Genomic DNA, 70,422 nt, shown 5'->3' with positions numbered 1-70,422 from the left:
AAGAATAGCATAGGTTGTAAGAAGAAGGAAGTATGGTTAACAAAGTGAAATGCGTTAGCAGAGGACCTGGCCCTTGGTAAAAAGGCTCAGTAAATGATAGGTATTGTATGTCAGGGTGACAAGTCTTTTCTGCAAGTGAATCATATTCAGTGTTAAAGTAATTATTGAAAAAAAAATAATTATTGGGCCAGCTGGATGGCTCATTTGGTTAAATGTCTGACTCTTGATCTCAGCTCAGGTCTCAATCTCAGGATTGTGAGTTCAAGTCCCACACTGGGCTCCACCCTGGGTGTAGAGTCTACATTAAAAAAGAAAAAAAAGAGTAAAAAAAAAGTAATTCTAGTCACAGGTGTGCATTGAAATCTTAGTGTGTGCTGGGTGTTGTTCTAATTACAGTCTATCCTCATTATTCATGGATTCCATTTTTTGTTTGTGTATTGTAAATATGCCTACTTGCTAAACTGCCCAAATCAGTACTCAAGGCAGTTTCATGGTCATTTGTGGACTCAGAGTAACAAAAACTTTGAATCACCCAAAAAGCACTGTCTTAGCCTGTTTGGGCTGCTATAACAAAATATCATAGGTGAGGTGGCTTATAAACAACAGGAATTTATTTCTTACAATTCTGGAGGCTGCAAGTCCAAGATCAAGGTGTGAGTGAGCATGGTTAGGTGAGATCCCTGTTCAGGCTTGCAGACTTCTCTTTTCCTCACATAGCAGAAGAGATGACTAGCTCTTTGGGGTCCCTTTATCAGGGCGCTGATCCCACTTGTGAGGGCTCTGTCCTCATGTCTTAATCACCTCCCAAAGGCCCCTGCTTTCTAATATCATCACCTCGGGATTAAGATTTCAACATATGTTCTTGGGGAGGGGGGTTGGGCCCAGAGATTCACACCATAGCATGCATGTTACCAGCTGGAGTCAACGCAATAGGCTGCCTTCTTGCTTCACCTCTCGTACTATACTTAAGTGTCCTTTTGTGATCTATATGGGACCTAAGTTTCTTGCATTTTGTGCTTTGGGTGGGTCATTTCACAGTAGAAAATGGCCATGAGCATAGTGCTGAAGTGCTTCGAGTCATTCCTAAGTCCAAGAGGGCTGTGATGTGCCTTACAAAGAAAATAGGTGTGTTAGATAAGCTTCATTGAGATGTGTTATAGTTCTGGTGACAGAGTTCAATGTTAAGGAATCAACAATAGTATTTAAATAAGGTTTTTTTTTCTTTTTAATTATTTATTTATTCATGAGAGACACAGAGAGAGGCAGAGACATAGGCAGAGGGAGAAGCAGGCTCCTGGTGGAGAGCCCGATGTGGGACTCAGTCCCAGGACCCTAGGATCATGACCTGAGCTGAAGGCAGATCCTCAACCACTGAGCCACCCAGCTGCCCCTAGATAAGGTGTCCTTAAACAGAAACTAGGTTATTATTGATAACTTTCTTTCTCAATAAATATGAAACATAAAACAAGGTATTGATCAGTTGACAAAAATGTTGTGACAGATGACTCCAGGAACCTACCCCCTCCTTGTGTTTCCCCCTACATTCGTTCAGAATTCATTAATTCAGTGTTCCTGGAGACTTTATAGAATATAACTACCACACATAACTGGAATTGACTGTAGCTGGCATATATTAACTGTAATGACATCACTGCAATTATGATACAGATATTCTTACAGTAAAACCCTACCACCATGTAAGAAGTGAACCCCCAAAATTAATTTATTAAAAGCAGGGTACTGGGATGCCTGGGTGGCTCAGTGGTTGAGCATCAATAATAAACAGAAAAATAAAAAAAATCTTAAAAAAATAAATAAAAGCAGGATACTTTTTTAAGATTTTATTTATTTATTCATAAGAGACACAAAAAGAGGCAGGGACATAGGCAGAGGGAGAAGCAGGCTCCCTGCAGGGATCCTGATATGGGACTCAATCTTAGGACCCCAGGGTCACAACCTAAGCCAAAGGCAGATGCTCAACCTCTGAGCCACCCAGGTACCCCAAAGGCAGGATATCTTTGATGGAGATTAATAAAATGACTTTGGGAAGCTGTGCAGACAGTCAGGCTGGAATTCTGAGTATCTCAGGTCAGCTACTCCATTCTAGTGGGTTCGCTTGGCTAGTGCCATCTGGTGGTGGCTACTTGATCTGGCCATACTTGTCCTGTGGCCATGGTGTCTTCCAGAAGAGTACCATTGATATCAGTGATTCCAGTGGCCCTTATTTCCTTAGCCCTCTACAGGGAGATTGGACAGGAATCCATCTGCCCTTCATGGAATGTAATGAAGTTGCCTTCTGTTTTCTTGGGGGGCTCATTCTCTGCCCCTCTCCCCCAAAGATAATAACTTCAACCACCCCCATTTTGAGATTTGGGACCTCGCAGAAGATAGGAACTAGTTGCCAATTGCTTTTATCCAAAGACGTATTATCCTAGGCTTGTTGTCCCTGGTCTTACTATATTATTCCCATTATACAAATGAGAAAACTAAGGTCAGAGAGGTCTCAACAGTGATCATCCACAGCCAGTTCATTCCCCACTGAGCTGTCTAGACCATTTCCTTCTCTCTCCCTGTCATATCGTGTGTGACAGGAGAACACCAACAGTCTTTAATATTAAGACGTAAGGCATGAATCAGTCTCTGCTACACTGCCAGCTACAAACCCCTCTGGGGCTGGTTTTGATCCCCTCTGCTTGGGAGAGTTTTCTTTCTTTCTTTCCTTCTTTCTTTTTAAAAGATTTTTTAAAAGTAATCTCTGTACCCAATCCAAGGCTCACACCCACAACCCCAGATTTCTCCTTCCTTCCTTCTCCCTCCCACCACTTTCTTTCTTCTTTCCCCTCCATCCATCCATCCGTCCCTTCCTCCCTCCCTCTCCCTTCTCTCTCTCTCTCTCTCACACACAGACGCACACATACAAAAAAATAAACCTGTTCTGGGAAAAGTGGATCCAGCTGTTTTTCCAGTGGCCGTCAAATGGCACAAACTCCCTAGTGACCTCTCCCTTGTGTTGCAGCCTCATCATGTTTTACTTCATCGCCCTGGCCGGAGCACACAAGCGAGTGGTGGTCCAGCTTCGAGAGCAGCTGTCCCTGGTAAGGAAGAACAGGTGCAGAGGGTCATGGCTGAGGACATCTACCCAGGACACCTAACGGAAAGTCGTGCTTTCCCTAGAGAGAGGGAGGAATGCTGGGGCCCTGCTCACCCCTACTTCCCTGAACTGTGAAGGCCAGGCCTTCCCCAGCTTCATCCAGTCACAGGCTCATTCATGCCTTCAACATGTACATTGACCACTACCTGTTCCTCATACTGTGCTGGGATACTGTGGTGACAAAGGATGACGAGACTGCTCAATAGTTAAAAACCATGAATTCCAGTAGCAGTAGCTGCCATGAAGGTAATACGGACGAGGTAGTTAGATGATGAGCAGCCCTCTGCTGCTGTAGATGGTGGCCTCAGAGGGCCTTTTTGAGGAGGTGACATTGGAGCTGAAGCTTGAATGATGAGCCAATTGTGGGAGGTCTCAGGGATGAGAGTAAGAGGCAGAGGGGACAGCGAGAGCACTCCTGGGAGCTGAAGGACAGGTGGCCTGGCTGGAGAGACAAGATGGTGCTGGATTATCAGCTGGGGTCACAGCATAGCCTGAGGGCTCTGCTAACAAGTTTGGGTTTAATTCTGAGTGTGATGGGAAACCAATGAAGTGTGTTAGGTAGCAGCCTAATGTACATTTTTTAAAGATTATTATTTATTTAGCATGTGTGTGCATTTGCGTGTGTGCGAGCCAGTGGGGGTGAGGATGGGGGCAGAGGGAGAGAGAATGTCAAGCAGACTCCACCCATGCGGGGCTCAGTCTCAGGACCCCAAGATCACCACCCCAGTGGAAACCAAGAGTCAGATACTCAACCAACTGTGCCACCCAGGTGCCCCATCAGTCTGATGTGCATTTTTAAAAGATTGTTGGCCATGTTGTGAACAAGGCACTGTGGAGGGGCACAGGTGCTAGAGGCAGACCAGTTTGGAGGCCATTACAACTGTCCATGGTTAGGATCCTTAACCCTGAGTCTGACAGGTAATTGATTAGGTTGCAATGATGATACTTGTTTTCAAATATATTGAACGTGCTCTTGCACTGATTTCTATCTTTAGGAAAGTCGTGACAAGCGTTACCTGATCCAGAAACTCACAGAAGCCCAGAGGGATATGAAGAACCGACTGGATTATCAATGAGGATCCCGCCACGTGTGGCTCATGAGCTGACCTAGTGACCTGCCAAGACTACAGGTCTGGGTTCGGAGCAGAAGTTTTAAAATATATTTTTCTGGAGTTGATGTTTTCTGAAGGTGACTCCATATGTGCAGCTGCGGTGGTGGTATTTTTGGCACCCGGGCCCTATGTAGGGCTTCAGTGACTTAGAAAAAGCAGGTTCAAACCAAGTGTTTGCATATAGACCAGCAGCTTAGTGACTCTCCCTCAAAACTAACTTATTAAGCTGTTAGAACAAAGACTGAGGAAAGAGAGCCCTTTTATATTTCCAAAAGCTTATTTATGTTGTCTTTTACAGTTAACTGTAGAGGTCACCTGTTCATGAGGCTGGTTTCTTTGGAACCAGGTTCTGGGGGTTTAGGAGAGAAGTGTTCCTTAAGAGGTAGTTACCTCTTTGAATGATTCTGTAGATTTAAAAGGAGACCAGATTCTTCCTTTTTTTCATAAAGAGAAATCCTTGAATTGGGATGTTTGGAACAGATGGTGGAAACATGGGAGAGGATGGTTGTGTAATCCTAGCTACCTGGTTGTAATATGAGAGAGAAAAGGCATTCCTGTGGTGTGAATAAGCAGGAATACCTGGATTAAGCTTTAGGAGGAGGGGAACAGCCGCAGATTGAGGGCCTTGACGTCTTAGCTTCCTGGGCATTTTGCTGCAGCCTTCTTACTCAGGGGAAGCTGCCTCTATGGTGCTGAGTCCCTTCTGGGCCTACGTTCCAAAGACTTAGTAGAGGGCTCTGGGTCATCAAAATTAAGAGGCAAAATTTCAGGTCTTCCAAATGCCATTTCCCTTGCTGCCCTGAGGTCTCCATTTCTGACAGACACTTCACATTTTGGAGCCTGGCATAGAGGGGCAGTTCAGTATATCCAGGGAGCACAGAGCTCCACAGTTTATGTGCATGATGTGTGTTGGAAGAGGTGGGTTGCAGCATCAGACCAACCTGAGTGTCCTAGAACATACAATGCCAGTGTCTTCCAGGCACATATGCATATATATAGGGCTATTGTTTTCTTGTGCCTAAAATTTTTAGTTTTATTTTACAAAGTATGCACAGTATTGCTTAAGGTTTCCGTTATAGTAAGAAAAAAGAAAAAAAAAAAAAAACATGTGCAATAAATACCTCAGCATAAACTTACCTGAAATTGATAGCTCTGAACCTTTTAATAGAAGTCTAAATTATTTCACATCATCAGTTCTCATCCTAATATCTTCAGAATCTTTTCCAAAGTACTTAGTTTTAGAACAGACTGAGCCTTTCTTCTGTTGTTTTCCTTACTTTCACTGGCTCGAAACCTTTTCCTAGGGAGGATCCTGGAGTTTAAAGCTGAGTACATGTTCTAGAAAGCTGCTGCTATGAGTATTTCCCACCCGCACCCCTGCCCTCCATTACTCAAAAATGATTGCCTCCTTGCTCTGAGGAGCAGAGCAAGCTTGCTATAGCTTCACATTTCTGTATATTTGCCCCTTTGCCATCTCATTTTCTTGGTCTTCCCCCAACATTAGCATTAACATGGGATTATTTATGTACCTGTGAAACTGATGAGTTTTTCAAGCTAATAATAACTAGTATCATGGAATTTTGAGTAACCAAAAGTTCACTCTATCCTCACTTGAAAAAAATTCTTATTGTTGGCCTTTTTGCCTAGCACACTTATGTTTTTGCCTTCACCATGCCTCTGAGGACAGTCAAGTTGTGTTGTGTGTGCGTGTGTGTGCGTATGTATGTAAGTGTGTGAGATGGAAACTGTTTTCTTTCCCTATTATAAAGTTGATACTGGTATATGTTAATATGTTTATTTGGTTAATGAATGAATTTGGTTAATGTATGCTAATATAGTCATTTTGGTTACATGCTGCTGATTTACATACCTTTTACTTGAATGTTTTTATATATTTTGATAACTTTAATGACTTCAAGTGATGTCTGTATAATTGCTGAAGCACAGATCTCTAACAAATGTGCCTTAAAACTACTGATTAAACAGTATCTTGAAGGTTTAAAAACGTGTTTGTGTATATTTGAATTCATGGAGGTTTCTTGTCATCGCAATCAAGCGATCATGGAAAACTGTAACAGTTTGTAAAGTTGCTCTTTGCCTCTTCCTAAAATCACAGAACTATTTAATGCAATCACCAGATGAGTGCTTTTAAGACTCCTTGACTCCAAGGAGGAGTCTATGTGTGTTTTATACTAAAAAGACATAGGTTGGGGCGCCTGGGTGGCTCAGTGGTTGAACATCTGCCTTTGGCTCCTGTCATGATCCTGGGGTCCTGGGATCAAATCCCTCATCGGGCTCCCTGCAGGGAGCCTGCTTCTCCTTCTGCCTATGTCTCTGCCTTTCTGTCTCTCATGAATAAATAAATAAAATCTTTAAAAAAAAAGAGAGAAAAGATATAAATTATTTCAAGCACTCCCCTTCCCACCCCCTATCTCCTTAGAGGGAGCCACTGCTAATGTTTATTCTCCCAGAAAATTATAATACATATTCAAATAGATCCATGTATGTGGTTGAATATATGAAGTATATATTTTTGAGCTTCTCTTTTTTTTTTTTCTTATAGCATCTTAAAGATCTTTCCATATAAATAGTCACTTCATTCTTTTTAATAGCTACACAGCATTCCACCGTATCAGGGTATACTTCCATAAGGGTTAGCTCCTTTTTTTTTTTTAAGATTTTATTTATTCATGAGAGACACAGCGAGAGGCAGAGACACAGGCAGAGGGAGAATCAGGCTCCATGCAGGGAGCCCAATGCAGGACTCGATCCAAGGGCCCCAGGATCACGACCTGAGCTGAAGGCAGATGCTCAACCACTGAGCCACCCAGGTGCCCCAAGGGTTAGCTCCTTGCTAGGCTAGATACTTGGTTCAGCTCACCAACACTGATCCCCATCCATCATCCTGTTACAAACTCGAGGAGCTGGAATCTTAAAAGTCCCTGCAAGCATGTCTCTATTTCTCTGTTCTGCCTTTTTCTCCTAAAGAACAGGTTCTTGTTCTCTATCAAAGCAGGATTCCATATTCTTGAAATCACAAAATATTCTCATCCCAGTGAAAAGCAGAAGTCAATTAGGCAAGTTTTTAGTTTGCATTAACTCTTAAGTGGCAATATGTGATTGCAGCTACTCATGAGTAAATAATGATGGAAAAAGGTATGGGTTTTGCCAGAGTGGAGCTGCAAGGTCTAATCCCTGGGAAGATAGGACTTCTGAATGTGTCTTCTTTACATACGGTATGACTTTATTAGTAAATTCCATCTGGTGTATTTTCTCTCCAATACATAGGGTGGTTGGGACCTGGCATGGCTTTGCTACTTAATTGTATAATTTTGTACAGGTGTCTTCACCTTTCTCAGATAAAATTTCCTTATCTTTAAATGGAAAATAAAACATATATTTACTTTTATTTTTGAGAATGGAGTTAGGGACTAATATGCTTTTTCTTTGTGAAATTTTGTTTTCTCATTATAAAAATACTTGTTGGGTTTTTTTTTTTTAATTAGAGAGATAGAGAGACCACATGAATGGTGGGGGTGGGGGGAGAAGCAGACTACCCACTTAAGGGAGTTAGACTGGGGCTCAATCCCAGGACCCTGAGATCATGACCTGAGCCGAAGGCAGCTGCTTAACTGACTGAGCCACCCAGGCACCCTATTCCCAAATTCTTTTTAAGATATCACAGAGGGAGGGAGGATGGGATGAAAAGAAAGAAAAAAATGTTGGTATTCTCATTTCTTTTTCACTTACTGTGTTTTTCAAAAGTTCTTTATAAGCATTTCAATTGGCTACATAATATAATATCCAGATGGGTCATAATTTTTAACATTCCTTTGCTGCTTAACATTTTGTTTTCAAATTTTCCTGACAATAACTGTGACTTCTATAAATTTTTATTAACTTTTTTTTCTTCTTAGGAGCAGAGACCTAGAAGTGAGATTACAACAAAGGTTTAGAAAGAACATTTGAAAAAAAAAAAAACATTTGAAGGCCTTTGAGAGGTTTATACTCTCAGTATAAAGTGAGAATGTTATATCATCCTCACTTTCACTAAGAATTTAGGTTTAAGAAACTATAATTCACCATAATTTAAAATTATTGTAGTTTGTTAAAATAAATAAACAAATAAATAAATAAAATTATTGTAGTTTGTTAGAGTAGTTTGAAAGCAACTAGCACCTCAATTATTTTATAGTATATATTAAATGTTTTATAGTAACTTGGAAAAAATATATAATCCAAGGGTGTAAAGCAGAAAGTGAAAGCCCCCTTCTCACAATCCCAACCTTTTAAAGTTACCAATATTAAATGCTTTGTTATATATCCTCCCAGGTATGCATCTTTGATTTTTTTTCCCTTCTCATATATCCTACATTTGAAAAATTATTCCTATTAGATAGATCCCTTAAAGTAAGTAGGGCTGTTGTATCATGGGATTTGTGTTATTTTTTAAATATCCAATAAAAATATTTTCATAGGACTTTTTCGTTAGTTTTAGAATCACAGCAAAATTGAGAGGAAGGTAGAGATGCCGGTACGCTCTTGGCCCCCACACATGCATGGCCACCCCCATTCTCTATATCCTCCACCAGAATGGCACATGTGTTAGAGGTGATGAGCCTACACGCACGCACTGGGTATTCACGTTAGGATCCGCGTCGCTGGATCTCCTCTCCATTACCCTGCATACCGCCCCAAACCATCTGCACCGATACGGATGCATACCAAGAATAAAGCGAAAACAAACAAAAAATCAATGTTCTCTGTACGAATCCTAAAACTAGAGAAAACGACAAAATTTAAATCGGCTGTTAGCCCCACCACGGACACTACTGACCATGTGGTGAATTTAATTTCATTCCGCAATTTCTACTTTTTAAAATTTCTGCTATTTTAAAGTCGATGTAGGATACATAGAGGAAACTCTCCTTCCATGTTAGTAATGGAAAAAAAATACAGTGGCTGCGCCAATAAAGAATCCCTTCGTGATCCTTTTCCCCCAGAATTTACACCGGGGCAGGATCTTGGGAAGAGCCATGTAGCATCCTCATCTCCCTAGCAACCCAAGTCTCTTACACAATCGTCGTGGTCCTGAGTGATTGATGGTGGTCGCATCCAATACCGTCTTCTCACTTGCCCTTTCCAACCAATCAAATGGAAGTAGCGGCCTAGGGGGCGTTCCCACCGGTGCAACTGGGGGGCAGTGTCGCTCTGACGCCTGCTGTGCGTCATCAGTCTGCGCTCAACACACGTTTCGCCCGCTCCGCGCCGGGGAGCGGTTACCTTGTCGCAACAATGAGCTGCGCCGCGCGGGCGGCGGTCCGCTCCCTGTGGCGGCTGCGCGCGGGCACCCTGCGGCCTCTCACAGGTAAAAGAGGAGCGCGGACGCGGATGCGCGGGAAATCGGCGGGCCAGGGAATTCGTCGGTGTCCTGGGCCGAAGAGGTCACGGGGGCCGACGTTCGTCAACGTCATCCGGCTGCGACGGAGGCGTGAACCTGAGGGCGCTGATAGGCGGGGCGGGAGGGGCGTGGCGTTCCGCCGGGACGCTTGGGCGGCGCGTTGGGCGATGACGTCATTGTGCACCTGTGCTGGGCGGTCCCTGCAGTGGCGGTCGGCGTTCCGGGCGGAGGACAGGTGGCGACCTGGAAAGTGCAGAGTCCGCGTTGCGGTCGTGCGGCCGGCGGCGTGGGCTTGGTAGAAGCGTAGGTTCAAAGGTCGCACCCCTGACCTACGGGGTCCCCTTGTCTGCATTTTAACAAGACCCTCGAATGACTTGTTTGCTCTCTAAAGCTAGAGAAGCACCAGGGGGGTGGAGGAAGCTTAGAATTCGGATTAGGGAGATGGGTTAGGATCTCCAGTCCTTCTCCAACCTTTTTTTTTTTTTTTTCCATTAGAGCTGCCCCAGAAAATTGTTGTGAGGTCTTTTTCTCAAATTTAAATCATGTGTGTACCACCTAAAGATTTTTTTTTTAAGATTTTATTTATTTATTTTTTTGTAAATTTATTTTTTATTGGTGTTCAATTTGCCAACATACAGAATAACACCCAGTGCTCATCCCGTCAAGTGCCCCCCTCAGTGCCCGTCACCCAGTCACCCCCACCCCCCAAGGATTTTTTTTCTTTTTTTGCCTTTTAGCAATACCATTTGTACTTTTGATTACTAGATGTGCTTTTTCTACGACGGTGTTCCGTTTTCAAATTCAGTAATATCATGGAAACGGAATCCTTATGGTAAAGACGGAAAACCAGTATTGCCTGCCCCTAACAGAGTAATCAAAAAAAATAAATGCTCTGGAAACAAGTATTAAGAAGGTATTTGTAAACTGAGACATTCTGTTTGATGAAATCAAAAAGATTGCAAAGGAATTTAGAAGAAAGTAACTCTTACTACATGGGTGTATTTAATGCATGTTCGTAAATCACTTAATATCTTCCGATATACCGCTCAAAATCTAGGTACCATCATTGTTAGGTGTTTCACCCTTTGGGAAGGCACTAACATGATATAATGCATTTGAGAGCTTTTAGCACTGAGCCCCAACTTTATTTTTACTCAATTTTAAGATGTGTGACAATGCAGGCAAAACTCAGGATTGTTAAACGTGACTTTTAACGTTCTTTTGTTGAGCCAGTGAGCGTAACAGAATAAGAGTCCCTGTTTTTCATTTATAAAGTTACTTTGCTTCCTGTATCTCATTTTATCGTTATAACTCAGTAAGAAAGGTGTTACTATTGTATGTCTCCTTAGGAAGGAAATAACCTGATGATTATTGCCAATTTTATATATAAGAAATGGTGATTCTGATTTGCCCAAGGTTAGTGTTAAAGACAGAAAACATCTTTTCTTTTCTTTCTTTCCTTCCTACCCCTCTCTCCCTCTGTTCCTTCCCTTCTCCCTTCCTTGATTTTTCTTTTTCGGTAATCTCTACCCCCAACATGGGGTTTGAACCAACAACCCTGAGATCAAGAGTCACATGCTCTACCAACTGAACCAGCCAGGTGCACCAACCATCCCATAATTTTTAAAGATACCTTGTAGAGATTGTGAAAAGGTAGAAATGGCAAATATTTCAATACCCAATCTTCCACACACCCCACAAAACATCATCTATTAGGTGCCTGAATCTGGGAAAGTGGTGCAGTGCTAGGGAACTATTTAGTATGGTTTTTTTTTTTTTTTGAAGATTTTATTTATTTATGATAGACATAGAAAGAGAGAGAGGCAGAGACACAGGCAGAGGGAGAGGCAGGCTCCACGCCAGGAGCCCAACGTGGGACTCGATCTCGGGACTCCAGGATCGCGCCCTGGGCCAAAGGCAGGTGCTAAACCACTGAGCCACCCAGGGATCCCCCTGTTTAGTATGTTTTTAACAGAAATATAGTGCTGTCCATCAGAAGTCAGCTGTGTGTTTGAACTCATCCTGTGTACTCAGTCCCTTGCTATTTCTCATTAAATGTGTTTTTGGTTTTTTTTTTTTTTTAATGAGTATTGGCTTGTCTTAAAGTTCCTTCCCATTAATATGTTTTTAGATAGGAGTAACAAATGAAAGAAAAGGCGAACAAGATTATCTTGAGGAATAGGGCCAGCTCATCATTTTCAGTTTTAATTCCTAGCAGTCATGTTTCTGCAAGGAGGTCAAATTAATGGGAGCACCAGTTCTTGGACTTAGAGGCAACAACTTGGGACAGCTACCTTGATTTCATCAAATGTGTCAAATTGTTCTCCATATAAAAACATGGGCATTAACCACAGTGACCTGCTGTCTGATGGCATAGATCTGAGTGGTGCATTATACCTAGCAGCATTTGGACTCCATCCAGTTGTTGATGTCTACTTCCCAGGTTTCATCCAGTTTCGTGAGTCAGATGTGCTCAGTGAGATGGAGCAGGTTATATGGAAGAGGGGATCAAAGCTGGGTCACCATGCTTCAGACCCCCATGTCATGCTCCTTTGTTTAATGAGGCATTTAAAACCCCACCTGGTCAAAAAAGTTCAAATGAAGAATCACCCCAAATTTTATCTGGCCTACCCCATCACTTTTTGTCCAAAGTACTCAAGCCTTTTAATGAAAACCCTACAGATGTACTCAAAGTGAGGTTTTCTGCACATTTTCAGGGTGTTGATGTTAGCCTAAATGAAAAGAAGTATGTATTAACGATATGGTAGGCATACATAAGAGCCTTGGAACACATCTCAAGATGATACCAACACACATCACAGTTCACATTACAAACTTACTGGCCTCCCTGGGTCTCCACTTTCATAACTGCAAAATGAGCTGATAACACGTTATACACCTAAACTTGTAAAACTCTAAGGTAAAAAATTTGGGGGGTACCTTAATGTAAGGCTCAGAGAACACATTGAAGGTGTCACTACTAGGAGATTTTTTTTTTAAAGACTAAATTTAATCTGTCCTGAATAATTTACATTTCAAAGACAAGAATTTCATTGAACTGATAGTATACCATAACAAGATCAATCCTAAGCCCCAGGGCACATTTTCCAAATCCCATGCCCATGGGTGTTTTGAGAGGACTTAAATCTGTGGTTCTCAACCTTGATGCAGAAAAGATTTGTCCAGAGCTTTTATAAAAATCCACCCTGAGATTAATTGGGGAACAACACCCATGGTTTTGAAAGCTCCTCAGGAGGTTTTGTGCAGCCAGGGTCAGGAACAAAGTAGGCCGGGTAGGGAAGTGAATTGTTCATCTAGAGGCCACGTGCCTTGCTGCCACGTTAGCTGCCTGGTGAAAAGACAGGTTCAGTATTTCCAGATCTTTCTGTGATTAATGTGAAGCCAGAAATCCAGATGTTTAGGTAAAATCTATGCTTTAAGTGTTGGTAACTAATTCATTAAAAAAAAAAGATAGGGATCCCTGGGTGGCACAGCGGTTTGGCGCCTGCCTTTGGCCCAGGGCGCGATCCTGGAGACCCGGGATCAAATCCCATATCGGGCTCCCGGTGCATGGAGCCTGCTTCTCCCTCTGCCTGTGTCTCTCCCTCTCTCTCTCTCTCTCTCTCTGTGTGACTATCATAAATAAATAAAAATTAAAAAAAAAAAAAAAGATGGGCGGGAGCGTGCCTGGCTAGCTCAGTCATTAGAGCATGGGACTCTTGATCTTACGGTTGTGAATTCAAGCCCCGCATTGGGCTTGGAGCCTACTTAAAAAAAAAAAAAAGCAAAAAAGCAAAAGAACACTGCAGATTAAACAGAATACATTTATGAGCATACCCTACCCACGGGGAACTCATCTGTGACCTTTGTTCTAAGGCGCCTCTTTCTTCTGCCTATAAAAGGAAACATCTGTTTTACTCAGGAGTAATAAAGAATAAAAACATTTGTGTTGCAGCGTATGGAAGAAGAATTGGTGTCAGGTTTTACAGTTCAGGAATGACCTTAGACAATGTCAATCGGGCAGCTGTGGATCGAATAATCCGGGTGGATCATGCAGGTGAATATGGAGCAAACCGAATCTATGCAGGACAGATGGCTGTCCTGGGTCGGACAAGTGTCGGGCCAGTCATTCAGGTGGGTACTTCATTATCTCCACCCACCCACCCACTGGCCTAGTCTTACTGAACAGCAGGGGGGTCCAGAAGCCTTCAAGCCATGAATCACATGAGGTCATACATTTGCAAGGGAGAGCAAAAATTGGTTATTTTAGGGTGGGCAGTGGAGCCAGTGAAAAATATATTATTCTTTTTATGTGTATGGCACCTGGGTGGCTCAGATTGTGATCCCGGGGTCCTGGGATCGAGTCCCACATCAGGCTCCCCATAAGGAGCCTGTGTCCCTCTGCCTATGTCTCTGCCTCTCTCTGTGTGTCTCTTGTGAATAAATGAATAAATAAAATCTTTAAAAAAAAGTATCCTTTTTATGTGTAAAGCACAGACATACAGTACACAAACAGATATATAGTATACCTGAAGTATTAAAATTACATCATGGAATGGGCAGTAAAAAAGGGTTGAGAATAATTGCATTGGTGAAAGCACCAGTTGCTGAGAGGTGGTGATCCTGTCCCCAGTGGGGATATTTTATATATATATTTAAAGATTTTTAAAATTTATTTATTCATGAGAGACAGGCAGAGGGAGAAGCAGGCTCCTTGCAGGGAGCCCAATGCAGGACTCGATCCCGGGTCTCCAGGATCACACCCTGGGCTGAAGGCGGGTGATCCCCAATATTTTATATTTTATAATGAGAGGCAGAGAGAGGGGCCTGGGCTTTGTTGTCACAAAGACCCGGGTTCACGTTCCAGCTTTCTTCCACCTACCTGTGTGACCTTGAGGAGGTTCTATGACCTCTCTGGGTCTCCATTTCCATATCTGTGAAATGAGCTGATAACACCTACCTCATTGGGTTTGGGTGAGGAATAAATAAGGTGGCAGTCATAGGGCAACCAACACCATGTCTGGCATGTAATAGACAGCACGAGTTAAATTGCCTGCTCTGAGTTCTTGGGCAAGTTGCCTAATCTCTCTGTGCCTCACTTTATCTGTATAATGGGGATAATAATAATAGTTTGTGCAGATTAAGTGAATTGCCTTCGTAAAGCTATTTGATAGCGAGTGCCTGGCACTTAAAAAGTGCTGTAATTTGGGGGATCCCTGGATGGCTCAGAGGTTTAACCCCTGCCTTCAGCCCAGGGCGTGATCCTGGAGTCCCAGGATCGAGTCCCATGTCGGGCTCCCTGCATGGAGCCTGCTTCTCCCTCTGCGTGTGTCTCTGCCTCTCTCTCTCTCTCTCTCTCTCTGTGTGTCTCTCATGAATAAATAAATAAAATCTTAAAAAAAAAAAGAAGTGCCATATGTTAACTCTTTTATCATTCTCCCTTTTTCCTTTGTTTTTTTAATAATAAATTTATTTTTTATTGGTGTTCAATTTACCAACATACAGAATAACACCCAGTGCTCATCCCGTCAAGTGCCCCCCTCAGTGCCCGTCACCCATTCACCCCCACCCCCCGCCCTCCTCCCCTTCCATCACCCCTAGTTCGTTTCCCAGAGTTAGGAGTCTTTATGTTCTGTCTCCCTTTCTGATATTTCCTACCCATTTCTTCTCCCTTCCCCTCTATTCCCTTTCACTATTATCTATATTCCCCAAATGAATGAGAACATACAATGTTTGTCCTTCTCCGATTGACTTACTTCACTCAGCATAATACTTTCCAGTTCCATCCACGTTGAAGCAAATGGTGGGTATTTGTCGTTTCTAATGGCTGAGTAATATTCCATTGTATACATAAACCACATCTTCTTTATCCATTCATCTTTCGATGGACACCGAGGCTCCTTCCACAGTTTGGCTATTGTGGACATTGCTGCTATAAACATCGGGGTGCAGGTGTCCCGGCGTTTCATTGCATCTGAATCTTTGGGGTAAATTCCCTTTTTCCTTTGATATAAATGATACTTCTATTCTAGCAGTCTAGAGGGAAATGACACAATAGGTGATATGCTGCCCTCCTGATTTTGGAATGGGCTGAACACCTCATTTCTCATTAATTGTGGACTTTGTCCTTGAATAGGCTATGCGGGTCCAAGAACTGCTGGAGCCATGGTTCATGGCCCACTTATCTGGAATTGAGGGAACAGGCTCTTCTCTTGGTTTGTTGGCACCCTCTGTATCCACGATGCTTTTCAGTTGATGTTTTGCTTTTTCCCTCAAGAATTCAAGGGGAGAGGGGGAAATAGCAGTTCTCATTTTTCATTACATTTCCACATTGCTTCCTTTTCCTGACTTAGGGCATGTAGCTTCTCCTTGGTATGTAGCCGGTGACCTCTATGTGATGCTTGCATGTCTTTATTGTTATGTTTCTTACAGAAAATGTGGGATCAAGAAAAGGACCACTTGAAAAAGTTCAACGAGTTGATGGTTGCATTCAGGGTGCGGCCGACGATTCTGATGCCCTTTTGGAACGTGGTGGGGTTTGCACTGGGTATGTGTCTGTCCAGAAGAGCTTACATGAGTTTAGGGATCTGGCAGTGATTAAATCGGTAAAGTACCGATTTCGTAATTCTTTATGTGTCCTCTTAACCACCCTTTTATTTCCTTAACATTTTTAAAAGTCAAATGGACTTTTTTGGGGGACTTAAATTTACTTAATTTTACTTACTTTCTTTTTTTTTTATTTTACTTAAATTTACTTAAATATTTATGTATTTGAATCAGTACTTTTATAAATAGAAGGTGCGATAAAAGCAAATACAACAGAGAAGGAAAAAAACAAGAGCAATTCAGCTGTATCCAGGTGATGTTCTCTGACAAAGGTTCTAAGCTTGAGATCAGCTCACTCTTAAAAAGGGAGAAGACTGGGGATCCCTGGGTGGTTCAGTGGTTTAGTGCCTGCCTGCCTTTGGACGAGGGCATGATCCTGGAGTCCCGGGATCAAGTTCTTCATCAGGCTCCCTGCTCTCTCTCTCTTTCATGAATAGATAAATAAAATCTTAAAAAAAAAAAAAAAAAAAAAAAAAAAGGAGAAGACTAAATGTTAGAAAAGAATCAAAGACATACCCCAAATGAAGACTTTCTTCTTGCTATAATGAGAGGGTTCAAAAGAGCCTTGAAAAGAGAATAGCATTCTTACTATGTGATTCGGGATTTAACAGTGTGACCTAGTACCACCTAAAACCGGTTTTCACTGGGCAGGTTGCTCCTAAGCATAGATGGCAGTGTCTAGAGACATTTTTGGCTGTCACAATCAGGGCTGCTACTGGCATCCAGTGGGTAGAGGCCAGGGGTGCTGCTAATGTCCTCCAATGCCCAGGACAGCCCTAACAACAGGGAATTACCCAGCCCCAGAGCCTGGAGTACTGAGCTCGACTAACTCTGACCTGACATGATCTCTCCTCACCAGTGTGGTCTCAGTCCCATCCCTTTCTGCTCTGGATTTGACAATTCCAGGTGCAGGAACTGCCCTGCTTGGGAAAGAGGGAGCAATGGCCTGCACTGTGGCTGTGGAAGAGTCCATAGCACATCACTATAACAACCAGATCAGGACGCTGATGGAGAAGGATCCTGAAAAATACGAGGAGCTTCTTCAGGTATTTGAATATACTCTGGAAAGGGGCTGCCAAGGGAGAAAAGGGCAACTTGGTAAGGAGGAAAAAAAATAGAAAAGTAGGGAATGACAGGCCTTAGAAACCTAGGAGAGCACCTCATTCTAAAGGTAGCAAGCACAGAAAGCCAAAGCCGTGGGCCCTGGTCACATGCTCAGGGAGAGCTGGGACCAGAAGCTATGTCTCCGGAGCCCACATCTATATTCTCCACTTCTGGATCACTGAAAGATTCTGAACAAATGTGAGCACAAAACCCTCAGAATAAATAAATGAAATAATAGGTATCTTCAGATGATGTTCTATAGCAAATAAGGGAACTGTTTAATTTTTTTTAAGTCTAAATTAGGGATTGGTAAATCCTGGCCTGGGGCAGACCACCTATTTCTGTAAATTGTTTTATTGGAACATAGCCACACCTGCCCGTTTAGATGTCCGTGGCTGCTGTCCCTAGCAGAGTTAAGTAGGTGTGAAGGGGACCATACTGCCTGTGGAGCTTGAAGCGTTGATCTCCGGCCCTTCATAGAGAAAGGTTGCCTACCCCTGTCTTAGATGGTAGTATGAGGATTTAACCTCCAGGAGGAGATAGGACAGCAGGAAAGTTGGATCCTGACTTGCTTTGATTTCTTTGTATTTAACCAGGTGATAAGGAAATTTCGGGATGAAGAGCTAGAGCACCATGACATAGGCCTTGAACATGACGCACAACTGGTAGGAGACCTCCCTTTACTATTTGCTTGTGGGACTCTGGGCACCTTATTTGGAAGAGGGGTGAGAGGTTTTTGTGTCTTGAGAAGTAGATTTCATTGTAACCACCAAAGAAAGCAAACTAAAACAGTGCTTTGACAAAAAAGCAGGCCAATGTGTTGCTCCCAGCTGGGATCTTGTTTCTTGCTTCTTCCTTCATCATTTCCACTAGCAGCTTCCTTCCCCTTCCTGACCAGAAACCAAATGATTCAAATGCTCTGACAGTCATGAAACCACCCCAACCTGATGAATTAAAAGACATTGTTAGATCTTAAGTCTTATCCAGAGAGTTCCAGCCTTGCCATACCAGGCCATGTCTTCCTGCTACAAGTGAACGTAGAACATGTTTCTTTTGTTTGCTTATTATCATTTTTAACAGGCTCCAGCATACACCATTTTGAAGAACCTTATCCAGGCCGGATGCAGCATGGCGATATATTTATCAGAAAGATTTTAAAGTATGTCCATTTTCCCCTGTCTACAAAAGATGACAGTGATTTAACAAATGGCACTGGCAGAAAAGGAAATGTGCAATTATTGTTATATGAAACTTGTTAATAAACTGCAGGAGCTTTTTTTTTCATTAGTAAAACTGTCTAGTGTTTTTTTTTTTTTTTTCCCCTGTACTGCCTTCTGCTAGAAGGCTGACCGCTCACCGGGTTTATTCCAGTTAAAACAAATGAAGCTCTTCCTTGTTTGTTCCATAGTCCATTATTTTGTAAAACATTAAGAATGAATCATTAAGAAAATAATGGGAATTTTTTTTTAGATTTATTTATTTATTTTGGAGGGGATGGGAATGCACACGCATGAGTGCAGGAGAGAATCTCGAAGCAGACTCCCTGCTGAACACAGAGCATGGCGAGGGGCTTGATATCACGACCCTAAGATCATAACCTGAGCCAAAAGCAAGAGTTGGATGTTCAACTGACTGAGCCACCCAGGTGTCCCAGAAATAAGAGAAATCTTTAAGAAAGAAAATTTGATTTCACTCCTAACCAAAGGTAATTTCAAACATGAGGGTGTTGAAGATCAACAAAGCAAGACTGTCAAATCCATTAGTTAAATAGAAAACTGCCGTTATTTCCAGCGGCCTCCTTAGCTGCTCTTCCTCTCTTCTAGATTTCTCCTTACCAGAGGGTGCCAGGGTGTCTTGCATGGCCCAGTTTTGTCTGTCCTCTTTGTCTTGGTATCCCATCCTGCCTTGTGGCTCATTCCCTACCATTCCCTTTTCAGCCCAGCTTTCTTATTTCCAAATATCCAACTGTCTACCCAGCTCTTCCACTTGGAAGTCAGAGAGACCCTCAAGCTCCACGTGCCCCATCTGAACTCCTCCCCCACCTCCATCCCAATGACCCAGCTGCGTTCCTTATCACAGTTAATAGCAGCTCCATCCTTCTGGTCCTCAGGCTAAAATCTCTAGACTCACCTTTGACACCTACCTAAATCACACCTCCATCCAGTCTGCCCGGACATCCTACAGGCTCTGCCAAAGCCTTTTCACTGCCTCAGGAGCTGCCACCCTCATCTTACCTGGATTATTTTAGAAGCCTCCTTACTATTCTTCCTGCCTTACCCTGTCCTCCCACAATTCATTCTCCACCCACAGCCACAGTGATCCTTTGAACTGTATGCCAGGCCATGTTCCTGCTCAGCTCAGAAACCCCCAATGACTTTTCCCAGTTCCCTCAGCATCAGAGTCAAAGTCCCTAAAATGGTTTCTAAGAACCTGTGTGATTTGGCCCTCTGACCCCTTCCCCTTTTCCTCAATGTGCTCCAGCCATGCTGGCCTCCTTGCCATTTCTCAAAACACCAAGCAAGCTCCTGTCTCAGGGCATTTGCAATGGCTATTCCCTCTGCCTGCAAATAGCCACATGGACAAATCCCTCACCAACTCTCAAACTTTTGTCTCATGTCACCTCTTTAAAGGAGGCCTACCCTGACCACCTCTTTCAAAATTGCAAACCCTATCCCACTGCATGCTTCATCCCACTTGTTCAACTCTTCCATTTTTTTTTCTCCCCATAATGCTCATCAACTTCTGGCATATTATATACTGTACTTACTTGGTTTTTGTTTGTTTCTCCCTGCAAGACTGTAAGCTGTATAGGTCAGGAATCATTTTAATCACTGGCACATAAATAGTCATCAGTGGGATTGGATGAAGAAATAGCTCTCCCTTGTTAGAAGTCATTTTCACATAACTAGCAATTCAAGACTACTCCATGTGCTTCTCCACAAAATTCAGTAGAGATTTATTTATTGAAAAGATGCTACCAAGTCAGGCTGGGCCCCTGGGTTCTAGATCTATAGAGTATGGTTTGCTATAAAACTCAAAATCTTCCAGCCAAGAAGAAAAAACACACACACACACACACAAAAAAAAAAAAAAAAAAAAAAAAAACAAAAGCAAAACATGCTACCAAGAAACCAAAGAAAGGCCATTCTCTGTGCTTCTTGCTGATTTAAAAAGAAAACAACAAAAACCAGGCTGGGTATCCACATGCAAAAGAATGAGTTTGGACCCTTATTTCACAGCATATACAAAAATTAACTCAAACAGATTAAAAATACAAATGGTAATGCTAAAACTCTAAAACTCTTAGAAGACGTAGGGTGAGTCTGTGTGACCTTGGATTAGACCAGTTTCCTAGATTTGACACCAAACGTACAAGTAACAAAAGAAAAAAGCTTAGATAGATAGGACTTAATCAGAATAGGAACTTTTGTGCTCTTCAAGAAGGTGAAACATAGCCCACAGAATGGGAGAGAATGTTTGCAAATCATAGATCTGATAAGGGATTTGTACTTAGAGTATATAAAGAACTCTTACAACTCAACAATAAGACAAATAGCCCCATTAAAAATAGTCAAAGGATGTGAATAGACCTGTCTTCACAAAAGATGTACACATGGCCAATAAGCATTTGAAAAGATGCCCCAAATCATTAGTCCTTAGGGAAAACCACAGTGAGATAACAACCCACAATTACTACTCAAAACGTAGAAAATGACCTATTGGCAAGGGTATAGAGGAACTGGATCCTCATTAAATACAGTTACCATATGATACAGTAACTCTAGGTATAAATCCTGAAGAAATGAATACCTGAGTTCAAATACATCTACATGAATGCTCACAGCAATGTTATTCCTAATAGCCGAAAGGTGGAAACAATCAAAATGTCTATCACCTGATTTGTAGATAAGCAAAATGTAGCATATCTATACCTTGGAATATTATTTGGTTGTAAAAAGGAATGAAGTAGTGTATAAAAAAAAAAGGAATGAAGTACTACTGAACGTGCTACAATATTGATAAACCTTAAAAACATGATATTCGGGCACAAAGTTGCAGAATGCGAAAATGAAAATGCTGGAGAAAGATGGTGATGGTTGCCCAACGATGTGAATGTACTTTAGGCCACTGACCTCTACACATAAAAATGGTTACATGATAAATGTTATGTATAGTTTACTACAATTAAAAAGAAAAGCTAAGTGAAGGAAGCCAGACAAAAGGCCACATGTTGTATGATTCCATGTATATGAAATGTCCAGAAGAGGCAAATCCATAGAGATAGACTAGTGGGTGCCTAGGTTGTAAGGAATGGGGGGCAATGGGGAGTAGCTGCTAATAGATAGTTTCTAGAATTTGGGGTAATGAATGTTCTAGAATTAGCTGGTGGTGATGGTTACAGAACCTTGTGACAATAGTGAAAAAAAAAAAAAACATTGAATCAAACACTTGAAAATGGCGAATTTTATGGTATGTGAAGAAATGCAATAAAAAATACAGGATTTATAGTTTTTTGCTGTAAATGAGAGCAAATTTCAATCCCCTCTATTGAGTGGGGAAATGATTTCTTTTAACATGCCACCCTTCAAGTCAGCAAAGCATGCAGAAGCCTTGATCTTCTGAGATGCTGATGCTGCATCTTGGCCTCCCATGTCAAAGCTAATTTTTAAGTATTGCAGTCAGGAATCTTAGTCATATAAAGATATTTTGTACAATACCTATTAAAAGTCCAGATTTGTTGCTGTTTGTTTAGCACCCCGTTCAGAATTGATGGCTGATGTTTTGTGCTTCTGAGAGCTTCCAGAACAAGACCAGAGAGATCTTCCAAATCCCCCTGTGGTTGTTTTTAATTCTATTACAGCTTGTCCTCGAGTATTAACAAGGTAATCTTGTCTTTCCCTTACTTTACTGCTCTGACCTTTCAGGGAAAATGTGATTTTAAAATTGGACACCATCCAAAGATGATGCCAGGAGGACAAAGGATGTTATTCTGGCAAGCAGCATAGTTCCAAAGAGGCAACCTGAGATACGATTCCCTTGCTACTCAAAGTGTGGTCCATAGACCAACAGCAGTGGTATCTCCTGGCAGCATGTTAGAAATGCAGAATTTGGAGCTCCTCCCCAGACCTTCTGAATCAGAATCTGCATTTTAACAAGATGTGGTGGTTTTAGACTATGTCCACAAATTCCTGGATACTCTTCTGTTCAGTGGAGCCTAATGGCCCTTGCCTCAAGTGTAGGCTGTGCTTAGTGACTTGTTTCTCACAAATGGTGGAAACGATGGAGTGTGACTGCCAAGGCTGCCTGGTCATAAAAGAGGTTGCAGCTTTTACCTTTCTCTCCAAGATCACTCAGTCTAGGAAAAGCCAGCTGCCATGTGGTGAGAACACTCAAGCAGTTAATCTGTGGAGAGGGTCACAGGGCCAAGAGCTGAGGCCGCCTGCCAGTAGCCATGATGTGCACCATCGTGGAAGTGAATCTTTCAGCCCCAGTCCTACCTTCAGATGATGTAGTCCTGGGCGACATCCTGCCTGCAACCTCATGAGACACCCAGAGCCAGGATCACCCAGCTGTCCACTCCTTGGTTCCTGACTCTCAGCAACTACTTTCGATGATAAATGTTTGCTGTTTTCAGCTGCTGAGTTTTGGGGTGATTTGTTATGTGGCAATAATTAACCAATACCCAACACCTCCAGGTGATTTGGAAGCACATTAGTGCAAGAAGCTGAACTGGACCATGAACTTTTGGACGGCAGAGACCGTCTTGGTCATTTCCATACCTTCAGAGCTTAGCACAGTGTCTGACACTCCGTAAATTTTTGTTGGAACAAAATACAAAGTTAAATTGCCCTGTTTTTAAGAAGTGAAAACTTTTTTTTGGTAAAAAAAATAATGCACACATTCCCATGGCGAATTAGTGCTAAAGGGTATTTAGAGTGACAAGTAGGTCTCTCTGTAGACTGCTGTTGCTTTTCAGGAAACTGTGACCAGCAGCTGCCTTACTTTGTGATCAGCTATTAGCAATCTGTCACATAAGACATTACATGGATTTCTTTCTTTTCCCCCCTTCACTTCCCAAAGAAATAGTTGCCTCGAGATGAAACACTATAAAAATGACATATAGGTTAAAAAAAAAAAATGCACAGGGGCTCCTGGGTGGCTCTCAGTCAGTTAAGCATCTGCCTTTGGGCTTGGGTCAGGATCCCAGGATCCTGGGATCGAGCCCCACATCGGGCTCCCTACTCACTGTCAAGTCTGCTTCTCCCTCTCCCTTTGTGGTCTCCCACTCTCTCAAATAAATAAAATCTCCAAAAGAAAAGAAACAAAGCAAAACCCAAAAACCAAAACACAAGGCACTGCTTCCAAACGTATCCCTAAAAGTAACCACTGTTAATAATTCATCGTGTACCTCTCCAGACACTCGAATCTTTTATCCATACATGGACACTTTTGGGTTCGGATCGCTCCTCACTTGGAATAATACTGTGCATCTTTGATCTGCAATCTGTGTTTTTCTTTGGTGCCTTATTGGCCATCGTTCCAGGACAACATGGGTAGATGCACGGCGTGCCCCTGGTTGGCGGCAACACTCTTCCATTTCACAGCTGACCCACCGCCACCACCTGGACGCTGCCTGGCTCCCACCCAGCAGTACTGCTCTGCCTCACCCACTCCATTCCCCCACCGCCCCCCACCCCTGGGGGCACCAGCTCCCCTTGCCCCCTTTAGGGAAGAAGGAGGTGGAAACCCAGTCTGCAGGAGCCGGATGCCCTTGAACTTTACCACCAGGCCACTTGGACTCTAATGTCCTCTCTTCCTTTATCAGTGGACAATTCGGTCATTAGTAACACAAAATTTGGGGACATCTAATGCTTCCGGGGACCACATTTGAATACAGATTCTGGAATTTCAGGAGAGACCTCTCGGCCTTCTCCTTCTTACCCCTTTCGGAGGGGTTCAATACTCTTTCGAGAACATGATATGGACTGGATCCTCACTCCAGGGCCGCCTTAAAAGGAGGCCTCCTTCTTGATCTGATGATCTGAGCAGAAGAAAACATGACCTTTCCCCACCGAGGGAACAAAAGAAACCTTTCCTTAAAACTGGTCTTTTCTGGCTCTTGCCAGATCACAAAAAGGCCTTTCCGACCGAACACGTTTGCAAAGGTTGAAAAGGCGCCTCTGGCCTTCGGGGACGTGCTTCCTCCCACTCGGTCTCCCGGGATGTCAGCCATGCGGGGCGGTGACAGACAGGCGGCAGCTCTGACCCGGAGCGCGTCGGCAGCCAGGCCGCGGGCGCGCCAAGGGCAAAGGAAGGTCGCGGACTCGGCGGCGCCCGCCTTCCGCCACCAGGGGGCGCCCGCGCCCCGAGGTCCGAGTCTGGCCCGCAGAGCTGGCTGCTAAGTCACGTCCAGAGGGTCCCAGGGACAGCGCCTGGGGAGCAAGGCGAGGCCTCTGCTACGCGTTTTGACGATCCCCAATAATCCCCCCTCCCCATCCCCGCTCCCAGAGCAGAATGGATTGGCACGTTGGCGCCATGCAAGAGGCGGAGGGCAGCACATACATGTGCCAGTGGGTGTGGGCCCAGGGACCTGAGAGCATCCTTCTCAGGAAGGATGCATTTTCCTTCTTAGGAAAGGGAGACAGGAAAACACAGGGGAGGGAGATCAACCCCTGCCGAGGGGTACCACGCGGAGAAACCAGCCCCAAGCATCCCGCAGTGCCCAGGGGCCTGCACTGAGTATTGATTCATTATTTCACCCTGCTCCCTGGACACAACTTGCTCGCACACCTTCTTCTGGCTCACATGATGGGCACTTTTTCTGATGAAGGCCATTTACCCTCCTAAGCCATTTATCTCATAAGTGATGTCATCCCACACACTCACTTATCTTATCTCTCTTGGATTCTATCATTGAGGGTCGTTCCCTGCTTTCCTACCATCTCTCCATCGTGGCATGATGCTGTGTAAGGCAAGGCCTGTCCCCACACCTCACTGGCCCCGAGTTAATGTTTGATAAACTAATTTTAGCAAAAAAAAAAAAAAAAAAAAAAAAAGCAAAACACATATGAACTCATAAAATGAAACCAAATGAATTGACGCCAGTAATCACAAGTAATGACAGACAATCCTCCTGCTGTCAATGTGAATAGACCTAGAAACTGTAAGGGGAACCGTGCTGAGTGGAGGATGGAAGAGCAGGAGGGGAGAGATGGCACCTGAGGCAGAACACAGGAGACAGAGGTTCACTGTAAGGGAGCAGTGGCTGGACAGCAGAGGAGAGGCTGTCTGCAAGGAGGGGGGCCCGGGGGGCTGTAGTTAGCAGGGGTGGGGGGACGTGAGAACGGATGGAGACACACTGAGTTCTTCTTTGGTACTTGCACCTAGTCCTAAGTGGCCCATTGGTCAGGTGGGGCCTATAGGTATTTGGAGGTGGGTCGCCTGCTGAGCCTGTTTGCTTCAGCCCAGTGATCACTGTGGGTCCTTTTACCTTACACAGGTTTCCATTGCTCAAGCCTCTTGCCTAAAAGCAGCCTCTACAGAAATATCTGGATGAAAGTATGACGTTGGGAAAGAGGGACCTTCAACCCTCTCGTCCATCTGCTTCCTTAACCCCGCGTGAGCCTGGCAAACATGTAACCTGCAGCTGTGCCTCAACTCTTCTTCCTCAAAACGCTTTTCCTTTATTGCCACTGTGTTTGGTTTTTTGAGAATTTCCCTTTATGATACTCTCTTCATTTTTTAAAATGTCAATTATGTTTCTAGGGTTATGCAGAATTTTCTAATTCTTATTCCTGGAATGCTTACCTGGGCATGTGCATCAGAATCAACTCCTGAGATTAAAAGAAGAAAAAAAAATCTGCTCCTACTGAACAAGAAGCTACATGGCTGGCTTGAGGGATGAATATATTTTAAAAATTCACATGGGGTTCTGATGGGCAGACCTGGTTAAGAATCAGTGGTTTCATGCCATAAGGGCTTCATTTTAAAATCTGTCCCCAAATGGATGCTTTCCCCTGCTTTATATTTTATTTGGGGGGGGGTGGCTGATTCAGGATTTCCATTCTGTTCTACTCCCTTCCTGCACTGTTTTCTCCTAAAATGTGACTTGTTCCAGTTTTCTCCAGTCCATTCAGTACCATGACAGCTGGAAACATGTTCCAGACCAAGTTGTCTTCATGGGTTGGAAACAATGGGGAAGAGCAGTGCTCTCAGTTCTGCTGGGGGATGGGGAGGGATGGGGGGGGTGTGGAGAGCAGTCTTTGTGTAGTATTTTCCATGCTTAGCTTCCAACTGGCTTTATTGAATCTATAAAAGAATTGTGAGGAGATGCCACCTGTTGCACTTGCTTCCTGATGCTCTGTGTATGTATTTATGTTTAAGTAAGACAAGGTCACTAAAAGAATAATTATCTCAATTTTTTTGGTTTTAAGGGAGTATATTATCCTAGGTGCTGCAGAATAAAACAATTTTATTTTAATTTTTTAAAAAGATTTTATTAATTTATTCATGAGAGACACACAGAGAGATGCAGAGACATAGGCAGAGGGAGGAGCAGGCTCCCTGCAGGGAGCTCAATGCAAGACTCAATCCCAGGACCCCAGGATCATGACCTGAGCCAAAGGCATATGGTCAACCACTGAGCCACCCAGCCGTCCCTCACAATCCTTTTTTATAGCATTTAGAAGAGACATAAAACATCTCTACTTTGCTATGATAGAAAATATTAGTTCTGCTAAATGAAAAACCAGATGTTTTCTTCAGGTATGGTTTGATCCAGGAGCTCAAACCAAATACAGGTTCCCCACTCAGTCTTTCTGCTTTCCACAGTGTCGATATTAGGCTCACAATGACACCCCTCCTCCCCCCGTGGCTCTCCTCCTGTGTGGCAGCAGAGTTAGGGCAGCACTTCCATGCATCACCTCCTAACACTCCTCCACCTACAAGAAAGATAAGGATCTCTTCCTCTAGCTTCTGCAGAAGAGAGAAAAACTTTGCTTTCCCAGAATCCACAGCCCATACACCCCGACTCCCCATCTCTAGACTTATTTTTCTCCATTCAGGCCACATTTCTCCTTGTCAGCCACTCACCGTGGTCTCCAGGGGATGTCCTTACCTTTCTCCACCTGTGAAATGATTGCCCCAGGTTGTCAGGGATGAACCTGAAAAACATGTGCTAAGTGGAAGAAGCCAATCACAAAGAACCACAAATTATTATTCCATTTACAGGAAATGTCCAGAATAGGCAAATCTCTAGAGACAGAAATTGGATTAGTGATTATTGCCTAGGGTTGGGAAGCAGGTCTTGGGGAAGAAGGTGACAGCTAAGGGGTTCAGGGTTCTTTTGGGGATAATTAAAATGTTCTAAAACTGTGAGGATGGTCGCACAACTGTGTGAACAGAATAGAAGCCATTGAATTGTCACCTTCGATCGGTGAATTGTGTGATATGTGAGTTATATCTCAATAAAACTGTTGGGGTTTTTTTAGAGGTCATACGTGTCAAGTACTTTTTACAGTACCTGGCACATCCTTTCTGCCTGTTTCACTAGGCCCAGAGGTCACAGTGGCTTCCCACTGTAGCAGACCCTGAGGGGTTCATCAGACCTCAAGTTTAAGTTTCTTTCTTTTCTTTTTTTTTTTTTAAGATTTTTAAAAATTTATTTATTCATGAGAGACACAGAGAGAGAAGCAGAGACACAGGCAGAGGGAGAAGCAGGCTCCACACAGGGAGTCCAACCTGGGACTCGATCCTAGAACTCCAGGATCAGGCCCTGGGCTGAAGATGGCACTAAACCGCTGAGCCACCCAGGCTGCCCTTTAATTTTCTTTCATCCTGACCTTGTCTTTCCGAATAGCCCCATCATAAACCCCCTTTATTGTCTTTATTATCTCCTTTTGAGTGTGCCCCCCTTTCCTGCTAGGACTCTGACTACATTAAGACCTGCTCCAGAAGAAGAGCAGGACTTACTGGCTACTTAGAAAGGAATTTTGTGTGTTCAGTTGACTGGGCCACAGGGTGCTCAGGCATTTGGCCAGATGCTGGGTGTCTCTGTGAGGGTGTTTTTGGTTGAGGTTAACATCTGAATCGGTAGACTGAGTAGAGCAGATTGCTCTTCTAATTGGGGAGGGCGGGTGGTGGGGAGTGGACCTCCTCTAATCAGTTGAAGGCCTGGATAGAACATAAAGTGTGATTTTCTGGAAAGTAGGAGGCAATTCCTTCTGCCAGACTGCTGGACTGGCACCCTGGTCCTTTCCTGACTCAGTACTTCAGCTGAAACGTCAGCTCTTTGGTCTTTTGCAGACTGGAGCTATTACCATTGGCTCTCCTGCGTCTCCAGCCTGCTGACTGTATACATCTTGGGACTCTAACAGCCTCCCCACTCACGTGAGTCTCTTTTTCTATAAATGTAGATTGTCTTGATTCTGTTTCTCTGGAGAGCCTCGACAAGGACAGGACCCAAAGGAAAGATGAGTCAGTGGTGAGTTTCTGGCTGAATGACTAGGAAAACTATCAAAATATAGGAAGAAGTAAGGAAATCAAATCAAGGCAAGTGGTTGGTGTGGGGATGAGAGGGTTTTCTTTTTCATTTACAAACACTTATTTAACATCTGCCCTGTACCAGATAGAGTGCCAGCCCCTGGGGATTGAAAGATCCACGCCGTTGACTCCACTAGAGGCCAAATCCATCCTCGACTCTATCTTTAGCCTCACTCTCAGCATTGAATTAATCTTAAGATCTGTCATTTTAACCTTTCTGGATTGCTTTCAAATATGTATCTTTGGCGGATAGAGATGGCTTCCATCAGAATCACCATTCCTGCCCACCCCCCCCCCCCCATTCCTTTAAGACTCACAACATTTTGAAATGATTTCATTCTGAGTTCAGGAGGACTGTGGTCATATGTGAGGTAGATGAAGAACTTTTATATGTGGAATCGGAAAACAGAAAGTCACTGGTATTGATCAAAGTGCATGGACACAAAGTATATTTTGTAATTCCATATTACTTCAGGTGGCAGGACGGAGGTTGCTACCAATGTTTAGGTTTTTGTTTTTTTTTAAGATTATTTATTTATTCACGAGAGATACAGAAAGAGAGGCAGACACAGGCAGAGAGAGAAGCAGGCTCCATGCAGGGAGCCTGATGTGAGACTCGATCCTGTGACTCCAGGATCACGTCCTGAGCCAAAGCCAGATGCTCAACCATTGAGCCACCCAGGCGTCCCAATGTTTAGTGTTTGTAGGAGGGTGAGATAGTGCCAGAAGAAAAATTATTTGCAGTTATTCCATAAAATCCCATTAGTCAAAACAGGGCCCAGAGTAGAAGAAAGATGGGTGGGGGGCAGAGGACAGCTCCAGAAAGAAGGAAAAAAATACCCATCCTGAGCATCCCTCCTCCTGAGAGTCCCTTTATACTTTATCCCCCTCTGATGGAAGGAAACCTGACAGCCATGGCAAGGAGGGACAGTTTGGACCAGTCACCCCTGGCTCCTTGGAGGTCTGTGGGGCATCGTGTTTGTCTACCCATTTCTGTGGGAACCCAGGGGAGACACTCAGACTGTTAAATCATCTTGGGTGAGGTGGGGCGGGGAGTTGTCTGTTCTCCAAGGTGGGAACCCAACAGCAGGAAACCTTTTCTCCCCCTTCTCCCTTTCCTTCTTTTTATTCTAGATGAGCAGAGATGAGAGAAGGAGTAAATCACTTTACCACGGACTCTACTTTTGGTATTGATTTCTTTTTTTTTTTTTTTTAATGTCCCTTATCACTACTCTTTTTCTTTCTTTTTAAAAAGGTTTTATTTATTCATTCATGAGAGACACAGAGAGAGAGAGAGAGAGGGAAAGAGAGAGGCAGAAACACAGGCAGAGGGAGAAGCAGGCTCCATGCAGGGAGCTCGACACGGGACTCGATCCTGGGACTCCAGGATCACGCCCTGGGCTGAAGACGGCGCCAAACCACTGAGCCACCCGGGCTGCCCTGATATTGATTTCTAAGCAACCATGAACAAAGATGGAGAGATTTGGGAGTTGTATTCAGGTTTTAAAAAATTCAAACCCGTGTCATTTTACCCGCATGCCCATCACCTCTTCACAAGTATTGGCCACCGTCATCTCTTACCTGATGCCACAGTCTCCACCTTGGGCTCTATGCAGCCAGCATTGTCTCCCTCCACATGGCAATGGGATGTGCCCATGACTACATTTAGGCCAGTAAAATATAAGGAGAAGTTCTTAGGTGGGACTCCTAAGAAAGCGTCTTAGAAATTGGGGGAGACAGGGGTGCCGGAGTGACTCCGTAGTTGAGCGTCTGTCTTTGGCTCAGGTCGTGATCCCGGGGTCCTGGGATCAAGTCCCGCATTGGGCTTCCCACAGGGAGCCTGCTTCTCCCTCTGCCTGTGTCTCTGCGTCTCTGTGTGTGTGTCTCTCATGAGCAAACAAATAAAATCTAAAATAAAACAAAAACAGCTAGATTTAGCTCCCTGGCCATAATTCCCTGGCCCACCACCTCATCAGGCTAGTGAAGTGGTTTAGCTGAGATTTGAGCTATTCTTATATACTCTGTTCTGCATCTTAGTTTACTCCCATTATAGTAAGTCTTGGAGACCACTGAGCCACCCAGGAGCCCCCAAATCTAGCTGTTATGGTAAATCAGTTTTTACTGAAAAACAGTCCTGTCCTTCATTTACATGTCTCTGGCTGATTTCCACTGAGAAAGACAGACTTTAATACCTACAACAGAATCTGTATGGCCTATCGAACCTAAATTATTTACCTATTGGCCCTTTGCAAAAAACATTTGTAACCCCTGATCTAGGCCTTGCTCTCATTATCTCTAAAATGGGTTGATGGAAACATGCCTGGGTTCTCAGAGATTGTAAGGATTATGAAACACAATGAACATAAAAACGACGTAGCCTTTACAGTAAATCCTCAATAAACAAAGGTAATTATTATGACTTTCTCACTGATCTCATTCTCTTTTCATCCAGTAGAAACTTCATTTATATTTATATTCATATTTGATGAATATTTATTTTTTTTGGAGATCCAAGCAAATTGCTTTAGATATTAAAGAACAGTTAACAAATCTAGTAAACGTGTGTGTGTGTGTGTGTGTTGGAGGAGTTGGCACTGAGTTGAGGATAGGAAACCAATATTTGTTAAGCCCTTACTATGTGCCAGGTGTGGGATAGATGCTCTCTGTGTGTTATTTCACTGAAGTGTTATCATCCAGGAGAGGGAAGCTGGAACTCAGAAGGAAAAGATGTAGAGTCAGTGACACAGTTAAGTCCCTGAGCTGGGCCTCCAATCCATTGCTACTTCCCTCCAAAGCTCATGCTCTTTCCATTAGAGAAGCACCTAACAGTTGAGCTGTGTCCTTTGCCAGGCAAGGCCTTAGAGCCCCGTACGCCTCACCTGTGGTTTGCCTGGGACAGTCCTGGTCCATGCCTATCATACAACTCACTTAATCCATAGCACCTGTTTTCCCTCTCAAGCATGAGTTTGGACAATAAAGTCTATGGTCCGGACCATAATGTAGGAGGCTTCAAATATCAGCTCAGTGAGGGCTGAGCCCTTTGTTTTATTTACTGAGTGTTCTAAGCACCTAGAACAGAATATGACACATAGTAGGTGGTCAGTAAGTGTGTGTTGAATCAGTGGATGCTTGAGTCAATTGTCAGTGATCCACACAGGTAGCTGCCAAGTGAACAAGAGCCGCACAGCGGGAAGAGGACTATTCTGTTAAAATAACTCTGAACACATCTGGATACCTGGCTCTTGGTCCCTCAATGTGGTTACAGCAAACTGTGCCTAGTTGGGGGTTTGGGTTTTTAGTGATACAAAATGAACATTCACTTCATACCAGATGTGGTCCAGGTTGGGCATCCCAGATGAACAAGGTAAGTATTGTTTAAGGCTGCCTAAAGAACTGGGGTCCCTGGGGCTCGGGGCCCCTCATGCAGGGTCAGAAATTAAACACATGAAATTGAGCCCCAGGTGGCTTTGCCAAAGAAAAGGGAGGTAAATTAAGTGCTCAGCACAGCCCTGACATGAAGGCAGGGCTGATAATCCATCCCTTTTATTCACACAGTATGTCGTGGGCCACTTCCAGCTGCAGAAGAAAGCCTGACCTTTGGAGAGGGGCTATAAAAAGACAGCCAAATTCGCTCCTTCTTTCCCCACAATGCACTTTTCACAAAGGAACAGAAGCGAAGGATCTCTGTGTTCAGGTGAAAGGTACACAAAGGCATCTTGGCATTTTGTCAAGCTAATGGCCAGAGCGCAGGGCAGCAAACAGGATGCTGCTGAGGCTGGGACAGCCTCGTGTGGCCATTCGAGAGCTGGACAGGGCGGCTGCCGGCACAGAGGGGCATCCTTGCCCACCAGCCCTCCAGCACCCGGGGTTGGGGATGGTTTACGAAGCTGCTCCAGAGCTCCAGGGCCAGGAGGCAGAGATCACTAACAAAGCTAACTCTCAAGGACTTAGAAATCACATCTACGGAGCTCCTGGGTGGCTCAGTCGGTGAAGCCTCTGCCTTTGACGCAGTTCATGATCTCAGGGTCCTGGGATCGAGCCCAGTATCAGGCTCCTGCTCAACGGGGAGTCTGCTTCTCCCTCTCCCTCTGCCGCTCCCTCTGCTCCTTGTCTCTCTCCCTATCTCTCTCTCTGTCAGATATATAAATAAAATCTTAAAAAAATGACATCTACATTTGTGATGGCTCAAACCGGTGAGAGTATTCCAAACTCAATTGATGAAAACATCCCAAAATATGACGTTGTCAAAGGTCTCGGAGAAAGTGAGCGGCCTGTTCGTTCTTTCCATCCCTTGCAGCCTGGGGATGGGATGGGGAGGTTCCAGAGGCAGCGGGGATGGTGAAAAGGGACATATTATCAAAGATACCCTTGAAATAATTTCTTAAATTCCTGGTATATACAACATCGTACTATCTCTGTATACCTCGTTTGTTTTTCTTTTTCCAGGGCTGGAACAGATCCCTGCATTTCTCCAGATGAGCTCAGTAAGTTGTTTCTTGGGACCATAATGAAGGGAAATAGCAATCTTACTTTAAAAAAAAAAAAAAGATTTAATTTATTTATTTGAGAGAGAGAACAGGAGCGGGGAGAGACAGAAGCAGAATCCCCAAGGAGCAGGGAGCCTGATGCAGGGGTCAATCCCAGGACCCTGAGATCATGACCTGAACTGAAGGCAGACACTCAAATGACTGAGCCACCCAGGCACCCCGGGAAATAGCAATCTTTGAATATTAGTCACACCCAGGAGGTGTGAACTGAACAGAGTGAGGTGACCAGCAGATTGTCAGCTTCCATCTTGTGCTTAACCAAGAGCCATGTGCCCCAGAGAGCCAGCAGTAGATGGGTGATTTTCCTGCAATCAGTGTTTATATTGTGACTCTCATCTCCCCCCCACTTTATTCCCCGCTCCCCATCTTTCTGCCATGCCATAGCACAGGCACATCTGTCTAGCTATTCATGGGTCCAGAGAAGTTCTCACATCTTAATGCAGGCTTTTCTTCTCCCTAACTCTTTAGATTTCACAGGCCAGTAAAATAAATTCAACAAATATTTCTTTCTTGAGTGATTCTTGCGCCAGGCACTGAGAAGATAATGGGACGCCTGCCCACATCCCAGTGGCAGAGGTAAGTGAGTTGAGACTCTGACCTAGGATCGCCCACTGATAATTTTGCTCAGTTAGGACTTTAGGAGAGAAACAAGCCTCCCTTGATCATCATTGCTATCAATTTCTCCTTAGAAATTGAAAATGGTTATTTAAACATCCAACAGGGGCACCTGAGTGGCTCAGTGGTTGAGCATTTGCCTTCGGTTTAGGGCGTGTTCCCAGGGTCCTGGGATCGAGACCCACTTCAGGCTCCCCAAAGGAGCCTGCTTCTCCCTCTACCTGTGTCTCTGCCTCTCTCTCTCTCTCATGAATAAATAAATAAAATCTTTAAAAAAAATCCAACAGAGCAAAAGGGCATATTCTTATTATTTTTTAAAAAAGATTTTATGTATTTATTTGAGAGAGAGAGATTGTAGGTACACGTGCACACAAGTTGGGGGGAGATGCAGAGGGAGAGGAAGAGAGACAAGCAGACTTCTTGTGGAGCCCGACACAGGGCTTGATCTCACAAATCTTGAGATCATGACCTGAGCTGAAATCAAGAGTCAGACGCTCAACCCACTGAACCACCCAGGTGACCCTCTTTTTGTTTTTGTTTTTGTTTTTTAAGCTTAAATTTTTTAAGTGATCTCTACACCCAACATGGGGCTTGAACTTACAACTCCGGAGACGCATGTTCCACAGACTGAGCCATCCAGGCACCCAGGGCATACTCTTTAAAGGACAGATTTTTTTCAATGATTATATTAGAATCTTATCGTATGCAAATTTAAGTTGTTGGGATTCAGCTACATAAATAAAACTGCTTTGAGTGTAGGAGAGAAATCAAATGACTTGTGCAGAGGACGCCCATCTACCCACCACTTAGATTTTACCTTGAATGTTTAACTTGACTTGCTTTCTCATGTCTGCCCATTTATCCGCCCATCATTCCAGCTCACTTTTTGATACATTTCAAACACAATAGCTGAGGCCAGTACACATCACCCCAAAACACTTCAGCATGCACATCACTCACTAGAATCCAATTTGCATTTATGATTTTTTGAGGTAAAGCTGAGATACTGTGAAAGCCATAAGCCTGAAGTGGACTGACTATTCAATGAGTTTTGACAAATGTGTAATCCAAATCCCTCTGCTGATCTATCAAGGGTAATTTGAACTAAATACAATTTTCTGTTGCTATGCGCTGACTGAAATGTCCCTACCCTGCAAGAAGAGACTCCACCGTAAAATTGAGCTGTATGACAAATTCTCTTCATATCCCTTCTTTTGCTCTTTTGCCCCAGACCCTGGAAAACATTCGTCAGAGGTTCATTCTGGGAACAGTTGACTCAGGGCAGTTTGTGGGGTGGTTCAAGTAATCAGCATAAGAAGGGTGGGTTCGAATCCCAGCCCTGCCAGTTTCTGGCTCTATGAAATAGGGCCAAGTATGTACCCTGCCTGTATGCCTCAGTTTCCCCATCTACAAAATAAGGATAGAACCTGCCTCATCAGGTTGTTCTGTGTGGGGAGGGCTTAATTAGTTAAATTACCTAATTAGATCTTAATTAGAATATTGCCTGCCAAGTAGCAAACATTCAGGGCGTGCTGACCCTTATCACCACATTTGTAGCAGGAGACAGGGAAGAGGAGGTCTCATATCTGACTCATTAACCTGGTAGACAGTGGCTTTCTTTTTTCTTTTTCTTTTCTTTTTTTGATATATTTGGGTTTAAAACATTATTTTATTTTATTAATTTTTAATTTATTTTTTAATTTTTTTAAGATTTATTTATTCATGAGAGACACACAGAAAGGCAGAGACATAAGCAGAGGGAGAAGCAGGGCTCCCCCCAGGGTGCCCAATGTGGGACTCGATCCCAGATCCCAGGATCACACCCTGAGCCAAAGGCAGATGCTCAATTGCTAAGCCACCCAGGCGTCCCTTAATTTTTTAATTTAAATTCAAATTGCCAGTATACGGTGTAACACCCAGTGCTCATCCCATCAAGTGCCCTCCTTAGTGCCCATTACTCAATCATCCCATTCCCCCTATCCCCCTTCCCTTCTGCAACCCTGTTTGTTTCCCAGAGTTAGGAGTCTCTCATGGTTTGTCTTCCTCTCTAATTTTTCCCCACTCAGTTTCCCTCCTTTAGACAGTGGCTTTCTGAACTCAGTGATTTTATGTTCCTCTCCGTTCTGAGTCTCTCTGGCAGCATTGGCCTTCCAGCCAGAAATTTAATGACTGTCAAAATTCTCACCATGACATCACCAGACAATGTCAGTGGGAAGTCTGTGTCCATAAAATGACTCAAACTAGAATTGGAGCAGGTGGGGGATTGGGTTCTTACTCTCTAATTGTGTTGGGTTTTAGTGTAAATCTCATGGCCTTGAATTTAATATTGCACCATTTTATTGGCACCAAATTGCATTACAGACTCATTAGCTCTCTCTTGGCCCTTCATCTCTGCCAGACCAAAGCTTGCCTTTGACTGATGTTGGTTTCATTATTCAGGACTCTTAAATAAACAGTATCTTTGAAAATGGAGATCAGAGAAGGACATTTTCTAGTGGAAAGCTCTTTATCAATACAGGGATACTGTGCGGGATTTCTGAAATAAGATTCATTCTTTCATCCAGTCAGCCATTCAACAATTAGCAATTGAGTCTGTACAAGGCAGTTATGTTCCCAATTCGCAAGAACTCTTACAATATATTTAGAAATACAAACATTTATTTAGTAATCATACAAATAATGAATTACAATTAGGATAGAACTGATCCAACAGCAGCCCTGGGAGCAGATACTTAGTGTTGGTCGCTTGCTCCAGCAAAGGCTGATAATTGTCTCCTAAATTTACTTCCTCTCTTTTCCATAAAAATAAAACACATTTTTCCCCAAGATTTTATTTATTTATTCATGAGAGACAGAGAGAGGCAGAGCAAGACATAGGCAGAGGGAGTGGGGAGCCCGACACGGGACTCAAATCAGGATACGACCTGAGCCAAAGGCAGACCCTCAACCACTGAGCCACCCAGGTGCTCCTAAAAAACTTATTTTTAGCAAGATATGTGCTATCTAGGATAATGACTACATTTCCCAGCCTCCTTTCCTGTCCTATATGGCCACGTATGATTCTGGTACAAATTCCTGTGTAGAAGTGGGTTTTCCCACACCACCAAGCAATTCCCCAACACCAGCTGGATATCCTCCAATTCAGCTCAATTTTGACACTACGTATCAGGAAACAGACTCAGATTCCACAGGTTAGGGGCTTAGTCCCACAAGACGCCCCCTCACCACCTCACTTTAGGTGCCATTCACAAGGCTAGGTTGTCACCTAGCTTCTGACCAACTGGAGCTTCTATAGGTCAGAGGTTCCAACCCCCACAACCCTCCTGGCCTTGGGTTTGATTCATTTGCTAGGGTGGCTCACAGAACTGAGAGAAACATTTTGCTTAGTAGTTTACAGGTTTACTACAAAAGGATATAATTTCTAGGACCCCTGAGTGGCTCAGTGGTTGAGCATCTGGTTCAGCTCAGGGTGTGATCCCCGGGTCCTAGGATTGGGTCCCGCATCAGGCTCTCTCTCGGGGAGCCTGTTTCTCCCTCTGTCTATGTCTCTGCCCTTCTCTCTGTTTCTCTCATGAATAAATAAATAAAAATAAATAAAATCTTAAAAAAAAAAAAAGGATATAACTTCTGGAACAGCCAGATGGAAGGTATAGGGCAAGACACTGGGAAAGGGCATTGTGTGTGTGTGTGGGGGGGGGGGCGGGGTGTGTTCCAGGCACCGCTCTTCCCCATCAGCCCGTGTTCATCAACTGGAAGCTCTCCAAACCCCAAGCTTTTGGATTTTTATAGAAATCTCAGTACATAAGCATGATTGATTAACTCATTGGCCATTGCTGATTGATTCAACCCCAGCCTCCTTCCTACCCCTGGAGGTCAGGGGATGGGACTGAACATTTCTAACCTCCTAATCACGGGGTTGGTTCTCCCAGCAATCACTCCCCATCCTTAGGTGATGGTAAAAGCCACCTCATTAACATAACAAAGGACACCTTGATTGCTTTCATCACTTCAAAATTCCAAATTCCTGCTCTGTGCCAGGAGGGGGGGTGAAGACCATATAAATAGTTCTTATTCTAAAATCACAAAATCCCATCAGGTGACTAAGTTATGGCCAGTATATTGTTGCAATTCCCTGTCCTGCCCTTCCTTTGTCTTTTTACTTCCAGCTCATTTTGCATCCCCAGGATCACATTCATGTGCAATGTAGTCAAACTACATTCTGTTTTCTAGGAAATGGAGCTAAAATGCTTTTCACTTCTTGCCACCTCCACCACCCACTGCATCAGAGTTACCAGGAAGAGGCACACTTACATGATCTCAGACCCCAGTGGGGATTATTAGAAGGATTTTAGGAAAAAAAGGTCACGGCTGTTCACTCAAACAGAAATGAGGTCTGGAATGTCATCGAGGCACATGGCAGCTTTAGCGCCCGGACAGTGACTCAGATACCCAGTGACTCGGACACTTGAGTCAGCTGCTTGTTCCTACCCTCCCCTGACCTGCCATGGTATCAATTTCCTCGAGGTCTTGGCATATTCTGTGGCTTCTGCTTAATTCTGAATCTCACTTCTCTGTCCCATTCAGAATCCCCAAGGGGATAGGTTTGAGCCATTTGGTCACCATCTATTATTGGGTGGCTCTGTTGGCAAAGCTGTGTGGCAGCCCCCTGTGTTGCTGGCTGCCCTGGTGAAGTGACTTGAGAGTAAATATTTAGAAATATGCATATACATCAATTTGACATTGTTGTGACATCCATAAAAGTGTAACTGATGGGCTTGTCTCTCTGAATAGAGGATGGACCAGCATGGGTGTTCTGAATTGCATGTGATATCAGCTGTGTAATAGTCATGCATAGGAGAACCAACAGGAAATTTTTATTTTTATTTTTTTTAAGATTTTATTTTTTTATTTATTGAGAGAGAGAGAGAGAGAGAGGCAGAGTCACAGGCAGAGGAAGAAGCAGGCTCCATGCAGGGAGCCTTACGTGATCCCGGGTCTCCAGGATCACACCCCAGGCTGCAGGCGGTGCTAAACTGCTGCGCCACCAGGGCTGCCCACAACAGGAAGTTTTTAAAGGAATAGTAATAACTCATCTATTGTATACAGTTTAGAAAGGCACCGAGAAAGCTGCAGGAAAGACTCTGAACCCAGCTTCCAGAAAAGATTCCTAAGCCACACAGCAGAACTTGGCCATCATGGGAGCTGCTGCCTCTGTCCCCACCAGACAGCTGCCTATGGAATCAAGTCCCAGGCATGGGTAGCAGAACCACCCCACCCTTGCCACCAGCCATACTAGCAAAGTGGGTGTCTTGCCAGGGAATCCAGGACTGTGTTCCATTTTCCAGCTCCCGATGCAGAAGAAGTCTCGCTGGAGAAGGCTGGAGTGCATGGCCAGTGAAGGCCACAGTGTCTGTTCACACACTCCAGACTCTCACAACAACAGGACTGATGTCCTGCTCCCCACGACTGTCATGCTCCTGGACCTCCGTGCATTGCATCATCTGTTGCCATTGCCCTAAATGGCCTCCCTGCGTTTCTGTTGCTCAAAATCGTATTCATTCATTCAACAAACCTCTGAAGTTCCAAGCATGGCATTGGGTGCTGGCGATACCAAGTGGAATATGGCAAAGTCCTTGCTTCCAAGAACCTCATCATCTGGTTGGGGACATAGAAATATAAATAAGGGACATCTGGGTGGCTCAGCGGTTGAGCATCTGCCTGTGGCTCGGGTCATGATCCCGTGATCCCGGGATCAAGTCCCACGTTGGGCTCCCTACATGGAGCCTGCTTCTCCCTCTGCCTCTGCCTCTGTCTCTGTCTCTGCCTCTCTGTGTGTCTTTCATGAATAAATAAATCTTAAATATATATATATATATATTAACCTGCTCCCCAGAGTCCCCCTTTCTGTGCTGTAAAACCCTTTACAGTGTGAAAGGGAGGAAAGCGCCAGGTTTGGGCTCTCAGCTCTGGGGTCGGATTTGCCAGCTGTGTAACTTGGAATAAGTTACTTACCTTCCCTTAGCCTCACTTTTCCCATATGCAAGAGGGCATTAATAACAGCACCTGCCTCACTGGGCTTGTTCTGACTATTTCAGGAGATGCTGCTCAGGAAGGGCTGTGTCTGGGAGGCACATGATATTTATTAAACATCATGTCCTTTCCCATCCTTCAAAGCCTGATCATATGTCTCGTCCCCGTCCCCGGGGGCCTTCCCCAAACCTCCCCGTGAGAAATGAGTCACCTCCGCCTTCTCTTTTCCTCTCATCAGTGTTGGCATTCTTCCTCCACGGAACATACCCCTGGCATATCAGAAATGCTGGAAGGACTTTGGTATATATTTGCTGATCTATTAATAAAAAACAGGAGTGGCCTTTGTCAGCTAGTAAACATTAAAGGTTTTTTTAAGGAAATAATTATCGAAAGCCACTGAAAGGGTGACAGTTTTCAGAATCCACCCACACTGTGTGAATGGAGCATCTTGATTGTTTTCCTTTGCATTCCTGCCTGCTACAAGGTGAGAACCCACAGAGGTGTGTAATAAATTAATAATAAGTGATTTTGTGTCTGTCCTGACACATACAGTAGATTTTCCAAGGGCAAGGTTCTGAGGCTTACTTGTACCTTGAACTCTTTGGAGGAAATGAGCTATGGAAACCGATTATAGGCAGGAAAAAAGGTAACGGTGATACATCATTTATGCAGTGTAGTGGGGTGAATCGTGGCCCACTGTGAAATAACAGAAAATATATGTATTAGTCTCTGCTCCTGGTTCCTGGCACAGAGCTCCTAAAACCCTTGCAATTTCCTAGGTGATAACAGCACAGAGAACATCTTTAGTTCCAACGAGGTGACTCTGGGTGGGCTCCTGGATGGTTCCAGGATGGGGTCTGGTCACCAAGAAGACCAAGCATGATTAGCAGCTTGGTATTTTCAGCAACCCCACCGCTTCTCCAGGGATGGTAAAGGGGCTAAAATTGAGTTAATAATTGATCATGCCCATGTGAGAAAGCCTCCATAAAATCTCAATAATACACAGTGTGGGGAGCTTCCAGGTTGGTGAACACATGCATGCACGGGGAGGGTGACATGGCACCCTTTAAAGAGTGACACCCCCACCCCACAGGGACAGAAAGATCTTTATCCTATCCTTTAATAAATAGGTAAACATGCTTCCCTGAGTTCTGTGAGCTCTGCTAGCAAATTAATCAAACCTAAGGAAGGGGTTATGGGAGCCTCCAATTTGTAGCCAAGTGGGACAGAAGTAGTAGGTCAGCTGGGGACCTACTATTTATGACTGGCATCTGAAGTGTGGGGACAGGCTCAGGGGAATGAGCTCTTAACCTGTGGGATCTGATACCATCTCCAGGTAGAGAGTGTCAGAATGGGTTAGGTTGTAGGACACCCAGCTGGCGTGGCAAAGAATTGCTTGTCCTGCAGGAAAACCTGGGCCTGGTTTGATGGACTGAAGTGTCAGAAGTAGGGTCTACAGTGTGAGTAGTAAAGGAGACACCCAAGAAAGAAAACCGAGGTTCTTCCAATACACCTCCCCCCGCCCCCAAAGTTATGTCCACACCCTAACCCTAGGAACCTGTGATTGTGACCTTCTTTGGGAAGAGAATCTTTGCAGGTGTAATAAGTTAAAGATCTCCAGATGAGATCACTAGGCTTACATCCAGTGACAAGCGTCCTTACAAGAGATGGAAAAAGAAAAGATACAGATGCAGAGGAGAAGCCTATAGGAAGAGAGAGGCAGGGAATAGAGCAGAGTGATGGGGCTACAAGCCAAGGGAGGCCTGGGGCCACCAGCAACAGGATGAGTCCTCCCCTAAAGCTTTCAGAGGGAGCATCAGCCAGTTTTGCCTTTGAGAACTGTGAGATATTAAATTTCTGTTATTTCAAGGCCTCCCCCTCCCCTGTGACAGAGAATCACAAACTGATTCTCTGTCACAGCAGCCCTGGGACATGAATCCAGTTGCTTTTGGCCTATCACAGCAGACCCAAGTAGTCGGAGCAACGATAGGACCTAAAATAATTATTCTCTGGTCTTTTACAACAACAAAAAATGTTGGCTGAGAGTTGCCCTTTTTTGTTTTTGTTGTTTTCTGTATAGATTGTATTTATTTATTCAGGAGAAACATAGAGAGAGGGACACCTGGGTGGCTCAGCAGTTGAGTGTCTGCCTTTGGCCCAGGGTGTCCATGTGTCTTTCTTTCATGAATAGATAAATAAAATCTCCAAAAGAAAAAAAAAAAAAGAGAGAGAGAGAAACAGAAAGAGCGGCAGAGACATAGGCAGAGGGAGAGGCAGGCTCCCTGCGGGGAGCCTGATGTGGGACTCGATCCCAGGACCCCGGGATCATGATTGGAACTGAAGGCAGATGCCCAGCTGCTGAGCTACCCAGGTGCCCCGAGAGTTGCCCTTTCTGATATGGTTGAAGACACACGCCACCATTTCCGATTGGGAGAACATAGTACCCTGTTAATATTGCCCCCATTCCATAGATTAGAGGGGATATTGAAGCAAAGTGAGATTAAGAGATATATCCAAAATTGGTGGCCACCTGTTGTTTTTGCATGCCAGAGCATCTCCCTTCTTCCAGCACTGGCGCTGCGGCTTTTCTTGGGGGGATATCCCTCCCACAGTCCTCAGGGGTAGGACAGGGCTCACCCCACCCCCAACTGTGTTGTTCGGCTGGGACTCCGTATACCATAGACTGGATGACTAAACCAACAGAAATTTACTTTCCCCACAATTGAGGAGGCTGGAGAGTCCAAGGTACAGAGGGTCTGGTTTCTGGTGCAAGTTCTCCTCCTGGCCCACAGATGGTCACTTTCTTGCTGTGTCCTCACAAGGTTTTTCCCTAGTGTGTGTGTGTGTATGGAGAGAGACCTCTAGATTTTCCTCTTCTTTTTTTTTTTTTTTTTTAGTTTATTTATTTGAGAGAGAGAGCAAGAGAGTGCGCATGTGTACGAATGCAGCTTGCCGGGAAGGGACAGAGGGAGAGAATATCTGAGCAGACTCTCCACTGAGCTCAGAGCCCCACTTCGGTTGCAATCCCAGGACCCATGACAACATGATCTAAGCCGAAACCAGAAGTCAGGCTCTGTCCACTGAGCCACCCACGTGCCCCTTCCTCTTCTTCTAATGACACCAGTCCTGTTGCAATAGGACCCATCCTTATAACCTTAGTTAACCTTAATGACCACCGAAAAGCTGTTTCCAAATACAGTCACAGCAGGGGGTTAGGGTTTCTTTTTCTTTTTTTTTTTTAAGATTTTATTTCTTTATTCATGAGAGACACACAGAGAGAAGCAAAGACACAGGCAGAGGGAGAAGCAGGCTCCATGCAAGGAGCCCGATGGGGGACTCAATCTGGGACTCCGGGATCACGCCCTGGGCTGAAGGCAGATGCTTAACCGCTCAGCTGCCCAGGCATCCCTAGGGTTTCAATATATGAATTTTGAGGGGACACAACAGTCCATAGCACCAGCCCAGGTTTATCAGTGCATTGTCTAACTTGGCCACTTTCATGTATTTATTTTTAAAAAAAATTTTTTTTAAAGTAAATTCTATCCCCAACATGGGGCTCAAACTCGATTCCAAGATCAAGAATCACTTGCTCTACCAACCAAGCCAGCCAGGCTTGGTCACTTTTAGGATACGTCTCAAGCCTATCTCTAGGCGTGGCATTTGCTACAATTTTCAGGCAAGCACAGCTTTTCCTCTGAGGAAAAGCTCTCTTTTCCTCCTGCACTGAGGTTAATATGAGGATAACGTGAGGCTAGAGCAGCCAGGGGCATGTGGAGAAAGCCTAGTGCCCCCATCTCAGAAAAAAGCAGAGCTCAGAAGGGGATGGAGAGTACCTGGATCCAACTGTACCAGGATTCCCTGGACATCTCACTTAACACTGACACAGTAAATTATTTTTTTTAGCTGTATTCCTTTCTCTCGCAAGCCAAAGAACCCGGACAAGTAGGCAATGGGCCCATGGCTAATAGTAGTAGAGATGGGATCTGAAAGCAGGTCTCCGTAGCTCCGAGAAGCTCAACCCAGGATTTCCTGGGATTCATCCCAATGCTTAACTCAGGAGCCATCCCCTGTGTCCTGAGTCTCAGATGGCAGCTGAGTTCTGACATTTTTAATGCCTTTCACCTTTGCTCTCATTAAATGGTGTTGGGAGGGGGGAAGGTGCAATGAACATAAATAAATAAAGGTGATTATTTAAGTAAATCCAGTTTAATTAAACAACTCCAGATTATTTCAGGGCGTACTCCTGTTATGAAACAAAACAAAGCTTCCAGAGGCCTGGATGAATTCCCAGCAGTTGAGGAGGGGACCCCGTGGTCCTGCCGCCTGGCTTCCCTGCAGCTAGAAGCCTCTATTCAAGGCCCAACTCTGCCAAAGCTGTGTGGCCCTGGGCAAGCGGCCCAAGCTGGCTCTGCCTGGGTTTCCTTATCTGAAAAATGGGGAAGATAATAGTGTACATTTTATAAGATTAACATGAGGAGGGGCAGCCCGGGTGGCTCAGCGGTTTAGTGCCACCTTTGGTCCAGGGTGTGATCCTGGAGACTCGGGATCGAGTCCCACGTCCGGCTCCCTACATGGAGCCTGCTTCTCCCTCTGTCTGTGTCTCTGCCTCTCTCTCTCTCTCTTGAATAAATAAATAAAATCTTAAAAAAAAAAAAAGATTAACAAGAGGAGTGAGCATGTGTAACGTGATTAGCCCAGTGCCTGCACACAGCAAGTCCTCCGGAAGAAGACTTGTTATTTAGGACAATAAATTGCTATTCCCAAGGCCCGCATCCCCGCATTCAGACCTCAGGCCACACGTCAGCCCTCAGGGAGCCTCGGGCTTCCAGGGGGGCAGCCCCCACTTCTCAGCCTTCTCGCCGCCCAGCACAGCATCGTTTCTTGCGGAGCATTGGATCCTTTCTCTTTTGGTTTCCTTTTTCAGAAAGGCTGGAGGCTCTCCCAAGGCAGAGACCTCGGCTGACCCCGTGGGCTGCTGCGCCCCCAGCTCCCAGCCTGGCACGTAGTAGGTGCTTAGGCAATCCGGGGCGTGGACGAGGGCCCGGCGCCGCGCCTGCCACGCCACCAACGCCACGACCCGCTGGGCGGGGGCAGGGGCAGGGGCGGGGGCGGGGGCGGGGAGGGACGCCCTGGGGCGAGCTCCTCTCCTCTTCCTTTTCAACTTCCCAGCGTAACTTTCTGCGAGCAGGACTCCCCGGGCGCGGCCACCGCCCCGGAATCGGGGCCTTCCGAGGCCTGCCCTCGGGGAGGAGGGGAGAGGGGCGGCCCGCGAGGAGCCAGTTCCGAGCGCGCCCTGAAGTCCCTCCCGCCGCCCCGCGTCGCTGTAAGGCGGAGGCCGGGGAGGGGGCCCCGCCGCCCGGCGGCTCGGCGCGCGCCGCCAGACTCCGGCATTTCCTCCCCGCTCGCTGGCGCGGCCTCGCCTCCCCTCGGAAGAGGGGGCTCCGGGGGCCGAGCAGCGGGGAGAGCGCGCCGGGGAGCCCCGGAGCGCCGGCCGGGGTAGGAGGCGGGCCGGGCCGGGCCGGGCGGGGCGGGGAGCCGGGCGCCGAGGGCCGCCGCGCGGGACGGAGCGCGCCGCCGGCGCAGGGCGCGGCCCGGGGCCCGGGAGCGCAGGGCGGGCCGCGCGCGGCTGCGGGGGACGCCTGGGCTGGGAGAGGAGGCCGCGCTGGAGGGCGCCTTCCCCCGGCCGTGCGAGGGGGCGGCCGCCGCGGAGGCGACGGAGACCGGGGCCGCGGGGCCGCCGGGGCGCTGCCCGCATGCTGGGCCGGGGGCGCCGCCGGGGCTCGCGGCCCGGGCCGCACGGACGCCGCTGCCCCGCGCGCCCGCGATGTCGGTGCACTACACCCTCAACCTGCGCGTCTTCTGGCCCCTGGTGACCGGCCTCTGCACGGCCCTGGTGTGCCTGTACCATGCCCTCCGGGGAAGCGGGGGCGCCCGCGCGCAGCCCCCCGACGGCGCGGACGGCGGCTTCCCGCTGCTCAAGGTGGCCGTGCTGCTCCTCCTCGGCTACGTCCTCCTGCGCTGTCGCCACGCCGTCCGGCAGCGCTTCCTGCCAGGGGCTCCTCGCCTGGGGAGCCACTCCACCTTCTCGCCGAGGCACTTCCGAGAGCCGAGCCTGGGCATCTTGCTGGAGAGCTACTACGAGCACGAGGTGCGCCTGTCCCCGCACGTGCTGGGCCACAGCAAGGCGCACGTGAGCCGAATCGTGGGCGAGCTGGTGCGCGCCGGCCGCGCCCGGGGGTCCCCGGGCCCCATCCCCGGCGGGGCGCTGGCCCTGGCCTTCCGCGGAGACTTCATCCAGGTGGGCAGCGCCTACGAGCAGCATAAAATCCGGCGGCCCGACGGTTTCGACGTGCTGGTGCCGCTGCGTCTGCCGCCGCCGGTGGCGCTGGAGCCGCGGAGCCTGGGCGCGGAGGCGGCGCTCGCCCCGGCCTTTCTCGGCTGCTTCGTGTGCGCGCTCAAGGCGCCGCCGGGGGCCCCCGCGAGCCGGTGGCTCCGGGACTGCAGGCCCTTCGCCGACGGCTTCTGCGTGGACGTGCTCGGGCGGCGGCACCTCTCCGCCTCGCTGGTGCTGCGCTGGTTCCAGGCGCACCTGCAGCGCTCCCTGGCCACTGTGCGCTACAGCCTGGAGGGGCGTTGTCGGGTCAGCCTGACCCCCGGCGGCCTGGAGCAGCCTCCCACCCTGCACATCCTGCCTTGCCGCACCGACTACGGCTGCTGCCGCCTCTCCATGGCAGTGCGTCTCATCCCCGCTGTGCACGTGGGCGATGGCGTTTTCCTGGTGGCGCCACCACCGTCACCGTCCCCCTCGCTCGTCGGGCCCCTGCCGGAGCTCCCGGGAGGCCTGCGCACGGACGCGCTGTGGGGCGTGAACACCGCTCGCCAGGAGCAGAAGCTGCTGAGCTGGCTGCAGGAACGGGCCCCTCCAGGTGCCTGCTACCTCAAGTGCCTGCAGCTGCTTAAAGCCCTGCGAGACCTGGGCGCCCGCGGGCTGGACCCGACGGCCGCCACCCAGTGGGGACGCATCCTGTCCTCGTACGTGCTCAAGACGGCGCTGCTGGCGGTGTTGTTGCGTGAGGGGGCTCCGGGTCAAGGCTGGGACGAGGCACACCTGTGCGAGCGGTTGGGAGAATTAGTACAGTTCCTCCGGGACTGCCTGCTGCGGCGCCACACGCTCTTCCACTGCGTCCTGGGCCCTGGAGGGGCAGCTGCCGAGGTCGGCCCGCTGCCCAAGGTGCTGCGGGAAGCTGCCCCAGTCGACCTCCTGGCAGCGTTCGACAGGCACGCCCGGGAACTTGCGGCGGCGCGATTGCTGTCCACATGGCGAAGGCTGCCCCAGCTTCTCCGGGTCTACGGGGGTCCTCGCTACCTGGACATGTGCCCTCAACCCGGGAGTCAGCGCACGCAGGGGTTCCCTGAAGATCAGCCCTAAACCTGGACAGTGCGCCGTCAGGCCTAATGCTCCTATAGCCTCTCCCACCCCGTAGGGTGGGGAGGGCGATGAAGCCAGTTTAATGCAAGGAAATGAGGTGCCAAGGGTGTTGGAAAATTCGGAGGGTGACATTTGGGGGCTTAAATGTCACCCCGGGCTCTGCAATCCAGTCTAGTTATGGTGTCTTCTTCACACCCACCAGCGTGTCCTGAGCAAGCTACAGAAAGACCTCAAACACCAGCAGGGAAGAGTTGGTTCAAAATGTTGGTTTGTGTGGAATGATTCCGTAGAAGGATCCAGCTTCTAGGGAAGCCCAATAAAGGAAGCAAGAACTAGCTACAGAGAAAGTTCCTTTGTCAGGTTTCGAGACCCAGATCTCTGCCGCCCTTCCTCCCCTCACTGAAAGAAGCTAATGGGTTTTTTTGTTGTTGTTGTTCTAACTGCCTGCTATATTTTGGGTTCCTGATTGTCTTTTAAAAAATCTGAATCTTTGTCTACAACTGGAATTTAAGTTCTATTCTAGGGGCTCATATTGTGAGGAACAGTTTCCACTATTCACATTGATATTAATGTGTTTCTTAAATGGTGCAATCAGGGCTGCTTGACAGGATTGCAAAGAATTAAGTCACAGGTGTTGAGAGGCAGTGAAGAGTTGGTTAGAGAAACTTCCAGAGCAGATAGCACTTTATTTTGATCAGTCCTTTCATTTTGTGGTAATTGCCAGGGCCAAGTGTTGCATCCCAAAGGGAGACCAGTTACTTTTGTTATTAAGAAATGTGCAGTCTTAAAAAGCAGGCTTGCTTAACCTGCCTGCAGGCACACACTGGGATATGTACCAGTCAACACCCATTCGTAGCAGAAGAGCCCACGGGGAGCCAGGTAGGGTGCAAAGTAGCAAAAGAGAACATGTTTAGAGGACAACACTGGCCAGGACTCAAAACATGTTGGGTTTTGAGAAAGATGCATATCAGTGTTTGCCTATCAAGGTGACTCATCAGAGCTTGCTGCTGGCTGGAGACAGATACGGTGTTGTTTGAAGCCTTTTGAACAAACTCTTCTGCATGGAAATTTCTGCGCTTCATGAGATAATGAGGAAATGCCTGCTGTAGTGCCTAGCATGGAGTTAGCTCTCTCGGCCACTGCTCAGTGATGGTGAGTGGTTACCACGTTTCTCTCCCATTGCCATTGGCAGCCTGTAAGCGATCCTAAGGCCAGCTCGGAGGAGCGATTGATTCAGCCCAGGTCTTGTAAGGCATTTCCCATAGAACTCAGGATCTTGGGCTCCATGCTCTCTGACCATCCGGTCAGCAGTCAGTCAAGGAGAGCGAGTGAGGGGGAGGAGGGGGGCGGTGACAGCTCTTGCCAGCAGTGTGCTGGTTTTTTCTCTTTGGACATACATATCCCCAACTCAGCTTAGGTTTAGGAGTAGTCCATCATCTGCTTGCCTAATAGAAAATGCAACCACTCCCACCCAGTGTTAGACTTTGAGACTTTAAAAAAATCTTTTTTGGCAAAGGCATGTATTTCCTTAGACTCTTAAAGGTAAAACTTGGAAGACAGAAGTAGCCACCTGGATAGGGCCATGGTTTAACTTCTGAGTTATTTTGAGGGAATTCTTTAAACTTTCTTTCGGGGATCTATCTGGTCACTGCAGGAAACCATTGGGAATAAATGATTTGCAGGGAATCCTTACGAGGGCTGCAGAGACTTCTTACATCCTTTGCAACCTTGGACTGTAAGAGAAACCGTTGCAAATGTCATGCCTTCTCTTTGAGGTTGTTCTGAGGACAGTTCCTCTTGATATCATAAAGGTCATTCCCAGCCTTTAAGGTCAGCGGTAGGTCATAAGGTACAGAGTTCAAGCAAAGGGATCGGTCTACCAGCTTCTGCAAAGATATAAACTGCATGGTGTTTCTTAAAATTACTTTTTAAAACAGATGAGAAGAGTAAGTAGATCTTTATATACATATATATACATATATAAATATATATTTATAATGTTTCCATATCAGCCACAGTTCCCCCTGTAGTCATTAAGTCTACTGAAGTGGGAGCAGCAAGGCTATTGGAGGAATTATAAAGCTTTAAAAGCTGAACTTTCCAAATGTCTCCAGCTCAGCTGATAGGTTCCTTTTTTTTTTTTTTTTTTTTAATCTTACTCATCTTTTGAAGTTTAAATCTGGTAACATTCTGTTCTTGTAGTGGTTTCGTTATGTTTTTTCAGGTTAATTACCCAAAGCCTCATCCATCCTCAAGAATTTAAAATTTTATTATTATGTTTTAATTAGTGGGGCATTGTGTTTGTGAATTTTTTAAATATTAATGTCTTATTTAAGGGCCATGCTGAGCGATTGTTCTCTGTACATGGCAACCAAAACTCAGAGATTTCGATCAATTTTGATCAATGTTTAGCGATCCCAAACATGTACTGTGTACAAATGAAATAATAAGGCGTATTAGCCAGGTGTGATGGCTGCCCCGAGGCACTTAAACTAAGCTAAATTCTGTATTTTATCAGGGCTCCATCACATCCTTGATCTGAAATGTACACATTTTTGGTGTATACTTGGTACTAGAGATTCATGTATGCAAATATTCTTATTCAAGAAACTGCAAAATTGCTCGTTAAAAAAAAAAAAAAAAAAGATTAATTGTCCAGCCAGTGCCCGAAGAAAAGTTTTGGGGAGGACAACTCAGCCCTTTTGCCCCAAGACACCCTTCCATTATTCCCACTGACCAACCAGTCTTGGGAGTCATCTTGGAAGGCTAGTGGGCTGAGAAAAGATGTTTTTTTTGCAACAGGAGATGGAAGAAGCTATAAGAAGGGAGATTAGGAACAAGGGAACCAAAAGAAATCTGAAAAATTCAGGAGGGAGGCCTTCAGAGGGAAGCGAGGGAAGAGATAAAGGAAAGGAGAGCCCAGGAGTGGAAATCACATGTGGGTGCAAGAGGTTTGGGTAGGAAAGGCATTTTTAGGTATGTGCTATTTCAAAGCAGGGGTCGCAAACTCAGCAGCCTGCAGAAGCAAGGCAGGGAGATCCTTATGGGAAGGGGTGGGTGGGTGGTGGGGACTGTGCCCATTCTTAAGTGGGGCAGCCATTCAGTGTTCAGCTCTGTGCTGGAAAAGGAGAGGGAGAGAGGGACCAGAAATCAGGATTTCTTTCTTTTTTTTTTTTTTTTTTTAAAGAAACTTACTCATTTTTAAACAAACTAATGTTAAATTGTCCCAAACGCCACATGGGCCAAATAGAACAGTTGCTTGAGCCTGGCGCCACCAGTTTGCGACCCCTGCCATATACAGTTGACCCTCCAAGTATGTCTAAAGTTATATTTATTGTTATGGTGATATTGTTATATATAGTTGGGGGTGTGATATTTCAAGTCCTTATTGCTCAGAGCTAAGCTTTATTGTAGAAACAAACCAAAAAAAAAAAAAAAAATATAACAAGGCCACAGATAACACTTAACTCAAAATTCCCAGAAGGACCCTCGATTCTGGAGCTGTTCTTGTCCAGCTACATCCTCCAAGCAAACCACTGGGGGCTGATTCTTGGCATTTCCTTCCTGGTGAGTTGAGGCTCAACTCCTCTGGCTCTGTCCGAGTTCACAGATGAGTAATCAGGAAGGATTGCAGAATAACTTGTTTCTTTTTTATTTGTATTATTTGTTCTTATTTTTAAATTATTATTATTTTTTTTAGTAGTATCCCAAGCTGTGGCTTAGCGGTGATAGTTAGTGGCCGTGGACCCCAGGAAACCAGTGCTGGGTCTTCAGGCCAACCTTCTTGGGTTTGCTACCATTCCCACTGCCAAGAACACTGTTTTGATCAGATGTTTCCACCCCTTTCTGGGATGGCTCCCACCAAAACTGACATCCTAGCGTTCCGAAGGAATTAACCTAACCTGCTTCCATAGCATCTCTTTTACCCCCATTAACATTTCCAGTGAGCCTTGAGAGGGAAGGAAGTTCAGTGTTATCATCTTGGTGTTTGTTAATTTTTTTTTTTTAAATCTCACGTCTATTACTTAGACACTACTGTTTATTTTCTTTTATACCTACATAGCACATGATTTGATGGGAATTTAGCAAGTATAAGGTGGGAGAGGGCGAAGATAATATGTAATCATCTATACAGTGTTAATAGACTAAAAAACTTATGTGTAATCTGGTTTTTAAAGTGTCAGATATTCAGGAATATTTTTAGCACCTTTTGCTTTAAAAAAAAATGTGCCTTGACTCAGTGACTTGACTTTAAAACATTCCTCTTATTTTATTGTTATTTTAAATGTGTACTCTGACCCCCAGCTGTGTATTATGAAGCAGTCTGTCGGCTGCAGTCATAGTATATGGTTTGTTCCAATAACAGAGACCAAAGGGTTAATCAGATATGATCCCGCTGCTACAGTCGTGTGATTACAAGGAGTTTTAGATCACACCAAATTTCCATGGCCCGCACAGTTGAGGCCAGATATTTGTTTTCTATTTCAGGTTGGAGTAAATTTGCACTTTTAATCTTTTGGGTCTTTGGGGGGGCCTTGTTCTTTGATACTTTGCTTTGTTAATAAAGGAACTTGTAGAAATCTATGGACTGAATGTCAGATTTGGGGAGGGTCCCCTCTTCTTGAAGGGCACCTGTGGACACACTGGCTTATGATTCCTGACACAAGCTCACCAGCTTCCAGCATCTGGGTGTATGAGTCTTTTCTTGCTCAGCGACACTGGAATGATTGCACACAGCTGGCACGGTACACAGGTGGGCAAGAATGTTAGTTCCTAGCTCTGTAGGTTTGCAGCCTGGGGGTCCGGCCTTCAAGTCTTTTTCTTTGCCTAGAACCTTCTGCCTGGCTCCCACACACACACACCCCATAACACAATTCAAGTCGTGGCCTGTGGCTAATTTATTGCTCAAGAATTTTGCTGCGAAATCTCTTAGGCCCTTGGGCCCTCTCCAAATGGTAAACATTTGCTAATCGTGAAAAACCACCGGGCTTAGTGAAAGATGGAATCTTGGAGATGCTAAGACTCCTCAAAGTCTTGGAGCCAGGTGAACGTTTCGAGAACCTGCAGCCACAGGCTGATTAAACAGTAGTTGTGGGGGATACTTGCCCAGGGGAGATGCAGTAGGTGTGTTTGGTACAGTTTCCAACTGTAGTTGTTGAGTGGTTCCTGTCCCCAGTATTAGGATGCATATAGAAATGACCCCAGGCAGGTGGGGTCTCTCTCCCAGGAGCTCGCAAACCACTAGTGAGAGGTGGACAGTTCCGTTGTTTCCATGCAGTGTGGTGGGTAGTGGTGAGGAAGGGCTGTGGAAACACAGAAGAGGGGTACCTCGTGCATTTCAGGGGTTTCACGGAGGGCTGCTTGGAAGAAGGGACATCGAAGCTGAGATCTAGAGGTAGGGAGGAATTTTCTCAGTGAAGGGAGGTGGGCAGGAGACCAAGGTATCAAGGACAGAGAAGAGCAGAGCATTTCAGTTTGGCTGGAAGGTGGTTGGGGGGCGGGAAGGGGGTGGCTCCAGTGGCAAAAGGTAAGTGGGAGGGGGAGGAAGGCGCCAGGATACAGGGGTCTTGAAGCCAGCTTCTCACACTGGAGTGTACAAATCACGGGGGAGTCTGGCTGGAGTGCAAATTCTAATTCAGGTCTGAGCTGGGACCTGAGATCCTGCTCTCCTAACGAGCCCCCACGTGACGGTGACGCCGCTGGCCCCGGGGCCACACTTTGATCACAGGGTCGTACACCACGATAAAGGCTTGGACGATCCCGGAGATACTGGTGAGCCGCTTTCGGCAAGGAATGGCAGGGTCACGTTTCAGCATTTCAGTTTGGCTCACTCTGGCTTCGAGGTGGAGAAGGGATTAAAGGGCGGGGGGAGGCAATTTATTTATTTTTTATAAATAAAATTTTACAGCCATGCCCCTTCGTTTATATACAATCCCTGGCTGAAGTCAACCTACGCTGGCAGAGCTGAATAATTGCAACAGGATCCTGAAAATATTTACTCTCTGGTTCTTTACAGAAAAAAATTGGTTGGAAGTAATCAGACTAGGACATCTCCAGATGAAGTAATCAGACTGGGATGTCTTCAGATGTCGCAGCAATCCAGGCCTGGGCAGGGGGCCCGAGGTGGGGACAGAAACAAGTGGCCCGAAAGACACAATAGTGTCCTGGCTAGGGCCGGGGCTTTTGACACCAAGAGATTTGTCTTCAAGTCCTGGGTCCTGCATTCCTCATCTGTGTGTCTCTCTACAAATTACCTGATCCTCTTGGAACCTTGATTCCCTCATCTATAAAATGGGATTAATAGTAGAAACTCCTTCATAGCAGTGAGTGAGGATTTAGTGAGATTGTGTTTAACGTTTTTAACCACTGGAAATGGGCAGTCAGTAGAGACATAATTATTGTTTGTTTTTTTTTTTTTGAGACATAATTATTGGAATAGTAGTTTGATTTAGTCTGCTTCTCTAAACTCTTCCCTCTGTTCCTTTTGCTGCTCATTCTCTCTCCACTGGAGGGGGTGTTTCCCTTTTATCCACTCAACCATCTCTCCAGCTCCTCCAGTTTTGTTCATCTCTTTCCTTGATGTCTACGGCGATCCACTCAATGAAAAGCTCCCACTCTGGGAACTCTGGTGGTCTGGTTACAAAAACCGGCCCCCGTCTTCCTTCTCTTCCCATACCAATGCCTTTGCGGTCTCTCCCATCAAGAAGGGGAGCCTTTTTCACTCACCCGTGAAACTGAAATGACTTTGTGACTTTTCTCTAGTCAATAGCATGTGGCGGAAGGGATGTGCTGGTTGCTGGCCTGGTCTGCCTCTGATTGTTCTCTTGCAGGCCTGCTGCCACTGTGGGAATAACTAGCCTGCTGGAGGATGCAAGCTCATGGGATCTAATCAGTCCTGTCACCCAATCTCATCACCAGCCACCTGTGGGACGCACTCATTAAGCCATCCCAGAATGACCTGACAACAAACTGAAACCCTTGAACAAATCCAGCCAAGACCAGTCACACTTGGCCCAGATTAGGAGAAGGACTCAGCTGGCCTGTAGCCTCCAAGAAATAATAGACATTGTTTTAAGCCACTGAGTTAGTCGTGGCTCAGTGATATCTTACTGGTTTGGAGGCTTAAAAACAATCAGGCATATGAGTGCGGCCACTGAAGTCCATACAGGCTGCCCTTGACTTCTATACATTTGACTTTCAAACGCCCAGACTTTGATACAAGTACTTGACTGACACCCCAAACCACTTGGCCCCAAGAATCTGGATTTCCCTCGTGAGCTGACGCAGTGGGGGGCTGGCCCACCACTCAGTGGTTCAGTTGGGCTGGTGTCACCATCTTTATGCCATGTGTTGACACAGTTGTTAGACTATGTTCCTGCACTTGCCCTTCTCTTGTAAAAATAAACGGAGGCTGGGAAAACGAGAGTGCTGATTCAGGTGATAAAATGCCACAGGTCTCTAAGGTAATCCAACGGAGACGTGGATTCCATGTGCCCAGAGTGGCCGAGCTTCAGCTGCGATCACATGCCAGCTCCTGTTGAACTGCTGGGTGGTGCGTTCAATTGTTAAGGAAAAGAACAACAGTGATGAAGGGCGTGTAGGAAACGGTATCTGTTAGGAATACATTTGGTGCCAACTTACAGAAACCTAACGTAGTGACTTAAGCAAACAAGAGTTTGGGATGTCTGGGTGGCTCAGTGGTTGAGCATGTGCCTTTGGCTCAGGGCATGATCTCCGGGCTCTGGGATCGAGTTCCGCATCGGGCTCCCTGCAGGGAGTCTGCTTCTCCCTCTGCCTGTGTCTCTGCTTCTCTCTGTGTGTCTCTCATGAATAAATAAATAAAATCTTACAAGAAAACCCCAAACAAATAGGGGCTTACTTTGCCGCGTCAGCCAGAGCCGAGAGGTGGGCAGCCAGCAGTTCAGGGGTGAATTAGGGAATAGCAGAAGATGGTGTCAAAGAAGTAATTAGGGAATATATAATTTCATAATCCTATGATTTATACTTGCCTTAGTCCTTGCATAATAAATGCTCAGTAAATGTTAGAACTGAAGTCCCAGCTCCACCATTCAGTGGTTGTAATCTTTTGGGGCAAGTCAGTTTTCTGGACACTAATTTCCTCATTTGCCAAATAGGGGTGGGGTGGGTAATCCTGTCCTTTATAAGCTTGTTGGGAACATCAAAGGGTAAAGTGTGTGAAATTGAGAAATGCTACCCAAATTTTAGCGGTTGTCCCCGAAGTGGTGCTCCATCATCTTTGGAACAGTAGGAAAGTGAATCCATTTTTTTCCTCTTTTTGAAAGATTTTATTTATTTGTCTATTTGAGGTGTGGGGGAGGGGCAGGGGGAGGGAAAGAAACAAGCAGACTCTGAATGGAGCCCCATATGGGGCTCGATCCCACGATCCTGAGGTCAGGACTCAAGCTAAAACCAAGAGTCAAGCACTCAACCCATAAAGCCACCCAAGGTGAATCCGTTTCTTAAGGAGGGGTCACCCTTGAGCACTCTGCCTAGCACCTCCCCACCACCAAGCTTCCTGTCCTTCAGGTCTGTGAGTGAGCAGTAGTTGTGAATATTTGTTCCCAAGAGAGGGGACATCTAGACAGAGGATCCACCATCCCCCATATCTCTTTCTTCCAAATTATATCATTTTCTTACAAGCTTTCTCTTTATTTCATTTCTCAAATGATATTTCATTTCCGTTGCTTGGGTCCTGGGTGGAAAGTTTAAGCTCGTGGTTCTCATCCCTCTAAAACAATCCATGAGGAGCTTTGTAAAATTATCCACACATGGTGGGGCACCTGGGTGGCTCAGTTGGTTAGGTGTCTGACTCTTGATTTTGGCTCAGGTCATGATCTCAGGGTCCTGAGATCAAGCCCTGCATCAGGCTCTGTGTTGGGTGTGGAGCCTCCTTGGTATTCTCTCTCCCTCCCACCCCACCCCACACTTGCCTCTCTCTCTCTTTCTTAAAAAAAAAATAAATAAATAAAATAAATTATCCACACTCAGGACTCCATCCTGGCCCAGTGAGGTCAGAAATTCAGGGAGTGGGATCCCTGGGTGGCTCAGCAGTTTAGCGCCTGCCTTTGGCCCATGGCATGATCCTGGGGACCCGGGATCAGGTCCCACGTTGGGTTCCCCGCATGGAGCCTGCTTCTCCCTCTGCCAGTGTCTCTGCCTCTCTCTGTGTCTCTCATGAATAAATAAATTAAATCTTAAAAAAAAAAAGAAAGAAAGAAAGAAAGAAAGAAAGAAAGAAAGAAAGAAAGAAAGAAAGAAAGAAAGAAAGAAAGAAACTCAGGGAGTACAGTCCAAGTCCAGGTATGGGTGCTTTTTACAGCTCCCTGGATGATTCTAGAATGCACCCAGGGTCGTGAACCACAGGGCCTTAGTCAGATTGCCCTGAGGTCAGAGAAGCTAGAACCACCATCTGGTATGTGTGAAGGATGCTTTGTGACAGACAGACAGCTGAAGACGTGGTGGTGGAGGTGAAATGATAAGAGTCCAGAATGGAATTCTTCAGCTGAGAGACACAGGGCAAAATATCACTACTCGGGCATAGAATTTAATCCCACTGGCAGTTCCTCTTTTCTCCAACCCCAAGGAGACGGAAACAAAATGAAAAAATTAATTTCTAAAAGGCATTGGAGAATCATCCTGGAATTTCTCAGCAAAAAAAAAAAAAAAAAAAAAAAAAAAGCTTCTTTATTCAGAGGCACACTGGCCTTGTTCTTTTTGTCTTCTAGCCTAGAGAGGACACACGTCATATACAGCCTGTCTTTACAAAATGCTGTCTCCTTTCATGAATATTCAGTGGTTTTGCCCACACTTTGTCTTAGCCTCCCTCCTCCCCCCACTACCATCTTCCGGGCAGTGACTTTGAGCTGGCACTTACAAAAAATTAAAGTCCATCAAGGCATCTTCCAATAAAGCTGGGTGTGTGTGTGTGTGTGGGGGGGGTGAGATTTAGGAGTCCTACTGCATGCCAGACTCAAACTAAAAGCTTTTAATGACATTATCTCATCAAAAGATCTCTAACTTCACGGTTTATTTAATCATTGGTCTCCTCGAATTAGGAGCTAGGTCTCTGATGGGTGACTGTCGATCCTTATCAAAATAAAACCATTAAGACATATTTCAACCATGGAGAACAATGGTGTGGCATTTGGAGATGGGGGTGCCCTTGGGGTTTTGCACAGTTAGAAAACCACAGGCTGAAAACACTGCTCTCTATCTTAAGCAAAGGATTTGTGATGATTGATGATTTTCCCCTCTGAGAAATACCTGGTTTCCAAAAGCACTCTAATTAGTAGGCATCTCCATTTTCCAAGTATCCAAAATACATTTGGCTGTCCTGTCATTAAACCCAGACCCGTGTCCTAGCTGAGAAGTCTGAGCCCTCCCAGGTCCAGCGGAGGCACGCCTGCCAGCCAAGTAACACTGTATTTCCTGCCCCGATGCAGTCAGGCAGGATCAACTGGTTCCCAGCAATGGGCAGGGGTCCTGCAGAGGTGCTAAAAGTCACACGTGAATATGGTGGCAGCACAAGATGGCAATTGAGTCAGTACCAAGAGCACAGCTGCCCTTGACAGTCACCTGACTCATACTGGCCTTTGCACGAGAGCAAAAGAAGCCTTTGTGATGTTAGCCTTGCAAACTGAAACGTTGGGACTCTTGGTGACAGCAGAGAAGCCCAGCCAAACGTAGTCCTGCCACAGGATGTGGAAGAGGGCTCCTATCATGACCCCTTTTGGGGAAATCCCATTGCAAGCCCCTCAGATTCTTGTGTTTGTACTAGATGGGGAGAAGATGCCCTCTTCAAGGACCCCAGGGACTTCCTTTATGAAACCCATCTCTGTTCACTCACGAAGTAAATAATCACCGAGTGCCACTTTGTGCCAGGGCCCGCACTGGCACTGGGGATTGATTGAGTGGTTAGCAAAACAGACTCTATCGCATTTTTGCCCGCAGCCTTCAGTGTGCTGGATGAGACAGGCGCTGGACAAACAAGCATGCCAATTAGTGCCCAATAACTAGTGGAGGTGAATGCTTTGCAGGAAGGAGGTTCCTGCGACTCTGTAAATCAAAAGGGACGTTACAGCAGCCCAGGGGGATTAGAGAAGGCCTCCCTGAAATTTTGAAGCCCAGCACCCTAACCATGAGGGTCTATCTCCAGGTGTCACCCTTGCAGAACACTTAACTGTGTGCAGAGCTCTGAGCCAGATGCTTGGCACACGCTGCCCTCACTTGACCAGTGCAACATTCCTAGGAGGTGTCCCACTTTACAGGTGAGAAAACCGGGGGCTCAGCAAAATGAGGTCACGTGCCCCACATAGTAAGTACAGACAGGGGTTCGAATCCACATCTGCTTGGCCACATCACTCCCACTCATTTCTGGCCCTTGCAAACTGAGCCAAGGAGCCTAGTCATGCAGGAAGTCCCCCCTCATGAGGCCCACAGTGGAAGATCAAAATGAAACCAGCAGGCAGATGTTTGCAAGTTGCCTGGAAAAGCCACCCACCATTGGGGGGGGGGGGGACAGCTTTCTCCCCACTTCCCAAGCCCCTCCTTAAAAGCTCCAGTTTCCTTTTTTCATTTTTACAGCGTCCCCTCCCCCACTCCCCAGAGGACTGACTTCTACTTTCAGCAGACAGGAAGGCGTGGGCTGCTGGCCCTACAGTAGCCGGGCCACTGACAGGGGATGGCTTCCCTCCAAGCTTAACCCAGATGCAAATGATAGGTACATACCAGCTCTTTCTCCTCTTGGCTTCGTGCTGTGTTTCCCTTTCTCCCCAGAATAGAAGCAGGAAGGCCTTTAGGTAGCTGCAGGGAAGTGTTAGCAGATATGAGCCCATTGCCTTGTCTTACAGGAGGACTGAACTGATTCCACATATAGATGCATTTACACTCATTCTGACACATGCTTAGCATGTAGGTGTGTGTGGACACACACGCGTGCACAGATATACCTGCTCTTACACTCTAACACACACGCTCATAGCTAACCCTTTAAGACACTCACTGGATTCCAGGCAGTTTTCTAGGTCTAGGCAAATGGATGCTGATCGCCAGCGGGCCAGATCCAGCCTGCCACCTGTTTGTGTAAATAAAGTTTTATTGGAACCCAGCCATGCGCATTCAGTAATGCAATATCCACGGCTGCTTTTTGCCACCCAGGTTGCGACAGTGACCACATGGCCTGCAAAACCTGAAATATTTACTACCTGGCCCTTTACAGGGAAAGTTTCCCAGGTCCTGTTCTAAGTAAAAACTCTACAAGGTATAACTGCTGCAGAGCTTATCACCTTAAAACTTAATGGCTTAGAAACAGCCACCACCATTATTATATTTTATGATTCTGTGTGTTAACTGAGCTCTGCTGGCAGTTCTGCTCCATGTCATGTCAGCTAGGACCACAGTCCCTTACAGGAGGGCTCACTCCTAAAGGGGGCAGTTGGTGCTGCTGTGGGCTGTGAGCTCAGCTGGCACCGAGGACAAACGACTGTGCCTTGGTTTCCCTCCACAGGGACTTACTTTCTGGCTCTGGCATCTCCTAGCTTGGCCGCTGGGTTCCAAGAGGTGGTGTTCCCCATTTGCAAATGCAGAAGAACTGCAGATCTTCTAAGGCCCAGATTCTACTGGTCAGAACAAACCACACGCCCAGCCCAGGCTCATGGGGAAGTGACGAGGACTCCGCCTATCAGTGGCCAGACTGGCAAAGAATTTGCAGCCACCTTTAATCCACCAGAGTAAGTACCCTTTTTTCATTTTAGACACAGGGACACCGAGGCACAGAATGGTTAAATAACCTGCCCAGCAACACCCAACTAGTGACACACACAACCTCATACACACTCATTCACACAAATATGCCCATGCATATGCAGTCACACACTACACATATATCCATCACACACACATTCATAGTTCACATCCATATATACAGCGATATGGTCACATATTTACATTTTCATGTAGACCCCAAGTCCTCATGCTCATGCAAGGTTACATATATGCACATGCATATTTGCACATAAACGTTCACCTATGCATGCATACTCACACATGCACACACTCCAGGCATACACACACTCACACACACACCCTCCACATCCACATGCATAATCACACGTATCCACATGCATGAACACACATATGTACAGCTTGATCCATCTCCACCGACCGCGGTAATTTGCTTCAAGGATCCAGAAGCCTTTTCCTCCTCTTTTTTGAACAAGTAAGTCATTCTGAGGCCAGAAAACCCTCCTGCCTTCCTGCAATTGTGCAAAGCCTCTCTCTATACAAAGAGGTCCATAGGCGGGACCCTGGATCCCTAGCCCCACTTAGAATGGCCACAGGGCGTGAGACCCACTCACCTTTGTTGACGTTAGATGTGAGGAACAGGGAAGTTAAGGACGTTGTCCGGGATCATACAGCAGAAGCTGCTGAGCTGGCTAACCTCCGGGCATTCAGCTGGGCTGGGTGCTGGGGGCTCAGTGGTGCTCGACGAACGGCTGAGTCCTGAGCGCTTGTTCAGTAATGATTGTTTTTAAGAGACCTGACTCATTTAGAAGCAGTTTTAGGTTCACCAAAGTTGATTGGAAGGTACAGAGGTTTACCATATACCCCCTGCCTCTGTACATGCATGGCCTTCCCCTTTCAACATCCTCCACCGAAGTGGTACATATGTTATAAGTGATGAGCCTACATCAATGCATCATAATCACCCAAAGTTCATGGCTTTTACCTCCAGGTTCATTTGTGAGTTTTACATTTTATGGTTTGGGATGGATGTATAATGACATGTATCCACCATTATAGTATCATATAGAGTATTTTCACTCCCCTAAAAACCCTGTGCGTCTGGTCTATTCATTCCTCCTTTCCCCATAACATCTGAGATCCACTGATCTTTTTATTTATTTATTTTTAAAGATTTTTAAAAAGTAATCTCTACACCCAACGTGGGACTCGAACCTACTACCCCACGATCAAGCATCTCGTGGTCTACCAGCCAGGAGCTCCAACTACTGATCTTTTTAATGTCTCTCTAGTTTTGCCTTTTCCAGAAGGTCATATAGTCAGAATCCTACAGTATGGGGTCCTTTTCAGACTGGCTTCTTCCACTTAGTAATATGCATTTAAGTTTCCTCCATGTCTTTTCATGGCTTGAGAGCTCGTTTCTTTTTAGTGCTGGATAATATCCAGTCATCTGGATACACCACAGCTCATTTATTCAGTCACTTTACTGAAGGACATCTTGGTTGCTTCGGTATTCATTTTTATTCGTGACTGTAGAAAGCAGGTAGAACAGAAATGCTCCCCAAACCTTATGAATCACACACCAAGGATGTCAGACAGTGAGGATGTAGAAAAGAAATGTCCATCTTTCCTCCCTCATTTGGTCACCATCTATCCCAGCCATCTTCAGACCTAGCCAGGCATTACAGTGACATGGGGAGATTTTAAAAAATATTGCTGCCTGAGTCCCATTCAGTTGGTCTGTGCTGGGGCCTGAGTGTCACGATTCTTTTTTTTTTTTTTTTTAAGATACTCAAGTGATTCTAATGGAGACTTTAAAAACCACTGGTCCTCGGGATCCCTGGGTGGTGCAGCGGTTTGGCGCCTGCCTTTGGCCCAGGGCGCGATCCTAGAGACCCGGGATCGAATCCCACATCGGGCTCCTGGTGCATGGAGCCTGCTTCTCCTTCTGCCTCTCTCTCTCTCTCTGTGACTATCATAAAAAATTAAAAAAAAAAAGATATATTTTTAAAAACCACTGGTCCACCAAAATCCCACTGTAGGTGGAAGGTTCTTCTGGTGGCTCTTGAGTAGAAATTGAAGGTTGTCTGTTGGAAGTTTAAAACAAGTGGATCTGGGTTTGCCAATGCAGTGCTGTTTTGGCATATTTATTTCGATGAAATGTGAAGGCTCCAGCAGGACATGCTCTCTTCATTTGTCTGCTTTCAAACACCATCCTCTCTCACCTTCCACCAGCTGCTTCACACATTTAGTTACTGGCCTGGCACCTGGAGTCATTCGGTCTTACTGACCGTGGGACCTGGCTTTGGCCAAGGTGATCCATGTGTCTCAGTTTGTCCAAGGTTTTCCAAGTTCAGCACAGAAAATCCCATGTCCCAGGAGCCTTCCTCAATCCTGAGCAAACTGGACAGGTCATCACCCTATTTTGACACTTCCTTTTTTTTTTTTTTTTTTTTAAAGATTTTGTTTATTCATGGGAGAGAAACAGAAAGAGGCAGAGACGTAGGCAGAAAGAGAAGCAGGCTCCCTACGGTGAGCCTGATGCAGGACTTGATTCCAGGACCCTGGCATCACCACCTGAGCCAAAGGTAAATGCTTGACCCCTGAGCCCCTATTTTGACCCTTCTTATTAGAAAGTGAAGACAGACCCACAAATCACTCTAAAACACCTGTTCTCAATGCCAGCTGCACATGAGAATCACCTGGGTAGTATTAATAACTACCCTTAGCAGGTCCCAGAATTACACTCCATTCCACTCTCAAGTGACTGTTACACCCCCAGAGATTCTGATGTCATTGATCCATGTGCAGCTGGGGAATTGAGGATTTTTAAAAGCTCCCCCCAGTGATTCTAATGTAAAGGTGGAGGCAAAGAGCCTTGAGCAAGGTCAGAGAGAATTAGCTACCAGGGGGATTGCTCTGGAAAGGAGCAGATGAAGCAAGCCACCCAAATGAAGAGACATCACAGAAGAAACAATGCAATTTGACTTCAGAACTGTGAGTAAAGTCCCTTTATCTCTCTGAGCCTCAGTTTCTTTCTTTCTTTCTTTCTTTCTTTCTTTCTTTCTTTCTTTCTTTCTTTCTTTCTTTCTTTTTTTTAAAGATTTTATTTATTTATTTGAGAGAGAGGGAGCATGTGCATGAGTGAGAGAGCAGAAGCAGGAGCAAGGGCAGGGGCAGAGGGAGAGAGAGAAGCAGGCTCCTGCTGAGCAGGGAGCCTGACTCAGGGCTCCATCCCAGGGACCTGAGATCATGACCTGAGCCAAAGGCAAACGTTTAATCACCTGAGCCACCCAGGTGCCCCTGAGCCTCAGTTCCTTGATCTATAAAATGGGAACCTCCCATAAAATAAAGCATGCAAGGTGTAGGCACGGAAAATGATTGATGCTCATAGAATAATAACAACATGCCATTTATCCAGTGCCCAAAGTGTGCTAAATACTTTTCAGTCTCTGACTCATTTGGGCCTAGGAGGTAGCTAGTGTTCTTATTTCCACTGTAGACTCAGAATGGTCTGTAGTTGAAGGAACCACAGAAATACCCTGGTTCTGTTAAATTATTTTTGCCAGAGAGCCAGGCCAAGATGCAAGTGACCCAGATAAATCAGAAACTGACCCTGGGAATCTAGAAGGATGCATGCTGGCCTTGGATTCATTTTTCAAAATGAAAATAGCTTTCTTGTTTGTGACCATAGATATCATAAAGATAAATAAAATAAAAAGTTCAAATAATGCAGAATCCTGTGAGAAAGAAGTGAAGATCTTCAGGGCCAAGCTTCTCCCATGACACCAGGAGTGGAAGAGAAGGGCTGCCCTAGCAAATCCCCACCCACCCACCCATCGGCCCCTTGCCCATCCCTTTAGGAAAAAAAACAACATCAGTTCCCATGACATCATCTCCCGCCTTGGAGCTGGTATGTTGGGGACAATGGCAGGATATGGAGTTCCAAAGAGTTCTGACATCAGCCTCATTGGAAAGGGCTCCTGGAGCTGGGACTTTCCCCTGATCAAGGCCTCTGTGAGGGACCATTTCAGCTTGCACCCAGAGCTGTCCCCAGAGTGACTAATAATAATGATCTTGATTGAACACTCACAATGTGTCAGACATCAGTCAGAGGGTGAATTAACTCATAAAATCCTTGTCCCCACCTAGCAGTTAGGTACCTTCTTATGGAAGAAGCAGCAGGCTCAGAGAGGCAGATAACTTGCCCAAGGTCACACAGCTGGTAAGCAGCAGAGTCAGGATGGGCACTGGTTCCAGAGCCACGTGCTCTGCATCAAGAAGCTGATGTGATAAAAAAAAAAAAAAAAAAAAAGAAGAAGAAGAAGAAGCTGATGTGATGCTCAGAAGAACCGTATGGGGCAGGTCTGTTTAGAATCCTCATCAGATAAATGACAATATCAGGGCTCTGAGAGGTGGAATGACTTGCTCAGGGTCATACAACTAAGGAGCAGAGTGCCAGGAAAGAAGTTCACCTGCCTTCAGAGCTGGTCCTTATTTTTTTTTATTTTGATTTTTTAAAAGATTTTATCTATTCATGAGAGACACAGACACACACACACACACACAGAGAGAGAGAGAGAGAGAGGGGCAGAGACAGGCAGAAGGAGAAGCAGGCTCCCTGCAGGGAGTCCGATGTGGGGCTTGATCCCAGGACCCCAGGATCACAACCTGAGCCAAAGGCAGATGCTCAACCGCAGAGCCACCCAGGTGTCCCCAGAGCTGGCTCTTAGAATCAGGTTTCCTTAACTCCAGCCCTTGAGGTACAACCTTCATGGTGCTTGCTACATCAGTGTACCTTATGAGTTTAATCTTTTTTATTAACGTTGACTTCTTTCTCTAGCCTTATTCCCAACAATATCTTTTAAATTGTTGCTTTAATGTGCTAGTTATATGTATTTTTCTAATACATTAAACAGCTACTAAAGTAAATCACAGGAGCACCTGGGTGGCATTGTCAGTCAAGAGTCTTGGTTTGGGACCAGGTCATGATTTCTGGGTTGTGGGATTGGGTCCTGCTTCAGGCTCCACGCTCTGCATAGAGTCCTGCTTGAGATTGAGATTCTCTCTCCCTCTTCCTCTGTTTGTGCTCTCTCTCTCTCTCTCTAATAAATCTTTAAAAAGATTAACCATCTGTATTACATCCCACCAATTATACCTGTACTCACTTAAAAAAAACACAAGAGTTTCTCTGACCAGACATGAATTCCACCTTCTTTAAGGAGTTTGCAGGGGCAGCCGTTTTGGTCTATGAGGTGACCTTGAGGATGGAAGTCATGAACTGAGGATGGCTGAGCAGGAATAGAGAGTCTGGATCCCTGCTGACACTTGGAGATTCCATCCCAGTTCTTTCTGAGCTGATGATTCTCCAGAATCTATCTATCTATCTATCTATCTATCTATCTATCTATCTATCTATCTATCTATCTTTCTTTCTTTCTTTCTTTCTTTCTTTCTTTCTCTCTCTCTCTTTCTCTCTCTTTCTTTCTTTCTTTCTTTCTTTCTTTCTTTCTTTCTTTCTTTCTTTCTTTCTTTCTTTCTTTCTTTCTTTCAAGATTTTATTTATTTATTCATGAGAGACACAGAGAGAGAGGCAGAGACACAGGCAGAGGGAGAAGCAGGCTCCACGCGCACGGAGCCGGACATGGGACTCGGTCCTGAGTCCCCAGGATCAGGCCCTGCGCTGAAGGCGGCGCTAAACCGCTGAGCCACCGGGGCTGCCCTCCAGAATCTTTCTTATGTGTGACAGAAATAAACTTTTATCTTAGACTTGTTCTTTTGAAATTTTGTTGTAAGCAGGAAAACTTAACCCTAGCTGATTCAGCTGCTTACAAAAATGGGAAGATGTCTCATTCAGATTCGAATGCAAATTGCTATTTTCACTTAAAAAATAAGATCTGGCTACACTGGGGCCCACATTCCCAAGTGGCAACCCTGGGGCTGGGACCGAGGAGGGGCTGTCGCCTTTATTCTCAGCTTGAGTGCCTGTCTCCAGTTCACACAGTCCTCACTAATCACAATGGACAATCCTCCCAATGCCCCCATCTATATTGCCTCCCTGCTCCTGTAGGCATTTGAGTTTGTGAACCCTGTGTCTCAGAGCCTCAGTTTCCCCATTAGCAAAACTGGACTAACAGTAGAACCTCTTAGGCTTTTGGGGCAGTGGGAAGTTTAGATATGTTACTAGATGTAAAGCGCTTTCCAAAGTGCTCTCCACCTGTCACAGCAGTGACTAATAATAATGCTCTTATTGGGACTGTTACCTTTCTTTTCAATATTGGAAGGAATTTGACTTTTTTGGTGGATGATCCAAAAGCGAAAGAAGAGAAAGCCGGGCACAGCCCAGGCTCCAGCAAGAGTTTCTCGGGTGTGATCATGCCTGAGGGTGACTTTTCTTGCTGGACCAGGGACAAATGCTACCATGGTTATTTCCTCCCTCTCTCTTTTAAAGGGTGAGCAGCTCATCGCTTTCACAGAGGATGGGGCTGCCTATGATCTTCTTCAGGCACTTTCCAGCTTCTTCTTTGGCATCCCCCTGCAAGGTCTGGGGACCTGCCATGCCTGGGCTGTCTGCCAGCACTCCTCCATCAGCCTGGGGCTGAGGCAAGGCAGCCAATGCAGTGAGGAGGGGGGATTCCGGGTTAGCCCACAGCACAGGGGAGAGTGGAATTTTTCCCTTTGCCCCCATCCAAGGCTGGTACCTCCCAAGAAAGGCCACATAAAAGGGGGGAAGGAGACAGACACACATTGTGCATCCTGAGGTCTGGGGGGATAGGCTGGCAGGGGTCACCCTCAGCATGTTCAGGGGTGCTGCACTCGCTTCCACTCTGAAGGCTGCCTCCTGACCTGCAGCTCAGGCCCAAGAGCCCTTAGTCAGCCCTGGTGGGACACTCCATGCACGTGCAGGAGAGCAGAAAGTGCTGGAGAGTTAGAGCCCTCAGGGCAACCCTTGGGCACTTGGGATCCGATCCTGGCTCTCTGATTCACAAGCTGTGTGATCTTCAGCAAGTTACCTAACATCTCTGAGCTCCAGTCAGCTATCCCAGCATCACCCTGGTGACTAGTCCTGTCCATGTCTCCTTAGGCCATGGGCAGGGGTTTCTCGAGCACATCTCCCAGGTCCAGATGTGCTGAGTTACCCAGTGTGGGCAATCCTAGTGTTACGGAGGGTCAGTGGTGCTCTGCAGTGATTCACAATTTACATTCCCATGGAGAGTGTGTGTGCTTTTCCCAGGCTGTTGAATACCCTTTACAAGCAGAATCATGATATGCTCATTCTTTACCTTGCTTTGTTTCCCCTTGCCATGGATATTGGAGATCTTTCCAAATCAGCCCATCTAGATATGCCTCATAAAAAAAACCATTTTGTTGAATGATATCATAATTATAGAAAAGTGCACAGCACAGTGAATCTTCAGAGTGAAAAACACCTATGTAACCACTACTTAAATCCAGAAACAGAATGTTACTCTCATCAAAGAAGCCCCTCTGCCTGCCTCTCCCCTCTCCCAACCAAAATGCGCTTATAAATAATATGTACCCCCTTTATTTTAGGGGAGGAGAGACAGAGGGAGAGGAGAAAGAGAATCTTAAGTAGGCTCAGTGCCCTGTGTGGAGCCTGACTCGGGGCTTAATCTCATGACCCCGGATCATGGCCTGAGCTGAAATCAAGAGTCAGATGCTTAGCCCACCGAGCTACCCAGGCCCCAATAATATGTACTCTTGTTGTCTTTTTGTTTAGCTTTTTTAGCTAAACATTATGTTTATGAGGTCTTTTTAAAAAGATTTTATTTATTTATTTATTTATTTATTTATTTATTTATTTATTTGAGAGCATAGGCAGGGGGAGGGGTCGAGGCAGAGGGAGAGGGAGAAGCAGTCTCCACACTGAGCAGGGAGCCCATTGTGGGGCTGGAACTCAGGACCCCAAGATCATGACCTGAGCCTAAGGCAGATGTTTAACTGACTGAGCCGCCCAGATGCCCCTGTTTGTGAGATTTATTCACGTTGTTGCATGTAGCAACATCCAGCAAGGTCTGGAGACATGGTTGTCACAACTTGGAGAGGTGGGAACTGCTGGCGTCTAGTGGATGGGGTCCAGGCGTGCCCCCCTGCACCCTGCAACTCATAAAACAGCCCCCTTCCCCGCAACAGAGATCATCTGGCCCCAAAATGTCAGCTGTGCTGAAGTTGAGGAAGCCTGTTGCTTCGTCCAGGCTAAGGACTTTGGATTTTATCTTAAGAGAGAGGATGAGAAACCCGGATCAGGTGTATATTGAGATTAACCGCCCAACTATTTTCCAAAGCAGTTGGGTTCTCATTCTTTAGTGACGCCTGCATCCTTTTCCATGATGTGGGCACATCCTGTTACCAGTTCCCATCGATTAACTTTACACCATTTCCAATCTTTTGGCCACTACATCAGCACCAGATGAGAGCCCTTGTAACAGTCTGTGTAGACGGCATACTGCATGAGGATGTAAACACATACACATTCTCTCTTTCACCCACAGATTCTCTTTCTGGAGACTCCAGACAATGGGAGGGCAATGGAAGATTCATTTAAATGTAAATTTCCTCCCCCCTCTCAACATGTTTAACATCGAACTGACTTACAGAAATAGCTCCTGTCATCTTGGCTTCTGCTGAGGATTCACATCTTGTGCAAGTGGACACATGATCTGGAAAGATAAACAGGAAGTCCCTCGAGGCACAGAGACATGGGACAGGCCTCTGCTCCTCTGTGAGCTGGGACTCAAATAGCTGAGTGCCAGCCAGGGTGGAGCCCAGGCTAGAGCTGACCCTCCTCTGCCTACCAACAGGACTGACCAGCTCTGGGATGATTTACAATTTTTTCCCCCTAAATGCTTCATCTGAACTAATTCTACTTTGGAATTGATCTCTGGTATCTCAGGGTCTTTTATTTTTGTCTAAAATCCAAGTAACAGTTAATGCTTGGATTTCAAATGCATTGTTTTAAACCATAACTACATAATCTGTTTTGCTCATTTTTACCTCGCCTATTTTTCAAGTGGCTGTGTGAACAATTATTTTTATATTAACTCTGAATGTTACAATAAAGTCAATAGAACAGAAAATTAATTAATTAATTAATTTATTTATAAAGATTTTATTTATTTATTCATGAGAGACAGAGAGAGAGAGAGAGAGGCAGAGACACAGGCAGAGGGAGAAGCAAGCTCCATGCAAGGAGCCCGACGTGAGACTCGATCCCGGGACTCTAGGATCACACCCTGGGCCAAACCGCTGAGCCACCCAGGGATCCCCTAGAACAGAAAATTTAAAATGCCCATGACGTTAAGGAAGACAGCCCAGATTCGTTCACTTACTCTCAATAAGAATTAAATTTAGCTCTGAGCTTTCCGGTAGCCAACGCAAAAAGTGAAACATGATGCTTCGCACGATTTTTTTGTTTTCTAATCAAAGGAAAATGGCACATCATTAGCTGAGATAATTCTTTTCTCTTCTTTTCTTTTTTAAAAGAATTTATTTATTTATTCACGAGAGACACACAGAGAGAAGCAGAGACACAGGAAGAGGGAGGGGCAGGCTCCACGCAGGGAGCCCGGTGCGGGACTTGATCCTGGGACTCCGTGATCATGACCTGAGCCATAGGCAGATGCTCAACCGCTGGGCCACCCAGGTGTCCCCGAGATGATTATTTTCTTGATTCTAAGTTCTGAAAGGGGCTGAACCCCCAACTGCCACATGGACAGTAGTGGAGTTGATAGGTGGTCAGGATGGTCCTTGGAGATGGAAAGTAACTTGTTCAAGGTCACACAGCTGGGCAATGCCGGGGCCGAGTTGCAAACAGGAGAATTTAGACACCTTAAATATCTACCTAAGTACCAGGTACACCTTAGGGCATTTGGTATAATTGTGAGGGCGGGAGGAGGCTGAAGTTTACAGAGTAGCTGACTTAAACTGAATTCGGCCTTCTAAGAGCCATATGACTCTGGGCAATTTAACTCGTGGGGCCTCAGTTTCTTGATCTGAAAAATGGATAGATAATGGCCCCAACTTCAGAGAGTACTGTGAGGACTTAGTAAATTGATTCCTGGGGAGGGTTTAGCATAGAATCTGGCAAAGATGGTACCCATCAA

At 45.8% G+C, this 70,422-nt stretch overlaps 3 protein-coding genes and 3 long non-coding RNA genes across 10 annotated transcripts in view; 5 read left to right on the top strand and 1 right to left on the bottom strand.

The window, feature by feature from the left end:
* Nucleotides 1-13,798, top strand: part of TMC7 (transmembrane channel like 7) — a 62,320-nt gene extending 48,522 nt beyond the window's left edge. For 3 of the 4 annotated variants that reach the window (XM_072835943.1, XM_072835942.1, XM_072835946.1), the window contains exons 15-16: nucleotides 3,017-3,095; nucleotides 4,147-5,433. In XM_072835943.1, the coding sequence (XP_072692044.1) occupies nucleotides 3,017-3,095; nucleotides 4,147-4,227 (160 nt within the window). In that variant the 3' untranslated portion in view covers nucleotides 4,228-5,433. Of the gene's footprint in view, nucleotides 1-3,016; nucleotides 3,096-4,146; nucleotides 5,434-13,619 lie in introns of those variants that run through there. The other variant, XR_012035538.1, reaches the window with a different exon arrangement.
* Nucleotides 9,462-26,855, top strand: COQ7 (coenzyme Q7, hydroxylase). Of its 2 annotated transcripts, none has more exons than XM_072835947.1 (6): nucleotides 9,462-9,631; nucleotides 13,620-13,798; nucleotides 16,097-16,211; nucleotides 17,177-17,316; nucleotides 17,971-18,039; nucleotides 18,455-18,667. In XM_072835947.1, exons 1-6 carry the CDS (start codon nucleotides 9,559-9,561, stop codon nucleotides 18,530-18,532), a joined length of 654 nt encoding a protein of 217 aa, XP_072692048.1. In that variant the 5' UTR covers nucleotides 9,462-9,558; the 3' UTR covers nucleotides 18,533-18,667. The 2 variants fall into 2 exon arrangements, with proteins under 2 accessions (XP_072692048.1, XP_072692049.1); XM_072835948.1 differs by lacking the exon at nucleotides 18,455-18,667 and adding an exon at nucleotides 25,875-26,855 and having other exon boundaries at nucleotides 9,472-9,631.
* Nucleotides 26,856-27,064: 209 nt separating this feature from the next.
* Nucleotides 27,065-31,346, top strand: LOC140638510 (uncharacterized). Its single transcript, XR_012035539.1, has 2 exons — nucleotides 27,065-28,856; nucleotides 30,050-31,346. It is a non-coding gene; the product is annotated as an uncharacterized lncRNA (long non-coding RNA).
* A 14,515-nt stretch (nucleotides 31,347-45,861) lies between these two features.
* On the top strand, nucleotides 45,862-52,120 carry ITPRIPL2 (ITPRIP like 2). Its single transcript, XM_072835941.1, has one exon. It carries the CDS (start codon nucleotides 45,932-45,934, stop codon nucleotides 47,534-47,536), a length of 1,605 nt encoding a protein of 534 aa, XP_072692042.1. The 5' UTR covers nucleotides 45,862-45,931; the 3' UTR covers nucleotides 47,537-52,120.
* A 262-nt stretch (nucleotides 52,121-52,382) lies between these two features.
* On the bottom strand, nucleotides 52,383-60,265 carry LOC140638507 (uncharacterized). The gene is made up of 3 exons (XR_012035537.1): nucleotides 60,071-60,265; nucleotides 59,285-59,359; nucleotides 52,383-52,839 (listed from the first exon to the last, which is right to left on the bottom strand). It is a non-coding gene; the product is annotated as an uncharacterized lncRNA (long non-coding RNA).
* On the top strand, nucleotides 60,068-69,285 carry LOC140638506 (uncharacterized). The gene is made up of 3 exons (XR_012035536.1): nucleotides 60,068-60,285; nucleotides 62,759-62,886; nucleotides 68,812-69,285. It is a non-coding gene; the product is annotated as an uncharacterized lncRNA (long non-coding RNA).
* The last annotated feature ends 1,137 nt before the right edge of the window (nucleotides 69,286-70,422 follow it).

Source organism: Canis lupus, chromosome 8 (assembly GCF_048164855.1).
Source record: "Canis lupus baileyi chromosome 8, mCanLup2.hap1, whole genome shotgun sequence".
Classification (NCBI taxonomy): domain Eukaryota; kingdom Metazoa; phylum Chordata; class Mammalia; order Carnivora; family Canidae; genus Canis; species Canis lupus.
Note: the sequence above shows the minus strand (reverse complement) of the source record. Positions and strands in the feature narration are given on the sequence as shown.

What these genes read in the sequence shown, in the direction of transcription:
- COQ7 (XM_072835947.1), top strand. Translation starts at nt 9,559, where the DNA reads ATGAGCTGCGCCGCGCGGGCGGCGGTCCGCTCCCTGTGGCGGCTGCGC. An exon ending in AATACGAGGAGCTTCTTCAG is followed by an intron (nt 17,317 to 17,970) that starts GTATTTGAATAT and finishes GTATTTAACCAG; the next exon opens with GTGATAAGGAAATTTCGGGA. An exon ending in TTGAACATGACGCACAACTG is followed by an intron (nt 18,040 to 18,454) that starts GTAGGAGACCTC and finishes CATTTTTAACAG; the next exon opens with GCTCCAGCATACACCATTTT.
- ITPRIPL2 (XM_072835941.1), top strand. Translation starts at nt 45,932, where the DNA reads ATGTCGGTGCACTACACCCTCAACCTGCGCGTCTTCTGGCCCCTGGTG.